Here is a 72,089-nt window from a genome sequence, read left to right as displayed (position 1 = left end):
CTGTGCCCGTGAGAGTGAATAAGGAGTTAGAGGGGGCTCGTTCAGGACGGACCGCCCAAACATTAAACACAAAGTCTCACTCCTGACCATAGACTGATATAGGTCTTATTACCGATATCGATTATGCTGTCAAAATCCCAAAAATTACGAACCTGAAACAAATATTTGTATAATATATAAAATTATAAGAACGATAAAATTTACCTTTTGTTTTATAGTCACATAGCTTGCTTTCCTATTAAGGCTTTTGGTAATACACTAAATAAGTAAAATAATTATATAAGTATTGATTTCTTTTTAAATTACTGAGTGATTATTTTATAAGCAAATAACCCACACTTAGAGCTCTCAATTCGTACCCTGGACAAAGAACAAGGAAATTGGTAAGTAAACACATTTCTTGCGTGATTTTTTGACGTGATGAATATTTTATATTGAATAGAAGTCAACTAGTGAATGATAAAAATAACATAGTGTTACTAACCAATACAATGTTTCATCTAGATTTAGACATTATCCCAAAATCAAAATAGACAACAGCAATTACAATCCGACTTGTCTCGCAGTGTAGGTGTTAGCGAGCGTTGGTGTTAAGTCATCTGAAGGTAAATGAGCCAATAACTGCAGTCTAGGCCTTAATTATATTTTAAAAAAAGAATTTATTACATTCCTACTTAAAATTGTTAGAGCTAGCAAAACGTATTTTTATAGCGTGATAAAACTTTCATTTCGCACGTGGCTTGTTCTTTTGAAAAAACATAACGAACAAATGTTCAATTAGCAAATCTGTGATAAGTTTTAAACTTTCTTACAAAAATATTTATTACCGACATCATTTTTAGCTGTAGAGTGTTAACTTAGCGATATCGCTGTGTTTAGCTAAACTTTTGATTTACAATTATCAAAAATAGATTATCCACAGATTTAAAATTTAAATTAATATATCAAACATGTTCAAATTAACTAAATTAAAATTATAAAATCCACGAAAACAAAAGTAATAATATATCTATACTATTATATAATATATCTATACTAGCCTACAAGGTGGACGGACGACCTGGCTAGGATCGCAGGAAGTCGCTGGATGCAGGCCGCTTCCAACAGGTCGACGTGGAGATCCTTGGGGGAGGCCTATGTTCAGCAGTGGACTTCCTGTGGCTGATATGATGATGATGATGATGATTATATAAAGCTGAAGGGGTTGTTTGGTTGAACCTGCTAATCTTAGGAAATACTGGTTCAAATTGAAAAACTCTTTCAGAGTTAGTTTGCCTGTTTATCGAAGGAAGCTGTCAGCTAGATAATATCACGCTATCAACAATAGAAGCGAAGCATCAATGAAACATGTTGTAAAAACGGGGAAAATTTATTCCTTTTGTAGTTGAATAAAAGCTGAAGTTTACCAATCTATAGTAGGTGGAGCGATTTGGGCCTTAATCTTCTCAATGTTAGAGCAATCCCATGCCCAGCAATGGGATAGTTTTTATATTATTATTAGATGCAGCTCTGGGCTAAGAAATGAAATTCCCACTATGTTTTCCGGTATAAAAAGGAAATTATATTGTGTTAATACAAGACAATAAGATCTAGATGTGTAACAAATTTCATCGAAATCGCTTGTTTTTTCTTTTAAACATAAATACGTCTCAACTTTTTACCTTTCGTATACTTATTATAATAAGATAGAACGAAGTAAAATTCCATTCCTAAAATTCGAAAAAATCCTCAGCAACCCACGGTTTTTTTAATGGTCAAAAATCAGCATGTTAAAACTCTTAGCATTACCTCACCCACTTGCCCGTTTCTGGCGAAAATTTCACACTTCCGTCACGGGGTCCGCACAATAATCTTGACCGTCCGACATCCGCATTCATCGCGCCACTCTTGCGCAACTATGCTGCAATACATAACATAATTGTATGGTAACCGCATGTGGTTAACGAGCTCTGGCTTGTAATCATCAGTTTACGTTGGTTGTGCAGAGTTTTTTTACAACTATTATGAAGCTTGATGGGCCATTGTCAATAATGGTAACATAATTCAGACATTTGAACTATTAAACACTACGTAGATTTCCTCTGCGCTCAATACCTACTTACGATGAATCATCATCATCAGCCACATAAAGCCCACAGCTGAACAAAGGCTTCCCCTGAAGATTTCCAGACAGCTCTGTCGAAAGCGGTCTGCATCGACTGCATTCCTTCGACCTTTCTCGTGTCGTATGTCCATCTTGCAGGTGGACGTCCAACGCTGCGTTTGCTAGTACGTAGTCTCCACTCGAGAACCTTTTTGCCCCATCTGCCATTAGTTCTAAAAATTATATGCCCTGCCCACTGCCACTTTAGCTTGCTAATCTGCTGGGCTATGCTTACGATAAATATTAGATGTTAAATCTCATAATCAGCCATGATATCCACTGATAGTTGATATCATGGCTCCCTATCATTTCTCTCATTTGTTATCGTAAGAAATATTTGACTTCTGAGAGGCTTTTTTACGAGAAATCGTTCACGCGGGCAAAGCAACAAGCAACGCTATAAAAATCATTGTCTTTGTAATTCGGTTTTCTATATTACTGTATAAGTAAATATTGGATCTAATTACGTCAATTCCAGCAGTTTACTTTACACGTCCAACTTTAAAGTCCATCCTAGGTTTTAGTTTCAGTAAATCTCAAATTGAACGCCCTTAGCAGTTTTCAAAGTTCGACCGAAGATTGAATACTAGGTTGGCTAGGCATGGTTGCATTTTATATTAAAGTTTCATCAAACTTGTCTAACTATCATACACGATTCCCTGATAGAGTGGGCGTGTGGGCGGTCTTTCACGTATGGATTTAGAAAGATATCTAAGAGTGACCTCCGTTTATCTCTAACGTCGTATTAACCGACAAAAGAGATATGCTGTATAATGTGTGATAGATTTGTAAGTTTTATACCTGGTGGTAGGTCCCTCATGTCTGAGAGTCCCCCTCGGTAGTAAACAAGGTATTGGATGGTATATCTACTGTGTGTGGGCGGTCGTATTACTTATCACTAGGCGAACAGCAAGCTCGTTTCGTCATTCAAAGCAATAAAAAAAAAGAAAATGGATGTTCAGTGCCCGTATCTAAAACAATAGTGGACAGTTTACGATCAAGCGACCAATGTCTCGGAGAATTCGCTTCTACAATTTATTTAACTGATATGGAAAAATGTATTCATGCATTGGGAAATGTGCAAACTCTTTGGTTTCAATTCCTTCAGCGACCATTTATAATAAAAGTAGATTTCCCAGGACAGAATGGAATTGTAGATTATTTTTGAAACGAAGTGTGAATTTAGTTTATTGTGTTGTTTTGTTTCCAATGTTTTGCTTCTAAAAAGGAAACGTTTCGTTCCGAGACATTCCAACATTATTCTATTTTGACGACAACACACTTATTAATAATCCATTTATTTGTTTGTTTACTTACTAACTTTCTTATATGCCTTTTAATAAGTCATATATTTTTAAACATTGATAAATATGTCAGTCAATAAATGTTCCAATAATGTTTCAAACTCCCTAAATTTCCCATTTTCAGTTGAATTGGAAATAACTACTCCAACCTAGTCCAAACTGACTTAATTGAACGCCAGAGCATAGTTTACAAGCTGCCGGGATGCATCTTACGACGTGTATCGCGCACCGCAGTTAGCCTATGCATATTCGGTTTCAAGCAGGCCGGCATAATTGTGTCGACTGGCTAGGGGTAATCATCATGTCAATCGACACTATCTAAAACCTACTTCACTTACCATCAGGTGCAGTGTGACCACTTTGCTGTGCCAGTAAAAATCAAGCGACATGAGCATAATGATAGTGAAATCTAGAGTAACAATGAGTTCGTTTCACACGTGGTAAAGTGGCTCTGGATGAAGATGGCACGTGGGAATAAACACTATAACTATAAAAGATGGTCAAAAGGCATCATCACAACATATCCGAACGCGCTCCTTTGTACAGCGTCTCGCAATTACTACGTGCACAATTATTAACAACCGGTTCATGTCGCAATGTCGAAAGCACGTCCCGTTCGTTGCCTTTCACCTTTCGATGCTTAGTAACATGAATTTTGTCAGAAATATTCAGACTTTGAAAGTTAATCCCTTGTTTTCTCTGCGGCCTTCATTTGGGTTAATGTCAAGTAAATGCAATTCCAAATTTTATATTTTATCGACCTTGTTACCGAGTATTGATGTACTAACCGCTTTAGCCATATTAACAATATCAAATGGACACGTACAAAATGAAAGCATACAATTTAATGTACGTGCTTCTTGTTTCAATATTTTGACGTTTACAAATACTAAGAAATACGACGTACTATCTGATAGCAGACACTTCTATAGCCGAATGTTAAGAACAGAGGGTTTACAACGTTTTTGATGTAGGTAGATGTCAGATACTGGATCTCTAACTGGCAAAAGTGATTTATTGGAAAATATGGACTTTAGTTGATACAACCTTCAAAAATGTATATAATTAATCTAGTTATTTTACTATTTAAATACGAGAAATTTAATGTGCTTTGATGTTCGCGTTATTGTTTTTATGCAAAATCAATGTTTTTTGAGTGGATCTCCACTTTAAATTCCTTAGTCACCAGAATATATTTTTGGTTTTTAAAGGTTTTATTTTTTATAGAATATGAATTACACTAACAACAGTCAAGTCCATGAATAGAGAGGTAAATTATATTTTCGATAATTTTTATTTCTCCTGAGGTTATAGTCAAGTTTGAAATATATTAATATGTACAGTCACACCACTGTGACCCCCACAGTTCGCCCCCTATCACATCATGGGACGGAACACACTTGGCGAAAAGTGGATGCCCTGGTTGCGCCTTTGCATAATCCTTCGGGCATAAATGATGTGTGTTTGTTTTCAATATTATTAGCTAAGCTAAGTCAAGATAATGAAGTCGCCTGTACCATTATGATCATTTCTGTCACTTCTATAACATGTCTAGACGTTAGATAATTTGCATCTAATATCATGTTACGCGAATACGTAATTTACGTATAATGTTCAAGTATTAATACTATGCTTAAGTATTAGCACTAATTTCATTCTCCTAATTGAGTTGTGATGCGTTAGGTTCTGGGTCTCAGATATATATATTTTTTTATTGCTTTGAATGTCGAGACGAGCTTTCCGTTCGCCTGATCGTAAGCGATACAACCGCCTATAAACAGAAGAAACACCATCCAACACCTTGAATCACAAAGTATTGTTTTGTATTTCACTGTGCTCGCCGTCCTGAGACATGAGATATTAAGTCTTATTACGTTCAGTAGTTACTCTGGCTAAAATGCCCTTCAAACACAGCAGTGACCACACACTGCTGCTTCGCGGCAGAAATAGTCACGGTGGTACCTATCCAGACGGACTCTAACATGCGAGAGATCTACCATCAATAAATACTACCAGTAATATAGATACATTTTTGTAATTCCCTGTTTAATACGGTGGTGCTTGTCTTCACCACACCATATCAGATGTGAGTAAAATAAGGCAGATTTTTTGTAAATGTGTAGAAAGAGGAAAGCAAGAAATAAAGAAATATTTTATATATAATCTATATATATATATATATATATATATATATATATATATATATATATATATATATATATATATATATATATATATATATATATATAGATGTATATAAAAAACAAAACAAATAATAAAATAAGAACGAAATGAATACTACATTAATACAAGAGAAATCAAAAAATAATAAGCAACAGAGAGAAACCAATACCAAAATGGATCCAGCTCAGCTTAATGCTACAGCGTGAACTGAAGCGCTGATTTTCAGCTGAACCCAATACTATTGTAAGAAATATCTTAAAAAATAATAATATGTGGATTTGTGCTACAACACTTGAACAAACAATAAATTAAACTATTTGTATGGCTGACCATATTAACACGTAGTATAATTAAGTCCGAAGTTTGGGGTGCAGAACCAACAATAGCAGCCTGACTAGCCCCTCGTCGGATTTTATATGGGCGGAAATTTAAGTTCGTAAAATATTTAGTATCCCCTTTGGCACGTTTGGACAGTATAGCCTATTTATTAAACGTTGAATGAACATGGCATTTGAGACATTTAGGAATCATTAGCCCGGAAACTAATCTAGAAAGGGCTGACTTAGGCCGGTAATGCTATTTAGAGATTTGAGCATTTCTAGGTACTATAACACAAGTACAGGGTCGTAGCTAGGGAGGAGACATTGTGGGGCAATGCCCTACCTTAAAATACTAACGGCCTACCTTAATAATCAACAAAATTATACACACTCAGTCAAAATATATGGACCAGCGGGTTTTTTATTTCACGATTTGGAAGTTGGTCCCATAGTAAGAAAACCCTCTTTCGAGATTTAAAGGAATTTTATTACACTCTGTATGTTATCTCAACAATTACGTAAGTATTAACTTGATGCAGTCAAGTTTACAAGTCAAGAAAGCCAAAAATCACTATGTTAAATAAGTTATTAGCTAAATATTTCAAAAATTCGCTTAAGTAAATTAGCTGTAAATATTATAATATATTTTGTATTAAAATAGAGAAGGTGATAAAATACACCTATTTACAATATAACTTTGATAACTTTTGTTTTTGAAAATTTTACCTTAAGTAATTCTAAAAGATTCATCCTGGATTCATAATTGAGTTGAAAACTTTCTTCCGAAATCAGTCTGTTTTGAACAATGGCATTTTCAATTTTGATAAGTAACTCGAACACGAAAGTTAAATATGGATGCGCTTCCTATTAATAATATCGTCTCAATTGAAAATAATAGATTCTGTTTCGCCATTAATAAAGTTGAAATTAAATAATTTTAACCCACGGTCTTATGACTGTGTAATTACGTAAAATTCATGCCAAGAATACCTACTTGAGATTCATGTAATCGACTTGACATTGTCCTCAAATATTTATGAATTAATATCTTTTGCACGAGACTTCGCCCACGTAAAGGAGTTTTTCGAGAATAAATGTCCCGCTATATATTTTCCCGGGATGAAAATAGCTTATGTCCTTCCCAGTATCTCAAACTACCTTCATAAAAATTTTCGGTCCAGTAGTTTTTGAGTTTATCGCTTTAAGACAGACAAATGCGGCCGGAGACTATATTATATATATTTTATAATATGTATTGTATTAGCCTATGAAGTCCCAGTGTTGAGCAAAGGCCTTCCCAAGGTCCTTCCATGAATCTCATTCTGATCTAAAATCCAAAAAAGTAGTTTTATTTTATTCGATGTCTAACATTCGCGTTAACATAAGAAATCATATTTCAGTTTTCTTAATATGTTTTGCTTGAGTCTAAATACTCTAGAGTAGGCTGATTAGGTAGACAGGCGGTCGTAAAAACTAAACAAAATAATCTTTGCAACTTGATTAAAAAATGGGTTGCCAACCCACCAACCAACCAGTCACCAACTACACATTTGGATAAGTGATTATGTCCGAAAATCTTTTTGAAAAACTTAATACTATCTGTCATATTGTAACACATAATACCAAGTATCTTGACTTGGTAATGATATATTTCTAAATACACACAAACCCTTATTGAAACAATAGTTAACTGTAACAGTTTAAACTATGGCCAGCCTTGTTAAGCTTTCTAAGCAAAACCAAACGTTGAAACAAAGACTAATGTTAAATAAGCGAACTCAATTTCGCCACGGTGAGCGATAGTTTTCGCTTAACGAGAAATAAGACACCAAAACGAGACCCAGGGCGGGTTGTACTAATACACTATTATTGTTAAATCGTGCGTATATTCTGACGTATACAAAAATATATATTTATTAGGAAAGCAGCTGTTCTATTGTGTTTACTAGAGAGTACAAGTTAAATCAAGTATCATGAAGATTTCTTATGTTTATGCAAATGTTAGACATAGCAAAAAACTAGTTTTTGGAATTCATCGCAGTTTTTTATATTTTAAAATTCTCCTTACATTTCGAAGACTGCAGCCTTTATGGTCCTGGAGCGGGCTGAGGAGTAAGTTATCCAAAAACTCAGTTACAATATTTACCTACATTTTACTATCAAATGATTTCTTTGCAGATTTTTGACAGAGCTAGCCATAAAAGCGGAAAGCTCATCGCAAGCACTTATTCACGTTTAAATTAAACTATTTTACGAATTTTATCGCGGTTTTAATATTTTACTTTTCTCCCGACGTTTCGAAAACTTTGCAGCCTTCATGGGCACGGGGGGGACTGTCAATTCGTAAAATAGTTTAATTTAAATTTCTAACATTCGCGTAAACTTAAGAAATCATTATCTTATTCACGATTCAATAAAGTCCCAGTAAAGTAATAGCGATATATTGTAGACAAGAAACTTGGGCCTATATTAAACCGCACCTCTCGCTTCCGTGGCTGACTGGTTATCATGTGTTATATAACTGCAATTCATTCATTCATGAGTACTACCTCGATTCAATGTTCAGTTCAACAAAAATGCGTAAATAAAATAAATAAAATACGTTTGTTATGAATGGTTCGAAGAAATTGCCGATTGCGATATAACCGCTATTTGTATTTCCTGTTCGTTCTTATTCTCTATTGTATATTTACTTTTCCATAAGTCTTGGACAATAAAGAGTTTAAATAAATAAGTGTTTTAACATTTTAAATGTTTGGTGCAATCCACCATAGGAGCTTGTACAACGATTAGTAACATTTCAGCCAAGTATATAGAAGCTAGATTAATAGTCAATTGTTGATATGATGAGTTTCCAATTACTGCAATTGAATGTAGGAGCATTTTCTTAGTTTAAACTTGATTAATTATCGCATTGTTGATTTTAAACTCTGAAACTAATTAGGGTTAGTACCCAGTATCCACTGATAGAAATCAGATCGATTAATAATAATTAGAATGACATACGAATTAACAAATATTATTATTCATGCCCTATATGGTGAATGCTTGCTCCATTACATTATAGGATGGCAATGCAATACGTCAATTTTTTTTTCATAAAATTATAAAATATGACTTGCGTACAAAAATATAATATAATAATAATACTATATAATATCAGTCCTGTATTATATACTGTCTGATTGCTGGGCACCAGCCTCCTCTGCTACTGAGAGGGATTAGGCCTTAGTCCACTATGTTGGCCTACTGCGAAGTGGTAGACTTCACATATCCTCAAAATTTCGAAAATAGATAATTTACATAGAATACACATGTTATAACCTAAGAAAAGTCAGAGGTATGTGTCCTTGGGATTTGAACCCGCGGACATTCGTCACGACACCCAACTAGGCCATCGCCGCTTTTTTTAACAAAAATATAAAGTACAAATTCGTAAGTTAACGGTGCAAATAAAACATTCATTCAGATATATACAGCTCATTATGTTTTTACCAATCGGCACGTTTGCAAATCACCAGATTTAATGACTTCATTCGTTCCGAAAAGTGTTGTAATGTTTGTTTATAACAGTGAAATTTACTTCCGCTTAATTCTTTATATTTGTTTACTGTTTTAGTTACAATTTATATGCACAAGTATCACGTATTTTTCCATTCCAGATGTAGGGAGAGGTGACAAATTATTTTGACAATTATGTCAGGTCCCATGTAATGATCGACCATTATTACAAAATACGTAATATGTTACCAATTACCAGTAAATAGTTTATTTTTATTTATACTATAGATAAAGTACAACACAAAAAAATATAGTTGTAGGTATAAATTTGTCAATTTGACTAAACTTATATTCGGTGAGTATACAATTTATTTGATGTATAAATCTCAGCCTATAAATGGTAGCGGCGATAGCCCAGATGGTTGTGGAACGGACTGCCGAGACGAATGTCCGCAGGTTCAAATCCCAAGGGCATACACCTTTGACTTTTCTAAAAATTTATATTTTGTGTATTCCTTGTGAATTATCACTTGCTTTAACGGTGAAGGAAAACATCGTGAGGAAACCTGCATACCTGAGAAATTCTCTATAGAAATTCTCGAGGGTATGTGAAGACTACTAATCCGCACTAGGCCAGCGTGGTGGACTAAGACCTAATCCCTCTCAGTAGTAGAGGAGGCCCGTGCCCAACAGTGGGACAGTATTTTATAATACAGGGCTGATAATATTATTATTATATAAATCTCAGAATCAGTCTTTAATTTGATCATGATAATTAGGTAGGCGGTAAAGTCTATCAGATGTACTGATTGGCTAGTTAAGACCGACCAATATAACACGCTCGTATTCAGTGCGCTAATTAGTAACTCAATTTTTTTTAACTAAATTTTAGGTTTCTGTTCTGCAGGGTCTAATCCGTGCTGCAAGGTACCTAGATTTGAAATCAAAATAATAAGGATCAAATAAGTGTCTCGGTAATCTAATAGTAACTTGTATTTCTTCTTTCTTCTTGTATTTATTCTTTAGCTGCTCTAATAACTCCACCAGGAAATCAACGAAACACACGTTTCCGAGCGTGTTGCAGATATAATTTGGCTCAGTTGTTCCGACCTGCAGCCTGCCTAATAAACGACTCTAAAAATTGAATCCCGGAAAAATCATGATAAAACACCTTCACTGAGCCCTACCTGGAATTCGAATACAAGATCATTATTGCCACTCGCCAATGAGGTGACGGCGGCTTGCGTATCAAAGGTACTTGGAACAAGTTATTACTGGTGTATAATAAGAAGAACTCAGTACATCTTATGACTGTTATTACGCAAATTATTATGTAAAACGGAATGTATTTATCAATGGGTGTAAATTGGATGTTAATCTTGTAAAAACTTTCTTGCTAAATCATTTTGTGAATGAAATTTTTCAATTGCTTCATTTTTTTTATTAATGGCTTATAAAGACTTCGATCCTCAAGAAAGTTTTTTTGTAACTTTCATTATGTACTAATTATCCTCCATAATTGGTGTTTTGATTCGAATTTGAAAGACTATTATCGAACAAAGGTTCAATGGATTAATTTATTCATTATCAATTTTGTATTCTGTGCAAATATTTTGTGTTATTCCTTTTTGGTTCGTTATAAAAGCATATTCCCGGAAGAGTCTTTGTTAATTAAATCCTTTGAAAATTACCTTTTTCCTGTATGGAGCATATTTTCCTACAATTTCTCGATATTTGGATTGTATACGTAAAGAGTAACTAATTACAAACTGTTTTACTCAGACTCAAAACATGATGTCGTGTTTTAATTTTGTATAGACTTGACCAAGTGTGATTATTCAGATAGAAAAAAATAATTTCGACTACTGGGCCCTTATTCTGTATGATAGTGTAAACGCGTAACGCGGCCGTGTCATGTTATCTTCGAGAAATGTGCGTGGAATGGTATTCTGTAAACTAAATTTCTATAGTCCTAAACATGATGCGTTGTGTTACGTGCTTGTTACGCACTGTCAAAATAACGTGCGGGATAGAGAATAAGGCCCCTGCTAACTTAGTGTATGATAATGGCGACTTGCTATACGCAAAATCTATATGAAAAATAAAAAAATAGTCTAATTGGGAATGCGATGGTGAGCCGAAGGTTTTTTTCGTACTGACACGGCAAAATGATCCCATTGCACCTGATGGTAAGTGGAGTGGGGTCCAATAGAGTGTCGACTGACGAGAGATGATTACGCCTCGACAGTCGACACAATTATGCCGGCCTGTTGGATTTGTATATTCATAGGCTGATCTTGGAACGCGACACACTTACGTGGGCCGCTATGGCGGGTTTTAACATCTTGTGTACGATAGTCGCTATCCGGGCGGATATAAAATATATCCTACCACTAACAAATTAATTTATTATTATTACTACTAGTCACATTTATTTATTGGAGACAGTTTTAACACGGGAAAGATATTATACATGGTATAAAATATGTCTACAAAACTACCAAAAAATGTTAAAGGTATGTTGAAAATAAATGTCTTTTCGAGTTACAATGTTTAATTGTAACTTGGAGTAGCAAAAGACTCGCCCCTTCTTACATAAGACCTTGGTGGACAAGATGCGGTTGTGATGACATCTCTGCATACCCTTGAAAAGGGAAAAAGGCGTGATTCTGTATATATGTGTAAGTTATTCAACAAATTCTTGGTAAGTGGCCGTATGCTGTTGTTTCCTTAGCGATCGTTTATGGAAGAAGTTAAATATTGACGAGGTTCGGGAAGGTTAACAGAAACGCGAGAAATACTGCACAAATTCATGAGTTTGCTTACTTTAGGGGACCCTTAATGGCTTCCGTATGACGCTTTCCCTTCGGTGTGCAAATCCTATTGCTTAAGTTTTTCTTTGTTGCTTTGTTTGAACAGGGTATTACTTCAAGCTGTTGCTGTGTTTTTCAAAATAACCACGGGAAGTTGGTTATTCCTTCTTTTTATTGCAATGGCAAGATGCCGTTATACTGCTCGTAAGCGATACGGCCAAAGAAAAAAAAAATAGAAAAATAAACAAAAGCAACACCATAACATTTAATTACAAAACAATGTACAGTATACACTGCATAGTACTCCAAATATATATGAAGTATGAACACTGTTTCACGGTAGAAGTAATATTGCAGTTATACCCAGACGATCACTCGCATACTATAGACCTATCACAATCTGAGCGGTATACATTTTTATATTGAAAATTCGCTTTCCTTGTGAGAAAAAGGCAGCGACACTAATCAATAAAAAACAAAACCCCGCATTAAAATCAGACCATTCGTATGGAAGTTGCCACAACCAAACAAACAATTACACAGATAAACAAGAAACTTATAATATCCATCTTTTGGCGAAGGTTAAAAAATACTGTACCCTTACGTAACGTTAACTTCGTGATACCCAAAACCCTGTAATCCTATAATAGTTGTAGTTTCAGAGTCAGGAGGAAGACATTTGTTTTTATGTGGTTTAGGGTGAACTTGGCTTACTCCGATGTTTATTCCAGGTTAAGAAGCGGAAGATAATTGACCTTGGTTGATCCTTCCCTTTAGGCCTCATCAAATGTAATCGAAGGGAAAATGGGATTAATGAATATATACTATATTAACACATTTTTATATCGATATCTATAGAGAATATGCAGACGTTTTAATTCGTGGTTTATTTTATCAATTTTCAACCTTGAGGTGTTGGGAGCCTATATTATTTTAAAAAGGTAGTTTGTAATTATTTATATTGCATAGAATAGAATAACAATAAACTTACGAATATCAACTTGTTTAGGCAGAAGCTTAACTTTACCACTTTCTCCTTTGAAGCAAAGAAGAGTTTCGTGGCTTAACCTTATTTAATTCATAAAATAAAATATCCTACTGAACATTAGTTTACCGCGCTGACCTAGTGCGGATTGGCAGACATTACATACCCTCAAAAATATTATAACGAACTAACCAAGTATGCAGATTTCCTCGTGATATTTTTCTCCAATGTTCAAGCAATAATTCATAAAGTATATACATATAATTTTTGGAAAAGTCAGAGGTCCATGGATTTTGAATCTGCGGACATTCGTCTCGGCAGTCCGTTTCTCTCTCAATTAGGTTTTCGCCGCTTTTACTTTACTCCTTTTTTTTTCAAAGCTAATTAGCTAGGCGAAGTAAAAGGAAGTGGAAAAAAATATGCTTTAGAAATTAATTATACCTACATCTCATATGAATAACGTAGTTAATGTTGTTTACGCTAATATATTTAAGGAGAATTTGTATGTAGGAGTGATCTCTTAATTAGTGATTTGAATATGAAAATTCAGTTTATATTTATTTATACTTTCCTCTTGCTTAAAGACAGTCTCAGCCAGGAACAAAATCTATACAAATTGTGATTTGTTGTCTGTTAAACAGATTTCGAACAAACTTCACTGCTGTGAAATACAATGAGCTTAATTTGCACAACAAAATAATGAAATATCGTCGTCATAGGGTAAATAATCCAAATTTGAAATTGATCGGTAGTTAAATGAAATAGAGGTGGCGGCATACTAATTAGAATGTATTCCGCTTTCGATTTTTTATCCGACTGCATAAATATGTCTTATGTTTTTATCACTGAGTTTAACATAGCATGTCACTTCCCCTTCGACGTGAGTGTCGCGACCAGGCTCTGAGTCTAATTTGATCTGACCGAGTTTTTAAATTCCGAATTTTCAACTTATTTATTTCTATACATTGTCCAGTTATTTTATCTCGCGAACCAAACCCGAGGCAGCACGCAATACATGGCACGGTAGCCATATAAGATTGAGCTGCGGGATACGTAATCAAAGTTCGTTCTTCATGAGTAAATATTTATGTGGGATCACGGGAAGTGCAAACACCAAAAATACCGTAAACTTACTTTACTTTTTTAAAAAAATCACAATGACCGTCTTATAATAAAAATACGACTTAATCCTACTCTCTCTTTTTCTACATACGTCGTCGTCTAACATTACTTTCATTCTATCTCTTTTACTCACCTTCTTAACACTATCTGTCCCTTTCACACACTTATTTTACATTCCGTTTCACTCAACACCTTTCTTACACTCCTACACTCGGTCATCCTGCATTCTGTCTTCCCTCAGACACACTTAACAAACACACACAGCAATTACACACATATTAAATTCACACACACAGCAATTACACACATAGTAAATTCACACACAAAATACACATTTTCTTTTTTGTAGCAAACTTACAACTAACACTTCACATAACAAAATTAACATACATTTTGTTTTTTTTTTTTTTTTTTTTTTATTATATTGTGCTCCAATAATGTAAACAATTCTGTAACCTGTAATATGGCAATAAAAGATTACTCTATCATTACTAGCTTTTAATTCTTTCCCTTTTCCTATTTCCATTCCTTACCATTCCTCTCCATTTATCAACTTCTACCAATTACAATTACCTTACAAAGAGAACTCTACTTTTGATTAATATTATCTGGCCATTGTTTCATAAGATCTGCCGCTGTAGATGTCTTATTTGGGCCTTCAGTGGATTGGTCCACTTTCTCTACATCATACCTATCAAATCTTTTGACTTTGGTGATCCGGTACGGTCCCAAGTATTTAGGTTTTATCTTCATTCCAGGACCAAACTGGGTTCGCTTTATTGCTACAATGTCTCCCTCCTTATATTTTCTACAATTTTTATTGTAGAAAATATAAGGAGTGTTCCCTCTTGGAACTCCTGTAGTAATATGACAGCACTCTATACCCTCCCTAATACAGTATTGCTGGAAATCATTACTGGTAAATGCAGTACCTCGATCTGTGATAACCCGTTCAGGGTTTCCAAACGTTTGCTGCAATACTTCTAATTTAATCAAAACCTCTTTGGTAGTTGTACTTTTACACGGAAATAACCAAACAAATTTGGTAAATGCATCAATTATAGTAAGAATGTGGTTGTACTGTTTATTAGTCTCCGTCAGTGGTCCAACATGATCTAAATGTAGGGTATGCAATGGGGTATCACCCTTATCAATGGGATTAAGGTAACCTTCCTTTTTGCCTTCCTTTCTATTTGATAATAAACAGGGTATGCATGATGCAACAAAATCTTCAACTTTTCTTCCTACTTTATCAATATAATAATCTTTGCTTATCAAATCTAATGTTTTCTTCTTGGCAAAATGACCATTGTTATGAGCTCTTTTAATAATCTCAGTCTCCATAGCACTTGGCACAACCAATTGGTGTTCTGGCCCTTTATAAAGTAATCCCTGATTTAAGTAATAATCCTTGTACGACCCTCCATCTTCTAGAATTTTCTTTATTGCATTAAGACCTTCATCACCATCCTGTGCATGCTGCATATCCTTATGCAAGTTAGAAGTTATTGTTCCTACATATGGGTTTCGACTAAGCGCATCAGCATGTCTCATTTCAGTACCTTGACGGTGTTCTACAGTAAAATCATAATCTTGCAAAAGTAAAATCCACCGAGCAACTCTAGTAGATAAAGCCAAGTCTTTTTATTAAGAGTCATTTGGAATGCTTTACAGTCGGTAACTATTTTGAAATGTTTCCCATACACATAGTGCCTAAATTTTTTTACCCCTTCAACTATTGCTAGTGCCTCAAGCTCATAGCTTGTATATTTAGCTTGTGCATCTGTTGTCCTCCGGCTCATGTAATGAACTGGGTGCATCGCTCCATCTCCACCCTTTTGCATTAAAATTGCTGAATAGGCCACACTTGATGCATCTGTATGCAATTCTGTTTCATCATATTGATTATAAATTTTCAGCACAGGTCTGGAAGCTAACTTCATTTTTAACTCATGAAAAACAGCTCTATGCTCATCAGTAAATTTAAACTGGCTATTCTTTTTTAATAAATCCGTGAGAGGCTTGGCTATAAGTGCATATTTAGGTATAAACTTTCTAAAGTATGAGCACAAACCTAGGAAACTATGTAGCTGCTTTAAACTGCATGGCTCAGGAAATTTTGTAACAGCATCCGTCTTCCCTGGGGATGGCATCACAATACCATTCTCAATAACATGACCAAGATATTCTACTCTTCTTGTTAATAACTGAGACTTCTTCCAATTGATGCATAATCCATATTCTGACGCTACCTTCAGGACCTCCTTCAAGCGTTCTAAGGCTTGGTACTTATCCTCTGCTGGAATAAGAATGTCATCAATAAACACAATAACAACACCTCTAACAATCAACTCGCCAAATATGATTATAGAAATAGAAATATAGAAATAGAAATATATTTAGGTTCAGTTCACATTAGTTACATCAATTCACGGCGGTCACTGCACTAGGCTCCAGGCCCGTATCGCAGTTAACCAAATAAGAATTAACAATATACAATTACATTTTCATATGGCGACCAAATCCGGTTCACATCTTCGGTATTATTAATGGTAAAAAATATATATAAATATAGTATGAATAAATATGAGCTTATTAGAAATACGTAAATGCAATATATATGTGTGTGTGTGAGTGTGTGTATGTGAGTGTGTGTGTGTGTGTGTGTGTGTGTGTGTTTGGTGTTTGTTTGTTTGCGTCCTAAACAAAACCCGTTAGAATTTTCTCAGTATCCTCGTAGTTAAGGTCTTGCAACCATTTTTCCAATGTGTACTTTGCTTTCTTACAAGTCAAGAGCTTTATATTCAGTTGCTGACAAATTCTATTGTATATGAAAGAGTGCATATAGTTTGGTAGGTGTCTAGCAAAACTCGACTTTATCAACGGCAGGGGGATTCTATATGTGCGTCGAGAACACAAATTGACAAATTCTTCAGAGTTTAAAACGCGCTTATGAATTGCGATAGCTGCTTTGCTAATGTATAATTGGCGAACCCTTAATACTTTACATTCCTTGTATAAGTCGTCTGTAGGGAATCTAAAGGGTTTTCGTAACATGACTTTTAAAACAGCCCGCTGAGCTCTTTCGAGCTCTAAGAGAGTAGATTTTGCGGCCCCTCCCCATGCAGATATACAGTATGTGAGACTAGATTGACATATCGCTTTGTAAACTAAGAGTAAAATGGATGAAGATGCAGAGTTACGCAGAGATTTCATGAAATAGATAGATTTCCTTAGTTTCCCCGATAAATACGAAATATATTTTTAAAAGAGAGATTTTCATCGAGAAGAATGCCAAGGTATTTAATGGTGTTAGCATAGTCAATGGAAGGACAACTGCAGGAAGTGGGTTTGTGGGGTAATCTTGGTACGAGGCACAGGAATGAATAAAAAGATTATGGGGCGTGTTGGGTTTTGATGCTCGTGTTTTATGGAAAGCAACGTATTTTGTTTTGCGATTATTAATTGTCAGTAGGCTATCATTCAATCGCTGTGCTAATTTCGCCAACCCAGATTCTGCCGTCTTAAATACTGCATCCCATGAAACACCTTGAAAGATGACAACCGTGTCATCCGCATAACATATAGTGTCGGCATCATTTATTGAAATGTTTAGCAGGTCATTCATATATACGATGAATAATGTAGGGCCAAGAATGCTACCTTGTGGTACACCGTAGCTTATGGGGAGTGCGTCGCTAAGGTGTGTACCTATTTTAACACACTGTCGGCGGTTGGATAAATAGCTGTCGAACCAGTCATGAGCAACACCCCTGACACCTAAGTTTTCAAGCTTTTTAAGAAGGATGGATACGGAGACCGTGTCAAAAGCTTTAGTGAGATCGAGAAACACGCCTAGACAATTTTTATTGCTATCCAAAGCTGAAGTGACTATATTTATTAATCGTAGCACAGCATCTTCTGTAGATTTGTTTCGTCGAAAGCCATATTGGTTGGGGAGATAAGTCTGTGTTTTCGAGAAAGGTTACTAGACGTTTGTTTATAATTTTCTCAAGTAACTTAGAAATAATACTTAACAGTGTGATAGGTCGGTAATTTGTAGGCATCGACTTATCACCATCCTTAAAGATCGGTGACACAATACCCATTTTTCCATATAGCCGGGAATATTCCTGTAGTTATGCTTAAATTAAAAACATAAGTTAAAGGTTCAGCTATAGAAGATCTTAAAAGCTTTAATAGAGATGAGGTACACTGATCGAAGCCAGGAGCTTTACCATCCTTAAGTTGCATAATAGTGTCATCAACTTCTTCAATTGTTGTGGGATGTAAGAATAAAGAATGTGTAGGGCCATCTACCGTTTTAATGCCTGAGGCGAGAACATTTTCCGTTGTGTTCAATCGAGTTAGGCTATTGTGAGCCAACTCCTGACCAATTTGTGAAAAGTACTCGTTACAACGGTTTATAGACCTGCGGGGTTCTTTAGTGTTTATTAAATCTGTGGAATCATTCTGCGGCTTTGGAAAGCTACAAATGTCTTTAACAGTTTGCCAAAGTTTTTTGAGTTTTTTAAGTTTCCCGTTAGTTGTTGGCTTTCATAGTTGGATTTAAGTCTTAGAAGTAATTCATGTAAAAATTGCGATAGCGTTTGTATGATATTTGAAGTATAGAATTAGGTAGGGTTTTTCTAGCTTGAAGATGAAGGGAGTCGCGGTGTTTCTGGCATCTTATAATACCTGGAGTTATCCAAGGCTTGAGGTGAAATTTTGATCGTGGGATTAAAATTTCCTTCGTATTCTCCTCAATAGCTTTATGTAGGATATTAGTGAAGTGAGCTGCGGCCGAGTCAGCATTGTCGCTGTTAAATACAACCGCCCAGTCCACCGACTTGAGAGCTTCAGCCACAGCTCGATAATCTGTTTTGACTTAAGACGTGTTCTTATCTTTTTATTTACGGAAGGAATGGCAAACATACATAAATTGTGGTCGGTGATGGCTGCATGGGCTATGAGGCCAACACCAGATAATCCGTTTTTGACAAATATGTGATCTAAACAGGCGTTTCCTCTGGTTGGCTTTGTTATCGCGGGAAGCAACTGATGTTCAGTTAGCAGGCATAGGTATTCGGCACATTGACTACTAAGGGGGTAGCCACAGATATCTAAATTTATATCACCAGCAATAATTACATGTTTTTTATAACTAGTTTTATAGAGAAATTGAGCTAAGGTGTTTAAATAATTGTCTACACATACAAAAGATGGTGAACGGTAAATCCAAAAAGAGTTATATCTTGACTTAAGTTTACCTCCAGGCAGTTACAATCTGCTAATGGGGGTTCTGTAACAGTAGCACTCCATGTGTTCCAGATATAGACGATAACGCCACCACACTTATTTATAAATGTATTTGTGCGATAGTTATTATATCCGTTAATTTGCGGTATGGGTGTATTTTCATTAAGCCAACATTCTGTTAAAATAATGGCATCGAAATTGACTTGCAGTCTTTCCAAAGCCACCAAAAAATCATCGAAGTTTTTATGAACACTTCTTATGTTAAAAGTGAGGATCTTAAAGTTATACCTCGGGTCCAAAGATAATTTGCATTTTTCGAGACTATCGAGTACATCACAATTAATTTGCAGTATGTTGTCTGTATCTGTTAAGTAATCCATTGCGAGTGTGTATTCTTACTACAAGCTGAACATATGATAGGTTTTAGAAGTTTCGCACTTGAGAGTCCCGACTTAGGATAAAACTTTGGGAGTAGCATTGGGGAAAAGATAGAGAGTCTTGTTATGTTAGACTCATACTTGAGTGACAGATGACGCATTTGTGTGAATATGTAATGTGTATGTATGTGTGTGTGTCTGTGTATGTATTCTTGCTTAGAGCATGTTTTTGTTTTATTTATTTCTGCATTATTATTATTATTAATTAATTTATTTAAGTTTTCACAAGATTGTTATAAATCTTGTGAAAACTTTAGGACAGGTTGCTAGTCCAAAAGGGGCACGTAGAAATTCATATTGTCCATTCATGGTCACAAAAGCAGTATACTTAACAGAATCTTCATGGACACGTAGGTGAAAGTAACCATTTTTTAAATCCAATGCACTGAAAATATTTGCCGTAGCTAACTTGTCAATATGGTTGTCTATTAGCGGGAGTGGATATTCATCTTTGACAATTTTAGAATTAATCTTCCGGTAATCCACACATACTCTTAAATCACCATCTTTCTTTTAACTAAAACTAATGGGCTTGCATATTCAGAATAACTTACCCTTATTATTCCATCCTTGAGCCAATCCTGTACCTGACAATCCACATACTCCTGTTCCTTAAAAGATAAGCGTCTTGCTCGCTGAGATACTGGCAGGTCATCTTTCAATACTATCTTCAATTCAATTGGGACTTCTTTAATTTGCTGGGGTACATAACTCTGGACTAACTTGGAAACTTCTTCTTTTGATTTTTTGGATCTAAGGCATGATTCACACAATCGGGGAAAGTAAGAAAACACGACATATTTTGCAACCATTCACAACTAGGATTCATTCGGTCATTTTTCGGAAACAACCAAACATTACCATCTTTCATAACCAATGTAATATTTTGTAAAAAGTCATTGCCAAGAACTATATGAAATGGTACAGAATCGTTAGGCATTATATAGAACCTTACACTTTCATAATTACAATTATCTATGATAATATCTAAAGTTACACAGCCGTAAGTATTAACTTTTGAATAACCCAAACCAACTAAGGTTATATTTGAATTCGTATCACATTGTATGGTTTTAATTTTCCTATACAGATCTACAGAGATTAAATTTACGTCGCAACCCGAATCTATTAAAGCGTTCGCCGTTTCACTACACAAATACACTGTTTTAATAGGTTTTACCCGGCACCTTGATTCACTATTTTGTTTGTTTACATTGCAAACGTCACTGTTATTGCACTTATCTGCCATCTTGTCATTACAGCCAATCACAGCGCCGTCTCGCGTTGTCGTGTTGGCAATCTCGTAACACGAACAATTCGAACTAGTGCATGCGCATCGCTTCACGTCGATCGTAGCTACGTAGACTTCGCCTTGAACATCGCTCGGATTGTTTTCGCCGTCTTGCAATAGGTTGAAGAATGCTTGCTTAGAGATTTGATTGGCCGGTGCTCGTCGTTCAGTAGTGCCAACCTGAGTAGATTCACGTCGTCCGATTTGCTCCGAAGTTTGCCGATTGTCACCCGAACTTATATGCGACGATTTTTTGTAATTCGTTTTCGAAACCGCCATCTTTTTTGTAGGACAATTTTCATCTGAAGCGATATGACCGAACTCATTACATCGGAAACATTTCCTGCCTTGCAATTTATGAGGACAATTTTCAGACACATGATTTTTCTCTCCACAGCTAAAACATCTCAAATCTGTAGCCGCCGTATTTCTTCTAGGATTATTTTGTGAATGACTTGTAAACGTATTATTTCTTATATTATCTTTAGCTGAATTTTTCTTAAATGTTTCGTATAACTTTAGCTTCTCCTTTAGTTCAGCGTATGTTGTAACTCCATAGAGCATAATTTTATTAATTTCTAAGTCTGGAATACCTTGTAGTATATATTTGATGGCCACATAATCCGGCATTTTCCTCGCTTTCCCAATTCCTTCATAATAAGCATATAATCAAAACATGATTCATCTTTCTTTTACGTCTTGAGCTCATTATTTCATGTATCTTCTTGATATCTAATGTGTCGATAAACTCTTTACTTATAGCACCTTTTAATTCGTCCCATGTCTTATAGGTTTTTTCAGCGCGAAGCCATAGTGCCGCTGTGCCGGTTAGTGAGCGACGTGCCACCAAGAGCGTTTGTGTAGGATTCCAACCAAATATTTCCCTATGGTCTTCAATATCCCGTATCCACATTGACACCGGGTGCGCGTCATCTTGCCCGCTAAACTTTGTTATGAGTTTTTCCGTGAGATGTAGTGTGTCGGCTTGGTACGGCGTTTCTTCCGAACTGTCTTCGCTGCCCTTTCCGCTTCTGGTATTCATAATTTCTCGTTCGTCTTCCAATTTCCAAATGCAAACTCAAGTAGCAACAAATGGCCGAACCACGTTCTTTTTGTACGCGCACTTTGATGGCACTTTATTTCCCCGATCCCGGCCGAGCCCCCAATTTTGTGGGATCACGGGAAGTGCAAACACCAAAAATACCGTAAACTTACTTTACTTTTTAAAAAAAAATCACAATGACCGTCTTATAATAAAAATACGACTTAATCCTACTCCCTTTTTCTACATACGTCGTCGTCTAACATTACTTTCATTCTATCTCTTTTACTCACCTTCTTAACACTATCTGTCCCTTTCACACACTTATTTTACATTCCGTTTCACTCAACACCTTTCTTACACTCCTACATTTATTACTTCTTTAATATGACAAGATTCATTTTATATAGGAAACGTACACACACATACGCACACCTACATAATTAGATACATAGGTCACTACAGACGTTAAACGGATAACTGAGTTACTTATATGTCCACCGCCCACAAACACCCACATAGGGCCACAATAAAACTTTTAAATAAAGCATGCAAATTACATTACTAGTCTATAATAATGTTCACATGAAGATTATTTGTATTTAAGTCCTAAATATTACAGATATCTGAAATTAGTGTATTTAAAAATTGTATAGAACAATAAAAACATACTGTTTATTCATAGCTAACCTATGTAAGTTATTTAGAAAAGATACTAAAAGTTGCCAGTAGCAGCATCGCAATATTCCGAAACTGTTTCCGGTAGCGGCAACTTGTGTATTTACGCAACCCGTTCCAAAAATCAATTTCAATAATATTTATACACCCACCAATTATGTCAATTAAGAATTTAAAAAGAAATTTCGGACTCATCTCTTTAAAACCTCAGGGCATACGTAATCACGTGACCTTTCTCACTCTGTAGAAGTAATAAATAACCTCCGATAATTTTGGGTACATATATGTTTTGTCCGTGACTTGCGAACATTTTTTAACCATGACATGAACTTACCCTGATTTAAAAATGGTAGGCAGATGGCTCATGCGTTATTAAACTAATTTTCGTCGATAAGGTAATGAAATACCACGTCAATTGGGAATGTCTATATAAAAGAAATTATACTACGCTTTACGGCAAATTCAAGTCTAGGTTAGACAAAAATGTATTTTTATTACGATCACACTAGAAAACAATATTACATTTTAGGGTCGTGTATGACCATTTTGGTCTCTTGCCATATAAGATTGAGTATATTTAGTACATATATATATTGAGTATATTCCCATATATTATTACATGTAACAACTTTTTACAGCATTCAACAAATAAATGCATTATTATTATTATTATTGCCGACCTGTACACTTAGACTTTCTGACCTGTAAAATGTTGAGTACCTATTTAAATATAGATGTCAGGACGAAGCTTATTTCACAATCATATTTTTCATATAATAAATAAATGTCCATTTACCCACCCAATCCTATGAAATTCGATGTCCTACATTCAAAGGACATCATTCGTTCGAAATATTCAGTGCGTGTAACATGATTTCCTAGGGATAAGAAGGTAATGAGGACGAAATATTCCTTTCAGAAAATAATTTTATAGGACTTTGAAGCCTATCGTTATGAGATTTAAGAAATATTCTGCAATACATCATAATAATTTCGTTTTTGGTGCTGTAGTGTTTCTTCCGTATGAGGCAGTAGTATATTTTATGAGAAATATTTAAATACCTTTGTCCGTCTAAAAACGGTATTATTACCAGTATACCTATATAAAAATATACATTTTTATATAGGTATACTGGTAATAAGATGCTTTTATCGCAAAAGAAGTAATAATATGGTTGTATGATTTTGCTTTAACATTGACCCTTTTCGATACAAATTTGTATTCATACGGATTGTATAGAATGATTCATTCGTTTTATCAAATCGTCGATGTATTTCCAGTAATATTTATGTTGAAGGTTCGTGACTTCTTCAATAGTAAGATACATAAATTCAGTAAGTACTCGGTCCAATGAATTCTCTCCTATCATGCAATAAGAGGTGGCCCTATCATATTGGCATGTCTACGAGAAACTTATGCATTTCCTTTCATAAAACCCTAAACGGAAATCGCAAATTATGTTCAAAGAAATTTCGAAAAACATCAGGTTTTGACACAGTCACACTTCAAGAAATCCCAACAGACAAACACTCCCCAAAAATTCTATATATGAGTTATGCAAGTATTATATAATTCTGGCTCCAGCGTTTCTCCGAAGACTGCGGGTAAAGGCGACGTCAGTGCTGTCGACGTGCGCGTGCGCAGTCTCGTTGCGTACTTAGCGAGCACAAGGCGCCGCGCGCGCACCTGAAGTGTACTGAAAAGTGTGTGTTGTGTCTCATTATAGAATACAGGTAAGATAAATGTTTTACTATTTAGATAATTATTTTTATACATAGTTATAAAAATATTATCGTCATTATAAGATTTATATTGATTAGTTGTAAGGGGTCGTTTTGGGATATATTTTTTTTATATTACGTGTACGTAGCCTTTGTTAAAATCAAATTTACTTCCAATTTATTTTTGACTAAATATACGGTACATTATCAAAAGCGAAATGTCGTCAATAGTGTAGTAGTTCGTTGCGGGAAGCTATGTTTTAGCTTAGATGAAGCCACGTACTACGCGCTAAAGTCATTAAATTAGGTGTAAATATAGTTAGTTCTTGCGTAGTCATTATTCTATAGAATAATAAAACTTAAAAGTACTATTTTATACATATATAATAATAGATAACCAACATAGTACATGGGTGTTGCAAATAAATTACAAGACAATAAATAAAAACAAACATTTATTTGGGACTATAGTTGGTAGCATGATTTTTTTATTTGATCATATTAAAATTGGCAAGTTGCATACAGACTACGAAGGCTGCAAAGTCTTCGAAACTTCGGGAGAAAATTATAATATATGAACCGCGATAAAATCCGTTAAATAGTTTTATTTTAAACCATACAGACTTTAATAAAAAGGCGTTCAGTTTACTTTACAATTTTAACTAAAAATTTATCCATCAATCGATGAATATTATATTATATTAACATTTCGAAAAGCAACATTTGTTTTAAGAAATAATATTATAAGAAACACGACCTGGGTGTATGTAGAGACGGTGTTTAAACTTTCGATAGTTTGTTTAGGTGTATGCTTTGTCTATGTTTACCATCAATCATCAGTGCCTACTTTTTATCCCTGAAAGTAGTAGTTTCACTTCTATATCGGAAACTTTTTGGGGAACCACGAGCGTATAAAGTTATACACTCACTATCAAATAAACTCACGATCGTATTTTTCAACTTATAAACAGAAAACAAGTAGTTCGTTGAATTGATTCTTGTCCCAATTCAGTAGATTGTAATTAGACTGCCCCGGTAGCGTAGTGGAATTGCAGGCGCGGTACGAAGTTCTTTAACGTCCCGGGTGCGAATCCCGGGTCGGGCAAAGTGATATTGATTTTGTAATCCGCCCGTAGTCTGGAATTTATGCTCAAAGACTTACCTCCTATCACATTATGGGACGGAAAACACTTGAGAGGTGGTTGCCTTAGTATGTCCTTTGTATGTGCAATGAAAATATAACTTTACCCCGACCCGGAATCGAACATTAGACAATACGGCAGTCGTAAACATTATACGCCACCGGGGTTTAAAAACCTTTACGAATCATACTTATTCGTTTTTAAAATCGAAGGATTAACATCTCATTACACACCCTACTTACTCATTTAATTATAAATTTTACAATTATATTTATAATTATTCTCATTTACATACAATTCGTTTGATTTACATAAAATTAACGATTGATAATGACCTGGAATAGGCTTTTAACGATATTATGTGAATAAATTTGCATATATTTCAATAAAGTCTTGTTTTGATGCATTGCACCGAAATCATGACCTATAAGGTCAATGATACGAATCGCGTTTCTTTCTTCGTTTAACTCCAGATTGTTTGTCATGACAATAGAAATAGCTTTATAAAGATGAATCACACCCCTTTTTAAAATGTTGTTTTTATACTTCGTAATGTGACTTCACTTCATCATGGTATGTGGATTTCCAGATAGTGTCTGGTGAAAATTTAGGTGTTATCCGAATAAAAAACAGCTAGGAGGATGATCTTTTACGCTTTTTGTTAACTGAGATACGATTGTTGGAAAGCGTTAAGTTCATTTTTGCGAGATACCGACACTAATCCGTGTGTTGACTCATTCATGTCAGAGACAAATACAATGTTTGATACAACTCTGCTGGGTATTTCGCTTTGAAGAGCAATTTTTTTGTTATAGTTTTATAACTATTTTAATTGTTCTAAGACTGTACACAGGAATATATATTTTTATTTATGATTTGGCTATAATATATTCGATTAAAGTTTAAAGCGCACATGATAAAGAAACGCGCAGAATTACATTTAACCCCGTAAAAAGATAACATGCAATATATAAAAATACATACACATTATGTACTAACTTTTGCTCGACACTTCGCCCGCGTGTAACATGTTTTCCGCGATACAAGTCCAGCTTTATATTTTACCCGAATGAAACGTCTATGGCTTTCCCGGGGTCTGAAATTATATCCATATCGTTCATTGATACCTGTTCCGTAGTTTTTGATTTATCGCATTCATACATACAGATACGGAGTGGATTTGTTTTATAATATGTACGGAAGTTATTTTCTTTTTTCAATAAACACCAACTATATTATAAAAATCTCTTCCTATCAAGAGTTTATAACAGTTCCGCCAATGCAGCGGCTTGCAGTATCGTAAAGCGAAAGTTACATTATTTTGCAATAATGTGTCACAGAATATCAAGTGTCGAGATTTAATGAGCGCGTGGTATTCAACGCCTATAATTCAAATATCATGGTTTTCTCTTACTTTTGTGTTGTGTGTAATTATACAATCTTGTATGGGAGGCCTGTAGATACGTCTAATTATGTATTACAGAAATACTATCACTACAGATGTTGAAATTCATAAAAATCTTGATTTTGAAGGAGACTTCACTCGCGTTAAATAGTTTTCCTGGTATATAAGTTTATTCCTCACTATAGACCCATATCGCCATCTGTAAAACGCTATCGTCATCTATTTTTTAAAAAAATCCCATGTGACCCATTTATCGGGATTATAGTAGCCTATATATTAACCCAGGATATGGTCTATCCATGTGGTAAATTTCATCCAAATCCCTTCAGCGGTTTTTGCGTTTACTTCTAACAAACATCAAAATATTTTCACAAACATTCACATAAAGAAATAAGTAAGACTCTTTATTGTCCCGTCAGAATCAATTAAAAAACTGTTAAATTTTTTTATTGCTTTCAATGACGAAACGAGCTTGCCGTTCGCCTGATGGTAAACGACACGACCGCCCTTAAACAGTAGAAACACTATCCAACACCTTGAATTACAAAGTATTGTTTGGTATTCCACTGCGCCCGTCATCCGGAGACATGAGATGTTAAATCTTTTTATGTCCATTAGTAACACTGACTACAATGTCCCTCAAACCGGAACACAACCGTGGCTATACGCTGCTACTTGACGGCAGAAATAGATATTGCGGTGGTACCTACCCAGGCGGACTCTTACATATGAGAGACATACCAGTGAAGTATATAACTTGTGTTATGTATGTAAATGGGTCCTTATTAACCGTCTTTATATATATTTTTATTGCCGATCAAACTCTATATTTGAGTTTGATCCCATAATACTTACTAGGGCGTGAGTTGGTGAGGTTTTGTGTTCTTTTATCAAAAAGGCTTCGCAAAATCGGTACAAGTCCTTCGATTATAATACACACCGCACTTTTTTGATAATAATTTTTTTTCTTACACCATAGTTAGAATAAACAAAAAGTTATTGCAGTAGGTCAGGCCTGCAGGAGTTTTAAAATATTAGTGCCAGTATGCCTACACCTGGCATTTCTTATCATGTGTACCATCATTAGATATACACATTACTGAGTAATCAGTTCACATTAAGATATACGAATATATATATATATATATATATATATATATATATATATATATATATATATATATATATATATATATATATATATATATATATATATACACTACTAGTTCACACTCTAATTACATACTGTTCTAACACCCTGAACTTGTAACACAATAGAATCAGGTATAACATTTGAAGAAATCAATATATGATTTACTCGAACTAAGGAACTAGTTTTCTGATGTAATTACTTCTTTAAGTGTTTATATAATAGGTTTTTGTAAGTATGCCTGCGAACACATAACATTTCTCTCTAAACACCATTACAGTGAAACGAATAAAGGTGATGTTCACATAAGAATACAGCATATACTACAGTGGCAAAGGGAGAATTTTCCGAAAAGAAACGCGCCACAATTATATAAGTACTAATAGTACGAATTACGGAAGAGAAGTCGGCAGGAAGAGAGTTATATGGACCCTACGCAAGTGATATACTAAACCACATACACACCATCATGCATTTACTCCTGAGGATATATGCAGAGGCGCAACCGGAGCACGCATTTTTCGCTAAGTGCGTTACATCCCATAATTTATTTATTTATTATTTATACATTTATATAATAACACCATAACAGTTAGAATACTAAGGCTATGTTATACAGACAAAGAGGATAACGATAATGTGTGATAGGGGACGAGCCTTTCGCCATATAGACCACTAATTCTACGCACCAGGATGATACCGGGCAGAAAAACACAAATAACACTTTGCCCGACCCGGGATTCGAATCCAAGACCTCACAGCGCTGCCATACCGCGCATGCTACCACTACGCCAACGAAGCAATCTACACTAAAATATTAATGATATTTAAATACAAACATTAACATCTTCTTAAAATGACACACCGTCGCACTTGGTAGAAACATACCAATAAAGAGGTCTTCCCACCAAATGCCAATGTATAAAAGTCAACGTCTCAACCTTTGTTACTCCAGGTGAATGTATTTGGCACTCATCGCCTAAAGCGACAGTGGATTTGTCGCTGTCAGCAGCGCTAACGACTCTATTGTGATCTAACAAAAGCTTTCAAAGGTTTAATGTTCTAAACAACTTTAAATGTAAGAATGATTTAAGAGTTCGTTGTTTTTTTTTATACGGGCATGGCAAAGTGACCCCACTGGACCTGATGGTAAGTGTAATGGGCTCCAATAGAATGACGACTGACGAGAGATGATTACCCCTCAGCAGTCAACACAATTATGCCGGCATGTTGGAATCGGATATACATACGCAGATCGCGAAACGCGACACACTTACGTGGGCCCCTATGACAGGTTTTATAACTTTGTGTACGGTGGTCGCTATCCCGGCAAATATTAAAATATATATCCTGCCACCAGCAAATTATCTTTAGTAATGTGTAGATTATTTTTATGGCAAAATTACTGGTATCGCTCCGGATAGCGACCATCTTACATAAAGTGTAAAACTCGCACAAAATAATCCACATAAGCGTGTTGCGTTCCGGGATCAGTATACTCGGTCTAATAGATTGTTTTTCTGGCAAAATTACTTGTGTCCGACCGAATAGCGATCACCGTACACAAGGTGTAAAACCTGCTATAATAGTCCATGTAAGTGTGTTGCGTTTCGTTATTAGTATAGTTGGTCTAAAAAGGCCGAAAGAATTGTGTCGACTGACAAAGGATATTCATCTTATGTCAGTCGTCATATTTGGAACCCACTTCGCTTATCAGGTGCAGTGGAATAACTTAGATATGCCCGTATAAAACGGTACTACTGGCTTTTCAAAAGGGAAAATTTAGGGGAGTTTTATAAACCTTAGTCAGTCTAATTGATTACAAAACAACAAATCTGACTGGTGAAGGGCTCTTTACGCCTAAATTTATCAGATAGAGTGGTAATAGAAATTCTATAATTTAATACTAAAACAATTTCACTTACTTACTAATAACTTATTAAAAATAATAAAAAGACTTGCCTCGTATTAAAGTATATACTGTCCTACTGCTATGATAATTGAAAACCGAAAATGTTATTACAATTTGCAAAAATCAAGGTGATTACATAATAATTAATTCAAATTGAATCACATTAATCATTATTGGTTTAATCACTTACAATTTTATCTAGATCGTATGAGCTTTATATGGATTCCTCTAAGATAAAAATTTGCAAATTCTAGATATCTATTGATTGTCCAATTATATTGAGCGAGAAAATTTCCAACAGTGATTTGAAATTTTAAAGGCCCTCTGACCATGTAATGTTTGAAGTATTTGCCCGGGGCGCTTTAGGCTTTGTGGTTTCAGCTTTAAAGTTTAATATGCTCCAAACAATGTTAAAAAGTTTGCAGTAAACAAATTACGTGAATGGATTTTAAGAAACTATTTATATAATATAAACTCATGGCTTTCTCCATCTAGATACATAGACAAAGGCGATAGATCGTAAGAATTAAGCCAAGTCCAGTATAAACGTATGTTGCGCCTAAACATTAAAGTGGGATTCATCTCAGTCTCAATTCTATTCTCAGGCAGATAGAACTTAAATTTCAAGCCAATATAATGTGTGGTTAACACTTAATCGTCGAATCGTTGAGACTCGTCAAACGCGTAACACTATTGCAATTTCTTGTTACTGGATGCATGAAACACTATAGTTTTTATTTCAGCAATAAAGTTGAAATTTGCTCAGCGCTTTTATAATATAATAATAATATCAGCCCTATATCATATACTGTCCCACTGCTGGGCACGGCCTGCTTTCTACTGAGAGGGATTAGGCCTTAGTCCACGCTGGCCTGGTGCGGATTGGTAACACATCCTTAAAATTTCTATAAAGAACTTCTCAGGTATGTACATTACGTCATGATGTTTTTCCATCATCGTTAAAGCGAGCGATAATTTACAAAACAGCGCTTTACTGAAAGCAATTTGTAAGTCATCCACGCTATGAAAATTAATTATTTATGTTTCCAATCCTTGATGATTGATGTGTTTTGGTAGACATAACGTAAAGTATTGCCGACGTATGACGGTATAAGTTAATTCGCGTTGAGTACCTGACAAAATATATTATGAAATTTAATATACATTAAAAGCAAAGCAAATATAGCTGCAAAAGTTATTAATGGTATGTAACCTCCTAATTACTTTCATAATGCTAAAGGAATCGTATCTTTAAAGATTGTAGAGGCTGTATGTAGGATTTTTTTGGACTTCCAGTAATGATACTGCTCATTTAAACTGGTACAAGTCAGTTGTTTCGCTGCTTCAAGCTTTTATAAGAGAATAGTCCTGGAAGAGTCGGGTCATCTATATATATAAAAATGAATTGCTGTTCGTTAGTCTCGCTAAAACTCGAGAACGGCTGAACGGATTTATCTTATCTTGGTCTTGAATTATTCGTGGAGGTCTAGGGAAGGTTTAAAAGGTGAGAAAAATTCGAATAATTGCCGGGAAAATCCTCAAAACAGCATTTTTCTATTTCCCATACAAACGTTTTCTAACTAATACGTAGAGTCAATTTGAGCTTTATTGCTATTGTATAAAGTTCACTGTTGTCTAAGCAATGTAGGTGTGTTCCTAACATCAAAGCAGTGTGCGTTGGAGCACAGAATATAATAATGTAATGTCGCGTTCTGAAACTCAACAAAAGTGATATCGCGGACCCGACTAAATTGAACAGTCACAAAATTTAATATATCATTAGTTATTTGGTTGGCTTCACGATATTATTTCTTTTGTTTTACTTTAAAATGCATGTTTTCGTTATGGACAATTTTTGAGCTACTTTTGCATATCTATACTTATAATAAATCTGTAGAGAGGTCAATTCTGTACGTGAAATATATTTCCAAAATAACTATCAGGGGGGTGATTAGGGATCGATACTGATGCCAAAAATGCAATTAGTAAAATTTTTGTCTGTCTGTCTGTATAACCGTTATAGAAACAAAAACTACTCGACGGATTTTAACTTAACTTGGTACAATTATTTTTCATACTCCTGAGCTGGTTATAGTATACTTTTCATCACGCTACAATTAATAGGAGCATAGCAGTGATGGAAAATGTTGGAAAAACGGGAGAAGTTACTCCATTTTTTAAGCTTCCGTCATTTCGTGTGCAACCTTAATGGTTAAAAGTTCCTTCGATTTCACCAGGATCCCATCATCAGACCCTGACCGGACAATCGGACCACCTGCATACCACCATAAATTAAAAAAACATCCCGACAAATTGAGCACCTTCTCCATTTTTGAAACCCGAAATCCACGCGGGCGAAGCTGCGGGCGGAAGCTAGTTTAAAGATAAAAAAAAGTGTTTACAGCACGATTGTAGTAATACCAAATATTTATATATTTTTTAAATCGTTAAAAACAATGATTTCTTATGTTTACGCGAATGTTATTTATTGAAATATAACTATTTTTCGTATTTTATCGCGATTTTTATATTATTATTTTCTCCCAACGTTTCGAAGACTACAGTCTTCATGGTCACGGCCTTAACTTTTAGCTTTTCACAGCTAAGCTTTATATCCTTTTACGTGGGTTCCTATGTTTTTTTTTTGTATGGCCGATATAATGACATGGAATCATCATTTTGTAACACTATATAAATATTATTCTGGGATAACTACATTACATGTAGGCGTCATTTTGTATACAGAAGTCCGTCCGGGTAGATATTATCGCCCAAACTATTTTCAAACACATTACAATGAGACGCCCTCTAGATTTCTATGTGTATAAAAATAATATTTGAATAGACACTTTTGGTCAGTCCTTATGATGTAAGAATTTCAGTGTACACCCCATTTGATTCGTCTTGTGTGGATAATATTTAGAAATACCGAAATTGGTACAGTTATGTCTCATATTGGAAGATTCGGGCTTTAATAATGTAATCTGCGTTTAGTGACGATTTTAATATTTGTGGGGTCCCAAGAGCCTTCTATTATGCCAATAGCGTTACAGTATCAAACCAAAATATGGCGATGATTATGAATTATAATATACTAGTTGACCCGACGGACGTTGTCCCGTCTTAACTATGAATTTGCAGCGCGCATTCTGTCAATCGCTGACAGTTATTTCAAACAATTGACAGTTACATAAAATTAACGTTTTCGTTAAGTTTTCTTAAATTTTATAATTTTCCGCGCATTTTTTTTTTTTCGTAAGAACCTTCTCCTGACAATAACAAACACAACCAAAAAAGTAGTGAAATCGGTCCAGCCGTTCACGCGTGATGGCGTGACCAAGGGAAATAGGGATTCATTTTTATATATATAGAAGATATCAAGTATTTTTTATTTTACATGCCCCAGTACTGTTACTTTTTCTTTAAGAGAATTTGTCGGAACGGCAATATCACACTTTCAGCCATATTATTATAGTTTGTTTTATTATAGTGTTAGATCATTTTGGTAAGAGTATTTTCTGAAAACTCTTTGTTTAAGTCATTTTTCTCGTCCGTAACATCTACAGTTCTAGAAGAATCATAAAAGTGTAGATAGCCGTAAGGGTACCAGACAGGAATTAGAGAAAGGATGCCAGTATTTTGGCTACTGGAAATCCAACTCACGGTATGAAAGTCATATATATATATATCATATATATATCATTCATGTTGTAGACAAAAATTACAGCGTGCCTTTACTTTAACTGGCCATATTAAATTGCTTTGGCTGTATTATAAATGATCTCGTCCACATAAAAAAAGAAATGTGCGTCACGCTCTTAATAAAATAATTAGAGCCGTAGATTTAGAACGTCAATAAAAATGACATAACAAAACGAAACCTGACATAACGCTCGTTAGAAGTAAGACCCAAATTTCTCGATTCATCTCTTAAAAGTGTTATATAAGCTGAAGTATTACTTAATGCGGAACACCTCACAGAGAAACGGTACGTGATTTTGTTGCTCTCACTGTCTGGCGTGCGGCTTTGTGTATATCCATCTCATCGGATTTCACTTTCTCCTCACTGACCACCGGATGATCAGTTACAATGGCCGCCTTCGAATTGTGTCAAGTGACTGAAGTGTAGTTACGTTTGCTTTGTTCATTGAAAAGCAGAAATACAAGTTATTTTCGCTTAGGCAAAGTTATAATGAAACCGTTAGCAGTCAGAATACGGGGTCATTTTGACATTACGTTTATAAATGAAACCATAAAGCTATCTTTATCACTGCTAACAGTGTATGCAAAATCATCATTAAAGAATATATTCACCAAAAACTCTGTTATTTTTCAAATTTTTTGGTCATTTTGTTGTTTAGTGCGAATATGGTGTGTGCGTCTGAATATGACTTAAAGTCTAATATTGCCGTTGCCACGAATACGCTTAGAGTAGAAGTAGTGGTATTAGGACGTATAAAGTTAAAATAACTTTTTATTGTTATTTATTTTGTTCGAGACTTACATTTTTTATTTTACATTTAAGATTGGGTATTATTGGCAGGAAAATAAATATGTGTCTTATTTAGTAACGCAATGTCAAAATGATCCTGTATAGTGTGGCCAAATAAGAAGATTTGGAGAATTTACCAACTTGCTTATTATAATAATTGGTATCGGTTTACCTACATTGCACCTGTTATAGGTATATTTTTTCAGTCCAAGTCTGCTTGAATATACTAGCTTAACTATTATTCAACTGCTAATAATGTGTACAGTTACTCCATATATAATCCTAACGTCCATTGGAAGAATTTTGTCTTTTTTCCTTATTCTGTGATTCATAAATGTACTTGTGATTAATTATCCGTGGCCTTTGTATATATAATGCGGGATACAGACCAAAAAATAAGCTAAGCTAGTGTAACAGACATAATTATTAATTTATTTATGCGGTCCTAAACTACGTCCTATAGTTAAGCTAAACACACTTAGTTCTTGATCTATAACTAGCGTTATAGTGCATATCGATAGTCAAACTATAATATGTCTTGCGTACTTGGCTGATCTCCGTTGAAATTGACCGCCGTGGTCGAAATTCGGTTAAGAAGGAATAACTACTACGAGGAAATATAAAGAATACATATTTCGAGGGAATCATTTTGAAAATCTCTATTACTGAAACTTGTATTGCTTGTTTGTTGTAATACATTTCCTATATTTTGGTTTCCACTGTCTGTTTATACCTGATATAATTATAAATGAGATTACACTTCGAGTTATTTGTATTACAAAAGTTTTGACGCGAATGAACCCTCATAACCGAATTTCGGTCACGACGGTCAATCTCAACGAATATAAGCCAGGTATGCAGGAGATACTATAGTGTACAAAAGTGTGCACAATACACAAATCCATACTTTGTTCCTTTACTCTTATAGTCCAGTGAAACGACAAACCGACATGGCCGATGAGAGATCAGGCGTAGGACAAAATGATTTACGTATATGCCTAAGCACGGGGGTAGCAAACAACCAACTTCCTAACTTTGAGCTATGACTGAGTAATTTTTACGATGGAAAAAGTCAAAATTATTTTTGTCTCAACCAGCGATTCGAACTTTGGACACCAGTGCGATAATCACTACACTGCTCCATCCTTAGATAAATAACCTCTATGAATAAGGGGGAAAGTACATAGCATATATGTACATTATAATAAGTATATTTTATTCATTTAAAGATAGTATTGATGCGGTTACCAAAAAAAAATATTACTATAGATACAAATTTAGTGTACATATAGAAATATTTTTGATGACCGCATGCACTTAAGAGCGTTTACGCATCCGCGCGCCGTATGTCTCAAAAACAGCACTTTTCGAAGGAGATAATATCCATCAAAACATTATTTTAAAAACATATGAATTAGTAATTATTATAGAAAATTTTGTTGTCTAAAAAGTTAGTAGAGAACATTTTTAGATTTATTGAGTATTTGTAAATTGTTTAATGATTACTGAACAGAGGTTTTCAAATTTGCGCTTCGAACGTCTATTTCGAAGCTCAAAATATCTTAAACCACTAAGGAACATAACAATATGTTATTTTTATCTAACTAAAAAGATCCTGAAGAAAAAAGTTAGTAGAGAAAAAAATATATTTTTATGTTTAATTCATGAGAAATAAAAATTCAAAGAATTCGAAAATTTCAGAAATGTTGGTCATTTAAATGATTTTTTTTTATCACTATATCTTACTTAATTGAATATAATATTGGATTACTATAATAGAAGAACATCTCCTTAAAAACATATAATTTAAAAATTCTACAAAATTAGTTCTGTAATTTTTCTATAAATATTTTAAATACCACTATAAAACGCAACGCGCAAATCGTTTCAAATTAGTCCGCCTTGAGGCTTTCTAGAGAGAGGACGTATCGCTCGTCGCTCCGGTGAGACTCCAGTTGGACTTTGCTGTGCGTAGAAAAAATAGTCACGTGTATACAGTGATTGCCACATCTTAGTACTTTAGTAAATAAAATATTTTTTTCTTTAATGATTGACAATAATTTTAGTAGTTACTATAAATTATTATGTTTCAGACACAATGGGAAGTAAAGCTATTTCTAGGCAAGAAAAGGAAACGTAACAACGCTGAAACTTCGGCTAAAGCAAAAGCTAAAAGATTGATGTACTAATGTTATAACATGCGTCTGTAGTATGGTTGTTGCTTTTTTTACTCATTAAACACTTGAGCATAGTTACTCGAAGGAAAAATTGAACCTTAAGCTAAAAACAATTAGCCCATTGAAATGTTACATGAGCTTTGTATTTTTTAGAGGACCCAATTTTATTTTTAGAACATGTGTCGGGGGTCAATAGAAGCTTAATCTCAAGTTTGTGAGGTCGCCCCCTATGTCCCCTGGCCGCCATCATGGAAAAGGGGTGAAAACACTTTTTCGCGATATCTCAGAAACTATGCGTCTTACATAAATTTTGTAAAGTCATAATTTGTAGCAAATTGTTTTGCCTACAAATATGTTTATATAACTTTTTGCCCTAAATTAAAAATTAAAGAAGTTATAAGCAAAAATGTGAGAAAATGTTTATAAAAGTTTTCTTTTTTGCTCTATAACTTTTTTTTTACATTTTACAAAAAAATTACCTCAAACTAACTTGTAAATGATCTTTTGAGGAAAATTGTTCCCTATATTTTTTTTATTTCATTCATTTAAAACGCTGTTACAGCGCTCCAAAGTTTACCGGGTTCGTCAATGCTCATGAGAATCCGGTCGAAACAAAATGTTTAACTTATTTTTGATTTTTTTTTATTGTAAATATATTATTACAATTTTTTTGTTAAATTCGTACAACTTTACTTATTTATTCCTAACTCTTTTTTTTGCCATAGAACTTACCAAATTTAACTTATCGAATGTTATGCAGGTAGAAAAGGTATGAGTTACCATTTGGGGATAAAGGAGAAAAAAAACATATTTGCAGGCAAAACAATTTGCTACAAATTATGGCTTTACAAAAATTTTGTAAGACGTATAGTTTCCGAGATATCGCGAAAAAAGTGTTTTCACCCCTTTTTCCAAGATGGCGGCCGGAGGACAAGGGTGGCGACCCCACAAACTTGAGGTTAAGCTTCTATTGACCCCCACACATGGCCCTAAAATAAAATTGTGTCCTCCAAGAAATGCAATATTCGGTCCTTAAATTGTAACATTTCAATGGACTAAACGCACATTTCAAAACTCGTTTTACGCCCGCGGGGTGCGCGGTTGTATGCGGTACCCGCTGTATTGGCGGCCAACTATTAGAATCGTGCGGGCCACGGTAGCACCAGCGCGCTCTGTGGTTAGTAGGTGGGCGACTGCAGTAGTCGGTAGGGGAGGGGTGGTTACAGAAATCTGACGCCATTTTCCTCCATCGTGATCGTTTCTGATATGATATATAGCAATACCTATTAAAAAAAAAAACTATCCAAAAAATATAACCAACTTCCGAAAAAGAAGTCTTTTATTTCTCACTTTTTAGTTATACACCTAAAAATGATATCTCATTACATACACCTTCTGACTCAAAATATAAATTCCAATATGTAATTTCTAATGACTTAATTTAAACTTTCAATACGCTAAATATTAAAAACTGCAGATCTATGGAGTAATTATGTGGTCCATTATAAACATCGTAGCACAGTAATTTTCCTGATTTATTGTCTGATTACGGAGTTCTGGTGCCTATCTTTCGGCTTCATGATGAGCTCCACTTTACTAAAGTGTACTTTCTAAATGCAAATGCATTTGCATTTAAAAAGTGAAAAAAACAATTTGTAAAATTGCCGTTAAAATTTGTTAAAAATGTTTATTTTTTTTTTATAATTACAAAATGATACATATAAACTATTTCATGATGAATTCTTATATATTTAATAATAGAATTCTTCATTTATCATAAATTCATAAATCATAAGTTACATTCCAATTAGATAATTAAAGCGAAAAGATCAAAATTGGTTGGTCTGACTATAAAGATAGCCGACGCGCTAACTCTACGCACACAGCTACGCAACGGCTCTGTGTGAGTGAATTTTGCGAAGAATTACCTATAGTTGACTTCACGCGCGGAACGTAAACGCTCTTAAGAAACTCTTGGAAATTTATGACAGCCTATTTATTTTACAATAATGTTAAAATCATACTAGTCCCAGATTACATACAATCTGCACACTGACATTTTATTTTATGGAAGTTTCTAGTCAAATCGTTGTGACTTAGAGAGGATTTGCTTTTGAAGAAATATGAACGCAACCTCCTTGTAATGTAATTTATAGTGATTTACTTTCTATTGAATCATTTTAAGATTTTAACACATTTACGTTTAGTTTTATGAATGTGTAAAACGTTTAAACTTCGATAGTTAGTTGCTTTAATCGACTGATGTTTATAACCTAATTGGGGCTGAAGAGAAAACCAGGTCGTAAGGTTTTACTTTTATAGCGTAATGAGTAAGATAACGGAAAACATCAGGTTTGATTTTCGTAAATTTTATTTGTTACGATTTCATAAGTATTTTCAGAAGAGGGCGTTAGGGTAGAAGTTCAGGGAATAAGAGTATAAGCCCCATTAAGCCTAATATGTGGGTTGCTACTAAGCTTTTTGCATTAAACAGTTTACCTCCGTTTGCAAATTATGTTTCTCGAGGGCTTACATTCTGTATTGTGACCGAGCCACACAAAGTGTTTTTGAAAAGTCAGAGATATGTGCACTTCGGTTATGAACCTGTGGACATCCGTCTCGACAGTCCGTTCCACACACAACTAGGCTATCGCCGCCGGTACCATATAAGTTACCGTAGTGCATAAATATCTCTTTTGGTATTTTGTTATTTACAGTACCCGTAGAGGATACAGTATTCCAATTTTGTCAAAAATACCGAGAACACTTCCGTAAAATGAACGGGCTGTTAGTTATTTACATAACTCTTTGCAATTTTAAACCTAAAGTGCACATGAATGAAATGTCTAGAACCTGCTTTGAAGTTTCAAATATTTTTGTCTTCTGAAAATGTTGCGATTGGAACCTTATTTTAGATAGATGTTTTATGTTTTAGTATGCTTACAGAGGAATATTTATAGGCAACCAATATTTCCTTTATACACACACACTCACGCCTTTTATAACGAAGGGGTATGCAGAGGTAGAACTGCTCCAAACACGTTCCGTCATGTTGTATTTCGTCCAATGATGTGATAGGAGGCGAAAGTGTTGCCATACCGAGCACAAATTTCATACTCCGGGTTAAAACAGTAGAAAAACTCAATAGAATTTTACCTGATCCGGGAATCCAACCTGAGACCACAGCACTATAATACAACTACGCCACCGAGACAGTCAATTTTCCTTTATATTTTTATCTTCGTTTGCGATGTTCGTATGTTTGTATTCTAAAAGGAAATATTATTAATCAACTGTCTTATACTTTCACATAAGTTTCGCAGAGTTCTTTTTGCTCGTCAGTTATTCTATTGTTATGTTCATTGATGTTCCCTTAAACTTTTTGCGACTCGATTGTATTGTTTCCTTAAATTATTAGTACGATAAAACATTACCGGAAGGTTTCTCATATCAAACACAAGTACATACTTAAAATCTTTCAAGAGAATTAGATATTTGATTCAGGACTAACGATACGAACTGTTGGTAGGTCTTTCGTATGTGAGAGTCCGCCTGTGTAGGTACCACGGCAATGTCTTTTTCTGCCGCCAAGCAGCAATGTGTAGCACTGGTGTGTTCCGATTTGAAGGACATTGAAGCCAGTGTAACTACTGAACATAATAAGACTTATCATCTCATGGCTTAGGATATTTTGTAAACAATATTTTGTAATGCAAGGTATTGTGATGGTGTTTCTACTGTTTATGGGTGGTCGTATCGTTTACGTCCCGTCATTCAATACAATAAAAAAATAAGACTAACAGTACCGTAGAATATTCTTAGAGAAAATTGAACCTTGTGTGTACTGAAGAAGGTTTATATATAATATATTAAATAATAATGTATCTAGGAAAATAAGTAAATATTTAAAACAATCTTGATATTCTACATACATTATATTTATGATGTTAATTTGTAATGCCCTATTTCTATATGAAAAAGTGTATTCAACCTGTCCCATATTGAAAGACAGAAAACAGTGGTTAAAAACAAGAAAGTATAAAAAATCCAAACAATACTTGTCAGCTGATAGTAATCATGATTCACGAAATCACGATAGAAGTCTATAGACGTGAATATGTACTGAAAGGAATCACCGTGAAGTCTGTTCGAATGAAAGTTGCGGCACGCTTCTTTGTTGAACTTGACCTTTGTTAGCTTTATGTTTACCGTTTGACTCTCTACGTTATTTATATTTACATATGATCACGACTTTATGTGGAAGGGTTAGGCAGAAGTACTAGCTGTATACTTCATCGAGCATACACCTCATGATGTATAGAAAGCGAATGTAGCTAGGGCGGAATTTGATTCCTGCCAGCTTCTCTTTAGTAGGATTTATATAGAATCTTGTTATCATTAGAACGATTTGCAGACCGCATATATGCATATTAGTATGTATAATGTATATGTTATTTCGGGTTACCTTTTGTAATATTTTACCTTTCGCCACTGGCGCCATCTATTAAAAAGTCAGTTTAAATATAATTATTTCCCATGGAAGCAAATTACCAAGATAATAAGTAATCTATGTGTCATTACTGGACAGGGTCTACTCGTATGTCAAATTTCATTTACTTCTAACAAACATCCAAAAACAAAAATCACAAACTTTCGCATTTATTTTATATATTAGACTTTCTTTCACACTCACCACTACAACTCCTGTAAGCTAGGATTAGCAGTATCACGCATTTTATGAACACCAGCATCAGCTCGGTGAATCTCAGGGAGCACTTATTTGTCTTAATCCTGTCCAGGGTTGTATACTACATGAACCTTGTAGAGACTAGACTTCCATGCTTTCCGGCGTGTTTGCCATTCCTATTATTGTGTCAAATCCAACAGCTCATGTGATAGAACCCTTTCATATTTAACCGTAGAGCTTGACAAGTTACAACTGGCTTGTCTAGTTGTAAACGTCCCATTTATTATATTAGTATACGATTATTAGTAAGGCTGTAAGACAAATAGGAACTCTATTCTATGAATCAGACCTATTAAGTCTTTCACAAATATTGCTGTCGATTTTCCACCGCGTGAAACTGTAATATCTTAAATATTTTATTATGATTGCAACGGTCGTGGTCTCGCATAAATGGGAGCGAAATCCAATGTTCGCTTTCCCTGTATCTTCATTTGCATTTTTATTACATTAGGATTAAACTAATATAATCTCATTTTTAAATAAATGAAGTAAGTTTTTTGCTGACTTATATTACAGGTTATAAGACCTTGTAATATAAACCAAAATCATATCAATCATAAAGAAAGAATAGATTTTTAATTGGTATAAATAATAAAAGACAATAAACCATAGCTCTCCTTTGTTTATTTTTAAGGATAATTGTTTTTTTTTATATCATAAATAACTTTATGTGATATATAATTCAATTTGTGTAAAAAATATATCATTAAATCTTGTAATAGTGCCAGCGAGTTTTGGCCTTTTTGTGGGTCTGTAAGATTGGAATTGTAATTTAAGTGGAATCATGTGTTGATTCTTATTAACTGTTTTTTTGTTACAGATAAAAGAACAACAGTTAAAATAAAAGCTTCAAACCAAAATGGCGGACGTTTTAGTGAATTCAACGCAAAGCGTAATCAAAGATACATACGATTACTACCTTTGGACGTTATCATTGTCAGGTAAGATTTTTTATAATAATAATATCAGCCCTGTAATATTTTGTCCCACTGCTGGGCATGGAACTCTAATAAGGATTGATTTTTACTACTACTAAGTTAGAAAAGTAAGCTGTTCATAACATGTTTCCTGACTTGGGAGTCACCAACAAAAGTAGCTGAACAACTTCAATTTTTCAAATCACGTTAAGTTTAATTAATAGATTTTTATTTCTTTGTGTAAGTGAAGTAAATCCCTTTTTGTGAAGAATTATTTAAGGTATCGTGTACAATGTACAGGCGATTTGAAATTTTTTATTTGTTTAGCTACTTATGTAAGTGACTATACATAAACTCAGCAGACTGTAGCAGTAACAATACCAACCAAAGAAACCAAATAATAAATTGTTATATATAAATATCCATTATAGTGGCATTTGAGTTTTGTTAGTGTAAGTAAAACAGACCAACGTAACTCAGGGAACTATTGAGGGAAATAACTTCTTGTCGGTCAAATTCATATCTAAACTGGTGGTAGATCTCTCATATGTGAGAGCACGCCTGAGTAGCTACCATCGCAATCTCTCTTTCTGCCGCCAAGTAGCAGTGTGCAGTTACTGTTGTGATTCTGTTTGAAGGACATTGTATCCAGTGTAACTACTGGGCATATTAAGGCTTAACATCTCATGTCTCAGGATGGCGAGTGCAGTGGAATACCAAACAATACTTTGTAATTCAAAGCAAAAAAAACTATTACCATCAGCTCCAATTTAGTCCGGTATATTGTTAAGACGAAAAATAGTGACGAATAAAATGTAACATTAACATCCCAATTTACCTACGTAACCATAAAAGTAAAATTGAAAACCTACCAACAAAGAAATATCTTTCCAAGAATAAATATACATTGTACGTTGAACAAACTGAGTTATGTGATTCAAGACGATTGAAAGCTTAAATCCAATATTCAAATCACGTTTTGGGAACATTGATTGATATTAGACTTCGCACGGCTATATTAAGTTATAAGGAATAATGTATGGATAAGAATTGTTCATTTGTTTTTAGAATTTATTTAGAAGATAGAACCATATAGATCATTGATACCCAAAAAGATCCAGGACCCTAGTGGTCTACGGGACATTCGACGGGGTCTACCATGGCGTGATCAAAAAATTGGGGTATAGAATTCGTAGGGGTTCAAGAAATTTATCTGGTTTTGATATTAAAGAGCTAAAATGTTTGCATGACATCATCTATCAATCTAGGCAGATAATATTTTAAGAAGCTTAGGGATTGTTACACGTAAAAACTTGCAAATTCTGGGAAATATGGTAGAAATTTTGCTGCAGGGTGGAACTAGAAAATCTGGGTAATATGTTAGAAATTTGCTGCTGGGTGTCCATCAGCACTAGCAAAATTTTGAAAGTGGTCTGTGAGAAAAATAAGTCTGGGAACCTCTGATGTAGACGCATATTGGATATTATGTTCAGTATAAATAGAAGGCTTGAATGGAGTATCATTAATGTATTAAAGAATAGCAACATATTGGTGACTTGCAACAGCGTTTACTATGGCAAGTGAGATTCCGCACATCACGCTTTTATTCTCGAAGGCGACAACTAGCCGAAGAGCAATTATGGCACTCACTTTTTGCCATGTGTTTCGACCCATGATGTGATAGAGGCGAGCCTGTATAAATTCCAGACTCCGGGCTGAGACGTAGCAAAAAAAAAACCAAAATCATTGACGACTCGGAATTCGAATGTGGGATCGCGGAGTGAAATTTTCGCACGTTCAAATACCCTCTTTAATACGATCTGTAATACAATGTGGATTAGATTCTTAAGTGTTCGCGTCTATATTTAGCTCTAATACAATATCAATTCAAATGGTTATGTCAGGTGTGTCGAATTTAGCTTTTGCGTGATATATAAACATGAAACAGAATTGGTTATTGAATACAAATAGCTGTATATATTAAAGATGTTATGTTATTTATGTATCAGGCTATTTTGGAGTCAAAATGATTATATATTATAATCTCTATGGGTTAAATTGTGACGATATCTTATTTTGGATGTTAATATCAGAAGAGAGGCTCGTTTGCCGAATGGTGGATCAATACAAAATATATTAAAATCAAAGTGTCTTTAAACTTAGTCCGACGGGATGAAATTTATTTTTATTCATCTGCTTGATTGACTGACTTTTCATTAGTTGCTTGAAGTTTTGTTTTCTTCTTAAGACCATGTGTACTGTATCTAAAAATAGAATAGAATCTAAATATATGGAAGTTTAGTTCCTTATTGTAGAGCTCGTACCATCGTCGCTAGATATATATCTTACTGTTCAGTGTTTATACTTATTCCTAAGAACGAATAGTCAAAACTATACTCTATGAACAGATTTTATCATAACATAGTGTTATTCTATGGCAGCTATCCAATTATATACTGAACGTGTGCTCGTATCTAGCTAAAAATCAGAAATGATATATATTTTTTGTTACAGACAACAGAACAAAAGGATGGCCACTAGTCGACTCACCTCTACCTACAGCCTTTTACACACTAGCTTACCTATTCATAGTATGGATTGGACCTAAGCTCATGAAAAACAGAAGACCTTTCAAGCTGACATGGCTTCTAGTACCTTATAATTTAGCTATGGCAGCCTTAAATGCGTACATAGCTGTGAGGCTACTAACAGCGTCGTTCAGACTTAGATATAGTTATATATGTGAACCGTGTAGGCAGAAGTACGATCCAGATGAGTTACAGGTATGTACTTTTTGTATTGGAACTGCAAGCTATTTTGTATTGTGTGTTGTGTGTATTAAGATATTATTTTTGTGTAAACGCATACGCTTACACACGGTGAAAAGAGAAGACGGGACATATCCCATCTTCTCTTTTCACCTGATTTTTTCCATTCATATGTGGGTCGGAGCAAAAATATAGAGCAGTGTTTCCCAACCTTTTTAGGCCATGCCCTACATTAACATTTCTAAAATTTTTATGCACCCCATACATAATTTTTAAACTTTAAAAATTGTTTTGTTCCCTTAAGAAATATAAATGATAAGTTTTAGGAAGAAATCACTATGAAAACAAATCATCGTAAGTAAAATTTCAAAACATATAATGAAAAACTGAAAATTCCGTTTAAATTGCCCCCTTTAACTATCAAATTGCCTCCCCTGTGGGGCGTGGGCCCCACGTTGGGAAACACTGCTATATAGTATTGCAGCAAGCATTTGACTTGTTTCCTAGACCAGGGATGCTACAAAAATCATTCGTAGATGATAATTTTAAAGACACAATGTGTGCGTACTGGCACTTTATTGATTGATAATTATTATATGTCGTAGAACTGTTGGTGCGACATATTGACATCTATGATAGGAATAACGCAGTGAATTCGTCACGAGATTCGCCAATCTGATGTTTGCTCTTGTGTTCCTACTCGATTAAAAGTACTATCTCTCGACAGAATGATTTTATATCTTATTTATTGAGGTTTATCGTTCATTTCTGAATAACCATCCCCAATTTGTAGGTCAATGATGTTCTTAAAGTTTACGTACTAAATAACAAATCAAACAAGGGAACATCTTTAGGGATTCTTCGATATTCCCTTTCAATAGACTTTACCTTAAATAAACAATGGTCTCAGACCTTGAGTACAGCCTTAGTTTTACTAACAATACCATTTTGAGTTTCTTGACACAATGAACGTAAATGGACTTACAAAACTTGACGGTGTATTCGTAAACACTTTGAAATTGCGGAGGTTTCTGAGAATTTTAATGCTTACCCGAGATTATATTTACTTGAAAGAGGACTGCTTTTTATCGTTTCTTTAGCCTAGTATAGTGTTTTTGTACTTTTAAACCGACCTGCTGCTAAGAATCTTTTTTCAATTTTCTTCAACTCAAGTTTAAAAAAGACCGGGATAACTACTTTAAAATAACCAATTTTAAATTTGACTACGATCTAGGTACCAGGTAAAGCAATAAGTCTTTATCTAGAAATTTAGTAGAAGACAAACCTTACGCACAATTTTTGCTACAGATAGCAGATGCAGTGTGGTGGTACTACTTCTCCAAGCTGCTGGAGTTTTGCGACACTTTCTTCTTCATCTTGAGGAAGAAGGACGAGCAGCTCACATTCCTGCACGTCTACCATCACTCCACCATGTTCTCCTTCTGGTGGATCGGTATCAAATGGGTACCAAGTGGATCTAGTAAGCAAATCTAAAATTTTTTTATACTTCATTTTGAAATGACAGTAGCTTCAAATATTGAGGATCCAATCATTTAATAGTAGTGCAACTCACTAACTTACAACGCATTATTCCAGTATTAAATAATATAATTATCAATAGACGTGAGAGAGCATTGAGCCCAGGACTATTTACAAAATGTAGATAATAATATATAAATGAAAATAATTTAACACAAAATTGTCATAACTTTTCTCATTCATTGATATTTGTATAATTTCACAAAATTGTATGATATTGAATATTTGAATAGTTAAATGTTTCGTTGAAAAACATCGATGTTATTATATGCGTGGGACAATCTGGAGTTTAAATAAAACAATTTCGTTTTACAAATATAAGGCTGGAGTTGAAATAACATACGTAATACCAATATGAGGCTATATGTGTGGTGTTCAATTACGTTAGTTGTAAATTCGGTGCCGTATAATAGAATGCATAGCGAGAAAAGTGAACAAGTATGTGGGGGCTAAGGGTCCATCTAACACGATTCCTACCGGCTTTCCTTTGTTAACATATCAAACACATACTATAAATGACAATTATATAGTAAAAATAGTCAATATGCAATTATTGATCTTTTCTAACTGCAACAATGGCTATGTTAAATTATTCAGACAGATAAAAACACGATAATATTGTCTAAAATATATCGTTTAGCGATCAAGTAAAAAGCAAACGAAAGGTTAATTAAAAATTTAATTTTACAAAATCAACAGTCATTTTTTAATTGGAAACGATATTTTATTAGTACAACATTCATGATTTAGTGTATAGTAAACAATTAGAGGTGAATTTGTTGATTTTAGGATCAGAAATAATTTACCAGATAATTATAGCGGCTATTAACTACGGATTATTTTAAAATAATTAACTAGGGAGATAATTCTGACCAAAAATAATTTTGGCTGGGTTTTTCCAACTTAAAAATTACTTAGTCTCGTCGGAGTCAGGAAGTTGGTGACGTGATACCCCCATGCCTCGGAAAGTACACAAAGCCTTTGGTCATGTGTATAATTTTGATTCGATGTCGGATTGCCATCTCACCATACTATGTGAGTGAAGGAACAGAGACTGCACCAGTACACACACACACAGTACAAAGGCACACAGTCTTGGACACTATAATATCTTCTGCATACCTGGCTGATCTCCGTCAAGGTTGGCCGCCGTGGTCGAAATTTGGTTAGGAGGGTTTCATTCATTCATTCATAACGAAATAATTTTGTTCCAGCTTTCCTTCCCGCCATGGTAAATAGTGGTATCCACGTGCTAATGTACACTTACTACGGCCTGTCAGTCTTCGGCCCCGCTGTCAGCAAATACCTCTGGTGGAAGAAATACCTCACCATCATGCAACTGGTGAGTAGGTTAAAAAGAAATAATATTATATTGTAGGTGATGGTTTATAGAATCAAATATTTTTCAGAATGGACACTGATATAAAGTCTTCATCACACTTTGTTACTATAGAGAGTTCACAGACGTCGGCAGTGATGTTTTAGTATTTTTTAACAGTTTCTTATCATACATTTAAAAAAGTCGGCTAACAGTGGGTTCGTCAGAATTATGATATATATCCTAATCGGAGTAGTCGTGGTTATTTTTAATTGGGTTTAAATGAAATTTAAGTTAGTTTTCTGGATCTCGTCGTTAATTAAAAAAACATTGTACGTACATATTTAGAATACCAAAAATGCTTTTTGCTTCTTTTCGTGCTGATAAAACTATTCTTATAATATTTTATCTTTTTTGAAAATCATAAGTTTAGTTACACGAAATTTCATTTCCCATAATACAAAAATCAATGTGACTAGTCAATTATAATCCCTCTCAGTAGTAGAGGAGACCCGTGCCCAGCAGTGGGACGGTCTATAAACAGGGCTGATATTTATATTATTATATAATTCAATTATCTTAAGACATTCGTGTGCGAGATATCGCATGATAAAATGTCTAATGGATATTAACACTTACAAGAATCTATGCCACTTTAGTTGTATCGACCGCGTCTCGGCGACTGCTTCATCAGCAATATCGCAAAGCATCCAAATTGTCCATAAAATGTCAGCATTTTCTGAAACTACAAATTAAGTAGTGGCCGCTTCATTAATTCTTATCTTCTACGCATTTTTTTTTAATCTTATTTATGTGATTGACAAAAGTCTTGACTGTTTTTTTATTTTGTAAGCTCATTTTGTTTATTTATTTTGGGATTTAATCTTTTTGTTAAATCAACAATACTAATATGTCGACATGAAATATGGCAAAGTAACCCTGACACCTGTGGTAAGAGAAGTGGAATCGAATAGAACGTCGACTGACGAGAGATTATTACCCCTCGGCAGTCGACACAATTATGCCGGCTTGCTAAAACCGGATACATATAGGCTGATTACGGAACGCGACACACTTGAGTGGGCCACTATGGCAGGTAATTCAGGCCTGTGAATCACAGCAGCTTGGGTCATTATACTGTGATATTTTTTTTCTATATCATAAACCATCTATCTAATGGAAAATTGCCTTTCGTTTGAACAACTCAATTTTCTCCAACGACGCGGAAACCAATTTAGTAGTGATATAATAATTTCAAATTGAGCTTTCGCTCGCTCGTAAGCAGTTAAAATGGGGAAATTCTAATTAAAGCACAACCTGTTTTTAATATTATGATATTAAATTAAGAAACATTCAGTCGAGTGATTTATATATTGATGGTATACATATACAGGCTAAAACCTATGTATATATTGATTTTATTGAAGTTACAGAAAAAATTAAAACAGTAACAGCAATTGAAGATGAACTATTATTATTATGTTAAAGAAAGTTTAGTACACTACATAAGAAAAATAAATTGGTTCCTGATAAAAAAGGTTGAACGCTTTTTTTATTTCTTGGCATATTCACTGTAAAGATTACTGATTAAATCATGAATCCTGGATTTTAATTACCGATTCATTTTTAAATACGGAGCATAAAGATCAACTAAAGTGATGAGCCTTCATGAATAGGACATGAAATAGGGAATCACCATCACATATTATTAAGATGGTAGACTTCTTTAGCCAGCTCAAGGTTTATTTATAATATTAAATAATAATATCATTCCGTCCGCAGATCCAGTTCACATGCGCTTTGATCCTCGGAGTGAACGGCATCAGGACCGGCTGCGAGTTCCCCTTGTGGATGCATTACGTCCTCATCTTCTACATGATCTCCTTCATTATACTCTTCGGCAATTTCTACATGAAGGCGTATATTGCTAAGGTAAGCAGGAAGTATAACTAATTTGAAACACTCAAACAAAATGGTAATTCAAGAAGGAATAAATGCTACTTATTATCTAATATATTATACATTTCTTTTAAATCCAAATAAGTTTTATATGCGCATATGCATTTTGTCGCTATAAATTTGTTTCACAATTTAAAATAATTCCATAAAAAAATTAAGAAAAGGTACATGTGTAATGAATTTTGAGAGCTTTCTTTTTGTGGCCGGTTAAAATCTACACAAATTCGTATCTTGCAAGTGTTCTTCCCTATCTGTTTTTCGAGTTCTTATATCTGACAGTAAATTACTGTTCTTATATTACAAGACACATCTTTTTCGTCTCTTTTAAGTTATTTATTTTATATAGATTTTATTATAATCCAGCTTTGTTTTCCTTGCCAGCTATTATTTTCTTTATACAGATGAGCGTCAATGGCTGTTCTACTTCTAAAATTGTTAATATTATTAAGTAAAATCATAATAACACTGACCTTAAAAAAATAAATACATTATGTTCTCCAAAATCATAGCCGATTCCCGGGATTACGTAAAACGAATTTTCTAAACCTAGGCAATAATAAATAAGTTATAAAGATTTGAAATTTGGTGGAAGGTATAGCGGTTAAATAACAGTAATAGCAGACTGTGACGTCACCGTATGTCACCACCCATAATGCTGTATGCGTCAGAATAAGATAGCACGATAACCTCACCACGCCCCGACTTATGCTCAAAACAATAATTCAAATATGAATAAATTTATTTAAAAAAAAAATCCACCTATTCAGTTCCTGATTTCACGTAAGAAATGCTTTAGTATCATTTTCTGTTACATATAAAAAAAATTACATAATCATGCATATGAGACTACCTTATTTCCAAATTCTGGGTCTCAAATTTATCACAATTAAACAAATATTTTCCGATCACACGAAAAATTATCTCGTTTATTCAAGCCTAGAAGCCCGAAGAATATCGTTTCACGCCCAAACCATTGATCATCGCTACAGCTGTAGAGTAATATGAACCCAAACAAATCACTTTTAGAAGACTTATGACTTCAAATTTTACGTGAAAAAGTATAAAATATATAATTCAATACATGTGATATATTAACCTCGTATATCACACGACGAGCATCGACCGCTATATCGCTTTTTGCATATGACTGAAATAGATGCAAGATTATTAATAATCTAGCTTACTCGTAACACAGTTTGGTGTTAACGGAGTTTTTTTTTTGTATGTTACTGAAGTGAGTGAAAGATTATTAATAATGTATATTATTTGGACGCAAATTTAACTGATCAAGTCCATTGGTATTACTTTTGTAGAGCAAGGTAAAAAAACAAAATAATGTAAAGTCGAGTTGTTACTTTCCGATAACATTTTAATTATTTTATGAAACAATTGGCAGGCTGTTAAAGAAATATTGTATATCTGTGATTTAGTGAGAGCAAACAATTCGATTATTTCTGCCTTTGGAATTATGGAACACTGACTTTTACAAAGAACGCGAAATAATAGACGTTTACGCGTTTGTAAAGAGACATATTTTTACGTAAAGTATTGCTTTGTCCTTTCCGAAACAAAGAATAAGAATTCACCCTATGATTGCGTTTGATGTCGAGAGAAGCCGAAACCCTACATATGAGATTGGGTACGGTACCCGAATAATATTGTTCTAACAATGGGTCACGAATTGATTTTTCATCAATGTCCAACGCAATGGCATTCGATATGAATCTTTGGTCTCTGTTAATAATATTTCCAGCCTATTATAATTAATTAATAATTTGTCAATTAGCTTTAACATTATTTTTTCTACTTCTTTCTTTCACATGTTTGCCATGTTGAATAATTTTGGTATAATGTCGGTTTTTTTGGCTTATTCGACATAATCTTTTTATATTGAAATATACACACGACTTTAATTTTTTTTTTATTATTTTCATCATCATCACCATAATTTCAGCCGGAAATCGTCCACTGCTGGACATAGGTCTCCGCCATTGAGCGCCATAGGAACCGGTTCTGGGCCGCCCTCATCCATCGGACTCCGGCGATCCAGGTCGGCGGTCCATCTCGTAGGGGGCCTGCTAGCCAAATTATTATAATAAATAACTTTTTCAATGCTATATATATTTGAAACGAGAGTTTTTCTATCGAAAAATTCGTGAAGGTCACTTTTCCTATAATCGTGAATTCCTATCACCAGACAGGTATTCTGGACGTGTTAGAATTCTTCCAATATTGGAACCATTTGGGTGATATGTTAGTGTCGTTACTCCGTTTCCCTTTGTCCTACATTTCCAATTTATGCGCATTTGTTTCAATATTGGATATGAAATCAGACGCAGAATGTTTGAATTCATTTGGCGTGGAATCCGTAGATGATTGAATTTCTCTTGTAAGTTATTGTAAAAACGTAATACAATAGAAATGGTTTTATTGTATTACAATAATAATTAGGGTTCTGGATTACCAGCTAAACGTAAATTATTATAGATTAATTAATATTGTTTTTATATTCGATATGACGAGGCTCGCCCTCTATTACATCATGGGACGGAACGCACTTGGCGAAAAGTGGGTGCCCTGGTTGCGCCTCTGCCTACACCTTCGGAGATAAATGCGTGATGATGTGTGTGCGTGTCTGTGTGTGTGTAAATTCCTTTTCGATTTTCTAACAATACCACGTATACCTATATAACTTCAAGAATCTTATTTATTTTCTCACTATGTTTTAAACACAAAATAGGTACAAAAATATAATAAGTATACCTTTAGGAATTTTTAATTAATTTTAAATTAAAATTTCCTTTAAATGGACCAACAGTGATCAAGCAATATTTCTTCAATTGTATATTTTATAATATATTTATCTCGTTGAATTTTTTTCACTATAAGATATCATGATTTAGACGACGGTTAAAAGATCCAAATTCTTTCTTTGATCAATACATACTCGCTTCTGTCATTAACCTTTGCAGTATCTGAATAAGAAATGTGCAAACTCGCGTTTCTTTCAACTCACGGCCTTTCTGCACAAGATAAATCTTGGAGATTAATCATGCTGACTTTTCGAGACAGATGGACAAATCTAGCTTTCTTATATTGTTTTGGTTAGGATCATTAACACTAAACAAATAGTTTAGTCACAGAAATATCTAGTGTATTTATTTTGCTAATTATAGACTTGGTCTTTTTAGTAAACGAAATTAATGATATGATTAAATCAAAAACTAAATGATGTCTAAATACGAAATTACGACTTCGATGAAAAATAAAATGTGATCAATTTATTTTATACTTTCCTCATAGATTAGAAAATTAATACATTGTAAATAACAATGTATAAATTATGTTGTTTCATTACCCATTATGATGAAGGAACATAGTAAAGTATGATGACAAATGAATTGCAGTTATATTAATAAAGACTTATTTTAAATGAATACTCCGTGAAAAGCCCTTCCCGCTGCAAAAATCCCTCAAACGCCAGCGCCATCTAACCTAAAAATCTGATTCATTATCCATAATTTCCCATGGGATCAAATAATCGGGAGCAAAAGTATTTTATGTGTTAATCCAAGACATCGTCTACCTTTATGCCAAATTTCATCGCGATCCGTTAAGCTGTGTCTGCATTTACTTCTAACAAACATCCAAACATCTAAACAGTTTGACAAATCACAACAACAGATACACCTTCAAATATGCGGAATCACACAATTGTATACTAAAAACTATTTTAAAGCTCATGGTTTAAGAGAAAATGGCATTTTGAGGTCAGTTATCTTCAACCTCGGATGCAGTGACAGCATTACAAGTGTTACGCGCCTCTTGTGCAATAGTTCCGAGTGAAAGCGCGCTGTATTACAAGTTCCATTATGTCATGACCATTACTTTCTTGTGTACTCTGCAAAAAATACCACCATGTACGCAAATCCGGATTTTTTGTGACATTTGTACGGCGAAAGTTTTCGTTGGGGTTTCGACTTTGGTTATTGTTTTAAGTGGTAGTTTAGTAAATAACGCTATCCTAAGCCAATGACATCTGTGGAACGGTAGAGAAAATGTTGTAGTTAGTTTCAAATATCAACCTCAAACAATTTAGTAACTAATACCGCCTTGAACCGAACACTAATATAAGCATTGACGTATATTATATAGATACGAACGTCCATATGCTTGTCATTGTTCTGAGGTCCATATAAACTATTTGTTCATAATGTGAACTAAAATAGCAACCAAATCGTCACTGTCATAATCTGTTTATTCACTTAAATAACAAATAATTTTACTTAAGTATTTCACAAATATTTTTTATTCACATCCTAGTTCGCACTTCGTTTTTATATTATGAGCGCCATTCCGTACACAGCCACAAGCATCATATCCATATTGACACCATACTAAAATCAGTTTGAATGGATGACAGTTCCATTCAGTTGAACACAGTGAATGTTCGCAACGCCAAATTTAGGATATATATATCGATGAATATAAGTCTTATGCCCACAACACTAAGACCCAACTAATCACGTCTATAAAAAGACATTTCTTTTGGTATGGTATCGAAATCGGTGCTTCCCGATTCAAAGGACATCGTCTGAGCAACAGAATATTTCAATTGGATTGTGCCTGATTTTGTTTTCGAGCTGGCATTGTGACGTAAGTGTATACATCAGTTTTATAAGAACAGTTTTTTTATTGTTCTTTTTATCCTGTTATGGGGCCCCATTTTAAACACGTTTCAACCTAATATTCCTTTTATTTGTGATATAAAAACAAAAGGTACAGCCCTAAATAACAATTTTCTTGGAAAGAAGAAGTTGTAAATTTTAAATATACTTTGCCTTTTAGGGAAATGATATATATTGGTGAAATTGAAATTATTGGACAGTCAGCCACAAAAGTAGGTAAACAAATTCAAAATTTCAAATCGCCTTATTACTTTTGTATCCGCATCCAAAATTAAAATTCAAAGATTACTTTAAATAATACAAAAAAAAAAAACATATTGCAATTCAAGTTATCGTGTAGTTTTAATTCAGCTACTTTTGTGGTCTTTGGTCCTGCGCCTGATCTCTCTCCGGTCATGTCGGAATGCCGTTTCACCGGACTATGAGAGTGAAGGAACAGAGTGCATCCGTATATTGCGCACACATTTGTGCACTATATCCCCTGCGTACTTGGCTGATTTTCATTGAAGTAGGCCACCGTGGGCCAAATTCGGTTAGGAAGGAATTATTATACGTTTTATTTCTATTATTTCAAATGACCTTTTTTATGATCGTAACTCTGTTCGTAAAATGTTCTTTATTTCTTACCATTTAAAGTTGTTATTCCTTGTTACAGGGCAGCAAATGTATGGAGGTGCGGTACGGACAATGCTTAGACGACGAAAACACAATGGCGAAGAGGAAGTTAAAGGACAATTAATAAATACTCTAATACTTAATTTATTGTAAGCATAAGGTATATAGGTGCTCTCTAAAATAGGCTTTGTACACATGCATAATAAATTGTAAGATTATTTCGTTGTTTCCTTCATACTTTAGATAATAAGATCACCTATATCAGGGATGGCAAAACAAAGGCATATGGCCTATTTGGGTGTGGAACGGACTGCCAAGACGAATGTCCGCAGGTTAAAATCCCAAGGGCGCACACCTCTGATTTTTCTAAAATCATGACATGTGTATTCTTTGTGAATTATCGCTTACTTTAACGGTGAAGGAAAACATCGTGAGGAAACCTTGCACATCTGAGAAGTTCTCTATAGAAATTTCAAAGGTGTGTGAAGTCTACCAATCCGCACTATGCCAGCGTGGTGGACTAAGGCCTAATCCCTCTCAGTAGTAGAGGAGGCCCGTGCTCTGCAGTGGGCAAGTATATAATACAGGGCTGATATTATTAGTATTATTATTAAAACAAAGGCATGCGTAAGAATGGTAGCACGTGACAAAATAATTCGGGCACGCGAGGAATATGTCAAACATTGTATATGTATCTTTCTTTGGATTTCACTTCACTTAACGTGAGGTACAATCAAGACACTGTGCCGAGCCTCGATTACAAAGACGAATAAATACATAGATGTGTTATAAAAAGTCGCTTATAAGGGGCAATGAGATAGATAAAACCGGGCCTGAATGGCACGTTACAGATTATATATTTTATCTATTATATACATTACATATATAAAAATTAAACCCTATTTCCCTTGGTTCCCACACCATCACGCGTGAACGGCTGGACTATTTTTTTTGTTGTGTTTGTTATTGTCAGTAGAAGGATCATATGAAAGAAAAAATTAAGGAAGTTGAGCGGAACGTTAGAAAGTTTAAGAAAAGTTAATTTTAGCGATTGACAGAATGCGCGCTGCAAATTCATAGTTGACAGGACATCGTATTTTATATTATTTTATTTCCATATATATTATAATTCTCTTTGACATCGTCTGACGGGTCGACTAGTTTTTAATAAATATTGACACGATAAACATTAAAGGTTCGCCATCCCTAACGTATTTAATCTATTGGTTGCAAATAAAGATCATGGACCAATTTGTCTTGGATTTGAATCTCAGGTAAGACGTGTTTACTTGTATTTTTCTAATATTATTTGAATAAATGAATGAATGATGAATGATAACACTTTATTGTGAACACCGAATACAACATAAAGTAATTACATTTATGCATATTAGTACCTATGTGTAGTATAGAGTTTCCTTTCAGAAAATTACACCTTTCTCCACTGAGCGTCAGGTAGGTAACATGGCGTAAAAAATAGTTTTAGCAACATGCGTGAAACATTGTGTTGACTCCACATTGAATTTGGTTAAGGGAAGATGCTAATAATATTTATTACAATCTAATATTAAAATAAACATAACGATTATGAGTAACATGTCGTAATAAAATAGTTTCAGAAACAAGCGTGAAACATCGCTTTGACCCGACAATGAATTTGGTTAAGGTGACACAATGATAATATTTGTTATAATCTAATATTAAAAATACCAAACGAAAGCTATTTAAAGCTGAAAATATTACGAATGAAATAAACATTCATAATAAATCAAGAATCATAATTGTCCAAAAGAAAAGTTCATACCTAGTAAAATATTCAACAGCAGTAATAGGTACCTATATATTCTTGACACTCCTATCTTTATTATAAAACTAGTTGACTCGACAGACGTTGTCCCGTCTTAACTATGAATTTGCAACGCGCATTCTGTCAATTGCTGACAGTTATTTCAAACAATTGACTGTTACATAAAATTAATATTTTCATTAAGTTTTCTTAAATTTTCTAATTTTCCGTGCCATTTTTTGATTTTTTTCTTTCATAAGAACCTTCTCCTGACAATAACAAACACAACAAAAAAAATATTATGAAATCGGTCCAGCCGTTCACACGTGTTGGCGTGACCAAGGGAAATAGAGATTCATTTTTATATATATAGATGTAAACGTGAATAACATCCCGAAATTTTTAAAATGTTATACCTACTCAAATATTTTAATGTTGCCGCAAACTCCAGAAAGTTTCCACTAAATTAAGGTTTAATTAAAATGAAGCTTAGGACAGATTAATACTCCGCCATTTTGTAAAGCTCGTTTATATTCTCGCTTCTCGCCATGTTGGAAATAGAATCACTTAGTTTTTCTTCATTTACTAGAGTACTAGAGAGATCATCCTTAAGGTTTTTCATAGAAAATGTCAACCAGCATAAGACTAGGTTTTCGTTCTCATACTTGATATTCTATTAGGCACCTTATTTTGATAAAGATTAAAGTTTAAATTTAAGAAAAATTACTACTATTTTCTAGTATGCTATTAAGTTACGCCGGTTCCAGATCATGAACTAAGCTCGTTTTGAATTATTCCGCTACTTTTGTGGCTGACTGTACAAAGTGCCTACAGTATAAATGGGGCATAGGTAGGTAGGTAGATATGTTACATTTAGTATTTAGTAGTACTACTGTCGCTATATAGCGAGTAAAACAAGTATCTTGTTTAATATTTATTTATTTATCGATTTATTTAAAACATATGACAATATGTTTAAAGTACGAATTACAAATAACCAATAAAACATATAGGTAGCGATACATTTTCATACTTTAAAATACATATAACCTCCTTTTTTAAAGTCACTTAAAAGTAAACATAAACAAATTCGACAAAACACAGCAATATTTTTTTATCCAGCCGTAATGAATATCCACTAAACCATTGCGTCTCTCCACGGTCCACAAATATATCAGGTTCTACTGGTTGCAGTGGCGAAGCGTCCATACAAGCCGATTCCCACCGGCTTCCCTTTTAGGTTTTCGGTGATACTAAACAATATATTTAGTAGGTAAATTTAAATTTAAAACATATCAGACAATGAACAATAATTATAATAGCTTAAATTATTAATTAATGATAACTTAATAATGACATCTATCGGCCATTAACCCGATGTTTATTAAATTTAATCGATTTCGATTACTTATTCTAAATAACATTAGATGGCGCACCTTGTATTTAGTTCCCCAAAAATTCCGTTACCAAAGTGAAATTGTGACGCCACAGGCGCAAGGTAACCCGCTGTCAAGCGGCTTAATGTCGTAGCATGTTTTTTAATATAGATGGCAGCACTTTCTATGACTTTCTATGCCAGTATTTGTCGAAATCGCGCGGAAGATATGGGCAAAGGTAACCCGCGCTAGTTCGGCTTCACGTTAACCGACTTTGTATAGTTGTCGCTTTTTACGTCCTTGAAACGTCATAATTTATTATGCTACCAAGTTGCGGTGTTTGTAAATTGTCATATTCATTTTATTTTTTGATAGTTCTGTGATATTTAGTTACCAGCGCTTTATTTAGAAACTACAAATAAAATTGTATTATAATGGAAATAACTAACTACTTTGTGTAACTAACTACTTCAGATAATGTCTACCTTTACGAAGTATATTATTAGTATGTGATTTCACATATTAGTATTGAGATGGTTAAATATTTGAAGAAGATCTGAAAGTTTTTGATTTCAGACACAAAATAAGAAGAAAATAAATATTATATTTTACCGAATTTTATATATCACCACGATACAAGCAAAAGTTAACCAATAACCTTTCTTGATTATAATTTAAATTGATAATTATATATGTTTATCATGTAGGTAGACTTAAACAGTTGGTCTGTTTGGCGATCGTGATACCTATTTCTATTACATTTACAGTTTTATTTTGAAAATAAACAGATACTTTTAGGTAGGTAGTGTGGTTATTATCTTAATACTTACTTTTGTTGCTGTTATAATAAATTAATAGGTAAGTACTTATATTTGTGATTAATGGAAGGAGAATTATTTACGTTTATTGTTCGATTTTATGGATGTTTCAATTATTTACGCATAATAGGTAATTTAGTAGGCATGTCAATGTTTGTCGATTTATATTCAAGACTAATTCGTTGTCTTCGTTTTTGTTTTCCAATAAATTGTCCCGATATCTTAACTGAAGCCAATTTTTTTTACACCGGGTTACCTTTTGAAAAATTTCACCCTTCGCCACTGACTGGTTGTATATTATACAATGACTTATCGGAACATGATTTAATTGTAGTCACGTATATAGTGGTTGCTATCCAACCAGACCCAAAAAAGAACCCAATTTCACCTTTCTGTACTATGATATGCCAACCCTTATTCATCAAATAACTCTTATGGTATATATGCATAAGATATACATTCTAGATTTGCTGACACTGCGCCCTGGCCATATATGCCACTTTCTGTGCTCGCTGCACCACCTCGGGACACCGCTTGCGCCTAACCAGCCTGCAGTCTTGGAAGAAACCCTCGTTGCGTGGAAAACCGTTGCTGCCATCACTGAATGTCACTAGACCTGAAAATAAAAATTCCATTGACGTATATTCCATGGACACGAAGTTCCATACAAACTATTTGTTCAAAATGTGAACTAAAATGGCAATCAAAACGTCACTATTATAACCTATTTATTCACTTGAACAACAAATAATTTTACTTATTTGACTAATATTTTTTATTCTAATCCAGTTTTACACTTAGACTCGAGTTCTTGTATCATGAGCGCCACTCCGTATACAACTACAAGCTGTCAATATTGACCATGCTAGTCAGTTTGAATGAATATCAGTTCAAATCAGTTGAACACAGTGAATGTTCGGAACGCCAAATCTTGTACTTAATAGATTTTATTATATCGATGGAAAATTTAAATTCAGAACACAATCTCTGATAATGTTTTAGTGCGCCGCGGAGTATATTAATACCCCGAGCAGGAATTAACGCGTGTACGTATCGAGTAAGTTAACGTTCACGTAATACTTCTAGATAGCTGTTTTTCTATACGGGCTTGGAAATGTGACTCCACTGCACCTGATAGTAAATGGAATGGGGTCCAATAGAATGTCGACTGACGAGAGATGATTACCCCTCAGCAGTAGACACAATTATGCCGGCCTGTTGAAAGATATACACAGGCTACTCCCGGAACGCGACACACTTACGTGGGCCACTATGGCGGGTTTTAACATCTTGTGTACGGTACTCGCCATCCGGTCGGATATAATATATATTCTACCAATGTTTGACAATGCTATAAAACAAATTCATACTGACAATTCCCATACATTTTGAGTTTTCAGTTACCATGGTTTCCGGATTTACTATTCGAAGTTTACACGCGCTCAATTTTCATGCTGCCGTGTTTTAGTTCCAAATACGCTCACGGACCGGTGTTCAAATTTACATACGATTATTTAAATGAAACGATAATGTACACCGTCATGCGTAAATTCGTATTACAGGTATTGGTTTAGAACAAACCGGAATATTAGGATCAATTGGCGAGGGTTAATCATTTCTTGTCAGTCCGCAACTTTACCTTCAAATTACACCATTTACCATCAGGTTCTCCCTTTAAATTCTCATTCCTCTTTAAAGGAAAATCCACCAAAGGTCATCGAGAGTGTATTACGTTCAATTGTAATGTTGATCAATTTTCATCAGGGCCCTAAAGAGTAATAGAAAAGCTGCTACTCACTTATAAATTAATTGTTTTACAAATAAAACAAACCATAATAATTAATTCGTCCATATCTTTTTCCTAAGTAGACATTTTCTTACACGAGCCTTGGGGTGTATAATTTAACTTCTTTCATATTAAAACAATAAACGTCTACAAATAAAATCTGAGATAAAAAATATTTCATTCGAAGTTAAACCCACAAAAATTCACTCAGAATAATATTTCAGATCAAAAGGTATTTCATCAGCCTAAGATCCTTTTCACTTTGTTATATAACGAAAAGTCATTGCAATAGACATTTCTTTTGTAGCAGAAATTGGTAAGATCAAACAAGGCGAGTGTTGTTTTAGTATTTCCTATTCCAACATGGAGTGGGTGTATTTTGTTATTACTGGCTTGTATATACTACTCGTGGACCTATGCAATATTGTATATAGATGACAACATTTGCTTTTTTTTACAAATACGGAAAAGTGGTCCCACTGCATGTGATGGTCAGTGGAGTGGGGTCCAGAAGAAAGACGCATGACGAGAGATGATTACCCCTCGACAGTCGACATTATTATGCCGGCCTGTTGGAACCGGATATCCATAGGCTGGTCCCGGAACGCGACACACTTACGTGGGCCACTATGGGTGGTGTTAACACTTTGAGTGTTTGTTTTGAAGTCTTCGCTTAGCTTCTTTTTTGTATAATAAAAGATTTATATACAATTTGTTTTTCACATACAATTTTTAAAAAGAAATGAAATCCATATTTGATTTATTTAAAACATAAATCCACTGCTATTTTCGACTGTTTTAGGAATCAAATGACAGACAAGAGGCAATATGTTTGAAGTGCGAAACAAATAATAGCCAACAAAGAAGCAATCGTCTGTCTGAAGTATTTCTATTTTTTAGACACTTAGACATGTTGAATATTCTATTTGAAATAATAAAACTTTGGAAGTCTGTGAAGATGTCTAAGAATGTTAAAAAAGGAAAATGAAAATTGATTTAAATATAAATCAATGCCACGTTAATTTTTCCTTCCACAAAACAATCCCTATGAAAGCATGAAACGTTATAATTCCTATAGCTATGAGAGTAAATGGATATTAAATGACTATTGTTGTCACTTATCTGCTTTTATTCGACTGTTAAAAAATACCATTACTTTTTTTTATTTCACTTGACTGATAAAGGGTCAAGAATATTGGTCACCTAATGGTTAATGGTAAGCGATACAACCGCTCAATTACAGCAGCAGCACCATAAAGAACTTTTAAATACAACGTAATATATGGCAGTAGCGGCGATAGCCTAGTTGGGTATGGAACAGACTGCCGAGTCGAATGCCGCAGATTCAAAACCCAATGGCACACACCTCTGACTTTCTAGAAATTATGTGTGTATTCTTTGTGAATTGCTTGCTTTAACGGTGAAGGAAAACATCGTGAGGAAACCTACATATCTGAGAAATTTTCTATAGGAATTTTGAGGGTGTGAGAAGTCTACCAATCCGTACTGGGCCAGCATGGAGGGAGGCCTAATCCTTCTCAGTAGTAGAGGAGGCCCGTGCCCAGCGGTGGAATAATATATAATATAGGGCTGATATTATTATGATATTATACATGGCCGTACGCTCGTCATCCCGAGACATAAGATGATGCCTAGTAATTATGCATGCTCGATGCTACTTGGGGGTAGATAGATATTGCGTTGGAACCCACCCAGATAGTCCCTAGAGACCTACGAGAGATATACTACCAATGAATATGCACAGTAATATACCAAGCAAAAGAAATCATCCTCAATCGTAATAAATTCCCTACAGTCTGTATGTATTTAGAATTTATAAAGATTTATACTAAATAGAACTCTCGTATGCGGTCAACGGGCGTGGTTTGTGGTTGCTCACATCCCTCTTCATGAGAACCAGCATCTGTTTGAATCTTGGTCATTTTAAATGAATGTGTGGTCACTTCGATCTGTTATAACTAATTAATAGATTTACATTTATCACGAAACAACTAAGTCCATAATAATATATTAAATATTATATTCTCATTAATGAACAATCGTCATGTAGGGATAAAAATAAGGTAATCCCAAAATTTATCCATTTCTATTAGCTACTTATTTAAATAAATAGAATAGAAAGATGTGAAATTTAAAAAATGTTCAAATCCCGATCTCTGACATTTCAAATATTATCTGTGTTTTCTTTGTGAATGATGTGTGGGTATGTAAACTCTGCCAATCCGCACGAGGCCTGCGGGCACGGGCCAGTATGGAGGACTAAGGCCTAATACCTCTCAGTAGTAAAGGAAGCCCGTGCCCAGCAGTAGGACAGTAAGTATATAATACAGGGCTGATATTATATTATCATATTGATGTCTCTTTTTCATATCCTTGACACCAGTTAATGTTTCGTTCTAATGTGAAACTATTAATTGTTCATTTAGTTTTAAGAATGATATTCCTTACAATGCAATCTGGCACACGACTTTTACTCGTCGACAAATCCATGTCATGTCATGAATCACGCAGACAATAGATATGGCAGATGGACAAGAACATTCTGACAAGAATAATAAAAAGCGTATCTTGATGCTTTATAAAGTGAAATACATCGATATATATGTACTAAGTGTGAAATGATAATGTTCTTGGTACAAGAAAAAACCTTCATTAAGATAAAAATTGGATTTTATTGCGGTTTTTTTATATTTTAATTTGGTTCTTAGGTGGTTTGGCTGTTTGGAGAGGATGGATGATAGGAAACAGATAAAGAAGATATATAAGGCGAATACGGATGGAAGGACCAGGTCAAAAGTACCCTGAACCGGCGGGAATGCGTGAAGGGATTGATAAAGGTGGAGGAAGCGAGAAAAGTATGCCAGAATCGTATAAAGTGGCAATCCCAAATCTCTGTCAACCTCTATGGGAGAAAAGTGTCATACTATGTATATAATATAAATTTCTCTCATAGAAAATCGGTATAAAATCCGTAAAATAACTTTATTTCGATGTCTAACATTCACGTTAACATAGAAAATCATTATATGACATGTGTAGTAGAATAGGAATTATACCTATAGTTTTTATTTTATTTACTTTATTATCGTATATTATATGTGTTTTATTTATTTAATTATTTATAAACCCACGCTCCAACTTCTCTGTACAAATAATTTCACTCTATGGTTGTCTGGAAGAGATCGCTCTAAGCGATAAGACCGCCTATTGTTGCATTTATTATAGTTATTTTGTTTATAGGTTTTATTTTTTCTTTTAGTTATGTGGTGTTCAATAAAGAATTTTCTATCTATCTATCTAGGAATTATCGTGTTTCCCATAGGAATTTCATAAAGTTTTAACACACAAATCAGTCCGCTATATTCAAATTGCAGTCGAAATTGCGTACAGCTTCGTTTTGGCTTTGGGGATACATTGCTAGTTTATTTTCTGTAGGGGCAACTGCTATTTGGTATTGCTTTAAAACTTTAATAAGCTAGATAACGAGTATAAAAATAAAAAATAAATATTATGCGGGATAAATTATCCTTTAGATATATTTTTTTGTATATATAAGCACGGCAAAGTGGTCCCAATGCACCTGATGATAAGTGTCGATTTTCGAAACATTATTATAACTCGCTAATCGCCAGGCGAAACAATTATGAAACCAGATAATGTCAAAAAATGTGACCAAAATTATAATTTCAGGATATGGAAATAGAGAAACTAATTTGTATATTTAAATTGTTATTTTTTATCATAATTAAAAAAAAAACAAAAAGCTCCGTCGCCGTATTACGTGGTAGCTTTGGCAATTTTCATTTAAGCCGAGGGAATTTCACTGCAAAAAGCCTGCGGAATCTAGGTCCTTTTAAGATTGCCTGATCCTATTTGGTCTTATGATTAATTGAAGCTTTCGTAGTATTTGTGTAACAGGTTTGCTCTCATTTAATTAATTCGAACTTTATTCTTATTGCAACAATAAACCTACATTTATTTAATTCCGATCCAAATCTAATATTTAAAATTCATTTTAAATCGACAACCTTAATTTTGTTAAATTTAAAGAGTGATTAGTTATTTGTGGAAAATTCTACATAACCGTTGAAGATTTATCTTCTTTTGGACACCAAAGTCAATATTAGGGCTTTTATAGATTGTAACTTTAGGACGAGCAATCATTGCGGACGTCATTAAGGTTTGTTCCAGCAACATATTCTACGTCTCGTCCAAAGCATTAACTTTGTAAATTGTTATCAATAACAAACCTAAGCCCCATACTCTTCCACCACGAAATTCCCCTTCAAACTTCATCCCATCAGCTCGCCAGAAGACACCATGGCCGTGGAACCAGCCCTGCATAAATTCCCCTTCATACCTGCAAAAATAAAACCATAACGTATAAAACTAGGTGATACCCTCATATTCATCTATACTAATCTTCTATATCTATATCTATACTTATAATAAATCTGTAGAGAGGTCAATTCTGTACATGAAATATATTTCCAAAATAACTATCAGGGGGTGATTAGGGATCGATACTAATGCCAAAAATGCAATTAGTAAAATTTTTGTCTGTCTGTCTGTCTGTCTGTCTGTATAACCGTTATAGAAACAAAAACTACTCGACGGATTTTAACGAAACTTGGTAAAATTATTTTTCATACTCCTGAGCTGGTTATAGTATACTTTTCATCACGCTATAATTAATAGGAGCAGAGCAGTAAAGGGAAATGTTGGGAAAACGGGAGAAGTTACTCCATTTTTTAAGCTTCCGTCGTGTGTGCAACCTTAATGGTTAAAGCTACACAGAAATCATGTATGACGGAAATATTCTCCTTAAAATTATATAAAAAATATCCCACGACAGCATATGTCTATCTTTTATGGTTGACTCACAATAACACGTGTAACTCCCGATAGCTTACCAGTTCGAAGCTTTCTCATTATATTTGTCTACTCTTACGTTTATAACACTCTCAGTCATCCCTAATTAAAAAAGTTTATATTATTAAATATTCCATAAAAAAGAATCATAGAAATCGGTATAGAAACACCAAAGTTATACATGAAATACGCTAATAATAAGCCATCACGCGTGAATACTGAATCATGCTATAAGGATTATTTTTGTATATATATAAGGTCGCGAACGCACAGGCAGGCGGCTTGCTTGGCACCGAGAGGCTAGCGAATTACCTAGCGAGTAGCTTTGTAAAACGAACATTCTCGAACGTTCCCGACCGGCCTAACAGCTAGGCGCCAAGCGCGCAGTGCAGCCGATCGCGAACGTTCGAGGATCGGTCGCCGCGCTCGACGCGTCTCGCGGCCGAAGGTATAAAAAGGCAAGGGTTTAAAAAACATCCCGACAAATTGAGCACCTCCTCCATTTTTGAAGTCCGAAATCCACGCGGGCGAAGCTGCGGGCGGAAGCTAGTATATTATAAATTTTATTTTTATTTATTTTTGCGAGTAACTCATGACTCAAAATTTTTAGTAGGTACACAAGAAAAAGATGGAGAGTTTGTCTATTTGAAAGTGCTCATCTCAAAAACCAAATAATAAGAAGCTGCATTACCCCTGAGAGCTACTTTTTATTCCAAAAAAATATTTATCCCGGAAAAACTTTTTAATGCAGAGAATTCCGTCTGTTACGTTTTCAAGGGTAAACCAATTAAAATTGTTTTGATAAAATTTCGTATAAAGTAAGTATAGGCTTTTTGTTATGCTACAAATGGAATTTTACATAAAGTGTGAGCAAAAGCTAGTATAATAATTAGGATTCTACATTTTTTAAATGACGAGAAAAATGCTGTTCTATTACTACCTCCAAGCAATCCTATGTCTACTTTGAAGGAATCGCTGTAATCACTAGATATTTTCAACAATATTTTGATGGCAGTGACTAGTGCAGATTAGTTGATCCTTTACTTGATAATTCGAAGTTACAGATTATTAAGTTACAGTATTGTTGCTATTATTTATCGATAGGCGTTATATTATGTAAGGCAATTGCACCCACACATTCGCGCCTTTTATGTCCGAAGGGGTAGACTGAGGCGTAATTAGTGCATCCACTTTCCATCGTGTGTATTCTGGCCCATGATGTGGTAGGAGGCAAGCCTGTGGCCATACCGAGTACAAATTTCAGGCTTCGGGCTGATAATGAGTAGAATAATATCGCTTTAAAAAAATTGCATTCAATTAATTTGTATTCACAATTGGTTGTCTATAAAAAATAATGAATTAATATGATTTGTTTAATACTGGGGATAATTTTCAATTAAATTAATCATAGAATGGTCTGTAACAAATTGAAAATTTGTACTATTTTGATGAGTTTTTCCATTACTGAATTGAAAGCATTCCGGTAGAGACAACGAAATACGTCTATTCCATTTCCATTCCATTCTTAGTGAGTTATATTTTTTTATTGAGATAAATCATAATAACGTTTCAACAGCCCGTGAAACAATTAAATGTTTCGTTTAAGGAAAATTTATGTTTCCGCTCTGCCTTCGACGGGCGAATTTTGCTATTTAAATGTAGGCCAGATTTTTTACAATGAATAATGTATTATATATTTATAATTGAATCACAATAATTATAAAAGGATTTTGAATATTTTAATTTTTATAAAGCCTATGAAATAGGCAATTCTCTGTTGTACAATTCAGGGGTGTTTTCGAATGGAATAATCTATTCTAAATTTAGTTGCGAGCCTCGGATTTTGAACCCTGTCTAACTCAGATTTAAAGCCCGCGTAGGCTGGTACAACGCAATGACGTGGCTATTTATAATGCTAGAAAAAGTAATATGTACATAAGAAAAATATAATTTTATTTCATTTAGATATTCCTACAGAGAAACTCATTTTTGATTGACTACTTGATGTCCTCCAAATCACTCAAAACAATATCTTATATACATAATATTTTGAACACATAAGAAAAAAATATACATAAATCGTATTCAAAAACTTACTGTTTTAATGCGAAAGATAAATTTAGATGATATTTACCTAGATTGCCTTACTTGCGTAGTTAGAGTTATATATAGGTAGAGTGCGCGATATGACTGCTGCTTTAAGGTATCGGGTTCCTATTTCGAGTCTGGCATTTATATTGAGTTTTTCCGTTAAGTATCAGACTGAAGTCTAGAATTTGTGCCCGATATATAAGCTCTCCCCCTATCAGATCATGGGACGGAATACACAGAGCAAAATTTGCACTGGAATGTGCACTGGTTGTGCCTCTGCCTACACCGTCATTGATAAAGTGCATATATATATATACGCATGTGTGTTCCTTATTAAGCACACATAGACTAAAACCTGGATTAATATACGAATATTTTCATCCTAAAAACGTTCACAATGGAATAGGCTCATCGGGTAATGACACAGGAGAATGGTGTCACGAGCAAGGAATCAAACCAAGAAATAAGGCCTTAATAATTCTTAGAAACAAGCTTCAAAAATTTTCTTTATTCACGCATACCCTTCTAACAAGAACAAAAGAAATTATTCTGAGAGGCAAACAGAAATTAATTGACTCTTATTGCTTTGATTTCAAGTGTACACTTCCGTAATAAAATATTAAATCTTGGTTCAACTGTTTTCAATTTAATTTTACCATCCTCGTTTACCCGTCGATATCAATAATTGCTTATAATAGAAGTAATTTATAAGATATTAAAATACGAGAAGAGAGGGCAAGTAGTGCTGTGTGATGGTAAGAAACTGCCTAGAAACATTCATGACGTAAAGTTGTTACTAAAATACTATGAAACTAATGTGGGTTTAGATCAAAAATTTAGTACATAAAACTATATTCTAAGTGTAATGCTCTCAGCTATATGAGTTAACTTGAACTAACTTAGTTTCGTTCTTGGTCTGCAAGTCGTATAACAGCTGTTGAAGTTTCTGAATCAACAGATACGTCTTGCAAAGTAATGTTTCTATAGAATAAATTAAAAGCGCATTCGCTATAACTAATAATATCACTGAGAACGTTTAAAGTCTCATTAATTCTATAGTTTAAAGATAATATACCATATGATTCATATGAGAAGTTACAACTCTCGACAATGCAATCCATACTTTGATTCTTATATCATAAAAGCGAAAGAAAACTCCGTCTGTCTTTTATGGTTTGACAGTCGTAACAGAGAACCGATTTCAAGAAAATTTGGTATGCATATAGTTTGAGACCGTGGGACGAATATAGGCACCTTTTTTTCCCAAGAAAATATATACTGGGATTTTCATCTCGGACAAAATGTATCACAAACAAAACCTGGTCCTGCTTCCTATTAATATTATAAATGCGAAAGTTTGTGGGGATAAATGTATGGATGTATGTTTGTTCTTATTTCACGAAGAAACTACTGAAGAGATTTGTATGAAACTTTAAAGTAATATTGATTATAGACCAGAATAACACATGGGCAACAATTTATAATGATTTTGTGTAATTTGGTCATAATATAACGATACATATCAAGTAAGTTGGAAAAAAAAATAACACCTTCACGCAGGCGAAGCCGCAAGCAAATGCTAGTCATATATAAATAAAAAACACAAAACCCAATTAATCGATATTTCAGTATTTTTAGACCGAATTAATGAAGATTCCGTGTGCGTCCCGATTTTATCTCACCAAATAAACCGAGATGAGTTTGAGTGATGGGAAATGAGTGAAGCTCGAGATTGATGACCCTTTTGACTTTTGTTAAACATCCGAAGACAGCTGCGGATTCCAGTGCCTTTTATTTGAACTGTTAAAGGTATTAGTAACTGTTTTCGTATTGACTAAGCAATAAATGTCTATGTTAAAGTATTTCGAACATCGTATTTTTTATCTGGGGTATTTCTTTCTCACTTTTATTTTTCAGGATATTACAGAAGCAAATACTAAACTGGTGGTATATGGTTATACTGGTGGTAGGTCTCTTATTAGTGAGAGTCCGCCTGGGTAGGTTCTACCGCCATGTCTATTTCTGCCGCCAAGCAGCAATGTGCAGTTACCGCTGTGTTCCGATTTGAAGGATATTACAGTCAGTGTAACTACTGGATATAATGAGACTTAAATTCTCATGTCTCAAGATGGCGAGCGCAGTGGAATACCAAACAATACTTTATAATTCAAGATGTTGGATGGTGTTTCTACTGTTTATGGGCTGTCGTATCGCTTACTAGCAGGCGAACGGAAAACTCGTCTCACAATTCAAAGCAAATAAATAAATAAGGAAGTAATTAACTAAATTAAATCAGATTAAAGCCAAGTACTGTCAAGTTTTGCGCTTTGCCATTACGAGCCTACTTCATCCTCCGAATCGATTAGCAACTTACGTTTTCCGGGGCGCGGAGTTCCAGATTAATTAATATCAAACGATTTTCCATTGTTAAATGGTTTGACAGAATAATTTTATTACGATAAGATTGCGGAAAGAAAGAGTGATAAATGTTGATGTTTGTAATTAGTAACAATAAATTATTTGTTATTTTGTTTGTTCTATCCGTTTTTTACGTAGAACTTTTTACATTACACTAAATTAAATTACAGAGCTGTTTATTTCACATAATTTAAGCGTGTTTATTCTACTTAATCAGAATTTTATTATCTCCGTAATAATCTCAAGTTTATATCTGAAGTGTTCGGTAGAGGCGGAACTAATCTCATATTTCGTCGAGTCAATCAGTCATAAGATGCGATAGAAAGCGCCTGAATAAGTCTGTTTTTTTAATGATACACAATTTTTTATTGGTCATGCTGAGAATCGAACCTGGAACACCAGTGTTCACACATCGAGCATGCCGACACTAGTAGCGGTTAACTTCCCTTTTAAGTCTAGACTAAAAAGGAAAACTAACTATATTTTATTGATAAACTTATAACATTAGAATTTCGAAGGTATGTGAAGTTTGCAAAGTTGAATTAGGCTAGGAGTAGTGGACCAAGAATTTTACTTATTATGACATATAAAGTTAATTGCACTCACTTTGCACCGTCGGGAAACGCCATGACACCAAGTCCAGAGCAGAGACCTCCGATCATGGCTCCGTCATATCTCGTCCCGTCAGGCAGCATCAGATGACCCATCCCATGCTTCTGCCCTTTAGCGTTCCATTCACCCACATACCTCGTCCCATCTTCGTACTTGTACGCTCCCGTCTTCACTACTCCTGGATCTGCAACTGGAATTTTAAATAGGATTCGTTGGTTTAGTGGCGGCGTATGTGGGCTGTGGCCTATGTCCAAAATTGTTCCTTTGTCGGGCAACGTTGTGAGAATTATCCTAATTATTTCAAGATTTAATTCTCAAATGTGTTGACAGACAGATAGAAGCTCATAAAACTAAAACATATTATTTACGCCTCATGTTTAAAAAAGTATGCGACACCGACCCAAGTTAAGTGTAAGATAAGACTTGATGGAATTCTTCCATGCATTTATTTATTAAGTTAATACGCAAACCGGAGTGATATCAAATATCTTAACAATTTTATAAAAAAAGATTTTGCTGCTGGACGAAACTGCAGATGATACCGCAGTATCCAAAAAAAATCACTTTATAAAAAACATATTACTTGCATTCTACTTAGATACTTCGAGTTAAAAAACATTTGTAGTTATAATGGCTTTTTAACTATTCTTGATTGTAATAAAACTCCTGGTAAACTCTT

At 34.3% G+C, this 72,089-nt stretch overlaps 3 protein-coding genes across 3 annotated transcripts in view; 1 reads left to right on the top strand and 2 right to left on the bottom strand.

Moving 5' to 3' along the window:
- Window positions 1-14,841: 14,841 nt before the first annotated feature.
- On the bottom strand, window positions 14,842-16,711 carry LOC119190216 (uncharacterized protein K02A2.6-like). Its single transcript, XM_037441554.1, has one exon. The coding sequence runs from the start codon at window positions 15,924-15,926 to the stop codon at window positions 14,961-14,963; it is 966 nt and encodes a 321-aa protein (XP_037297451.1). The 5' UTR covers window positions 15,927-16,711; the 3' UTR covers window positions 14,842-14,960.
- Window positions 16,712-24,696: 7,985 nt separating this feature from the next.
- LOC115449531 (elongation of very long chain fatty acids protein 4) lies at window positions 24,697-55,848 on the top strand. Its single transcript, XM_030177377.2, has 7 exons — window positions 24,697-24,813; window positions 42,647-42,767; window positions 45,258-45,526; window positions 46,820-46,991; window positions 48,265-48,392; window positions 50,151-50,300; window positions 55,671-55,848. Exons 2-7 carry the CDS (start codon window positions 42,686-42,688, stop codon window positions 55,752-55,754), a joined length of 885 nt encoding a protein of 294 aa, XP_030033237.1. The 5' UTR covers window positions 24,697-24,813; window positions 42,647-42,685; the 3' UTR covers window positions 55,755-55,848.
- Window positions 55,849-59,999: 4,151 nt separating this feature from the next.
- The window catches only part of LOC115449530 (MORN repeat-containing protein 4 homolog), a 12,622-nt gene continuing 532 nt past the window's right edge, over window positions 60,000-72,089 (bottom strand). Inside the window, exons 2-4 of the mRNA XM_030177376.2 lie at window positions 71,405-71,600; window positions 65,668-65,777; window positions 60,000-60,226 (exon numbers count right to left, since the gene is read on the bottom strand). Coding sequence (XP_030033236.2) covers window positions 60,072-60,226; window positions 65,668-65,777; window positions 71,405-71,600 — 461 coding nt within the window. The 3' untranslated portion in view covers window positions 60,000-60,071. The remainder of the gene's footprint in view (window positions 60,227-65,667; window positions 65,778-71,404; window positions 71,601-72,089) is intronic.

This window comes from Manduca sexta, chromosome 22 (genome assembly GCF_014839805.1).
Source record: "Manduca sexta isolate Smith_Timp_Sample1 chromosome 22, JHU_Msex_v1.0, whole genome shotgun sequence".
Classification (NCBI taxonomy): domain Eukaryota; kingdom Metazoa; phylum Arthropoda; class Insecta; order Lepidoptera; family Sphingidae; genus Manduca; species Manduca sexta.
Note: the sequence above shows the minus strand (reverse complement) of the source record. Positions and strands in the feature narration are given on the sequence as shown.

Excerpts from the sequence above, each read along its gene's own strand:
- LOC119190216 (XM_037441554.1), bottom strand. The coding sequence starts at position 15,926 with ATGAGACATGCTGATGCGCTTAGTCGAAACCCATATGTAGGAACAATA.
- LOC115449531 (XM_030177377.2), top strand. The coding sequence starts at position 42,686 with ATGGCGGACGTTTTAGTGAATTCAACGCAAAGCGTAATCAAAGATACA. Across the intron at positions 42,768-45,257 it reads TTGGACGTTATCATTGTCAG|ACAACAGAACAAAAGGATGG; the intron begins GTAAGATTTTTT and ends TTTTTGTTACAG. Across the intron at positions 45,527-46,819 it reads ACGATCCAGATGAGTTACAG|ATAGCAGATGCAGTGTGGTG; the intron begins GTATGTACTTTT and ends TTTTTGCTACAG.